The sequence below is a fragment of the Zonotrichia leucophrys genome, chromosome 7, assembly GCF_028769735.1.
Source record: "Zonotrichia leucophrys gambelii isolate GWCS_2022_RI chromosome 7, RI_Zleu_2.0, whole genome shotgun sequence".
Taxonomy (NCBI): domain Eukaryota; kingdom Metazoa; phylum Chordata; class Aves; order Passeriformes; family Passerellidae; genus Zonotrichia; species Zonotrichia leucophrys.
In genome coordinates this window covers 5,793,711-5,865,624 of record NC_088177.1, presented here as the reverse complement: position 1 = coordinate 5,865,624, position 71,914 = coordinate 5,793,711, and the positions used below count along the sequence as shown (strand labels likewise).

At 39.7% G+C, this 71,914-nt stretch overlaps 1 protein-coding gene and 1 long non-coding RNA gene across 6 annotated transcripts; both read left to right on the top strand.

Annotated features, from left to right (window-relative positions):
- The first annotated feature begins 21,750 nt into the window (after positions 1-21,750).
- On the top strand, positions 21,751-25,482 carry LOC135450320 (uncharacterized). Of its 2 annotated transcripts, XR_010441019.1 has the most exons (4): positions 21,751-21,985; positions 22,480-22,629; positions 22,718-22,772; positions 23,098-25,482. It is a non-coding gene; the product is annotated as an uncharacterized LOC135450320 (long non-coding RNA). The 2 variants fall into 2 exon arrangements; XR_010441018.1 differs by lacking the exon at positions 23,098-25,482 and having other exon boundaries at positions 22,718-22,917.
- Positions 25,483-37,882: 12,400 nt separating this feature from the next.
- Positions 37,883-70,000, top strand: SPOPL (speckle type BTB/POZ protein like). Of its 4 annotated transcripts, none has more exons than XR_010440972.1 (11): positions 37,883-38,110; positions 51,967-52,101; positions 52,278-52,399; positions 52,667-52,818; positions 56,276-56,403; positions 60,444-60,621; positions 60,716-60,771; positions 62,324-62,446; positions 63,500-63,642; positions 63,729-63,887; positions 65,793-65,927. XR_010440972.1 is itself a non-coding variant. In XM_064718114.1 (11 exons), the coding sequence occupies exons 2-11, from the start codon at positions 52,024-52,026 to the stop codon at positions 64,030-64,032; spliced, it is 1,050 nt and encodes a 349-aa protein (XP_064574184.1). In that variant the 5' UTR covers positions 37,883-38,110; positions 51,967-52,023; the 3' UTR covers positions 64,033-65,786. The 4 variants fall into 4 exon arrangements, 2 of the variants coding, with proteins under 2 accessions (XP_064574184.1, XP_064574183.1); XR_010440973.1 differs by lacking the exon at positions 65,793-65,927 and adding an exon at positions 64,017-65,786; XM_064718114.1 differs by lacking the exon at positions 65,793-65,927 and adding an exon at positions 64,017-65,786 and having other exon boundaries at positions 63,729-63,782.
- Positions 70,001-71,914: the final 1,914 nt, after the last annotated feature.

Genomic DNA, 71,914 nt, shown 5'->3' with positions numbered 1-71,914 from the left:
CAGCATTAGCGCTGCTGCTGATGGGCTCAGCCTGGGCCAGCAGTGGGCCCACCCTGGAGCCAGCAGCATCAGCTGCATTTGGACATGGGAGAAGGTTCTGGCAGCTTCTCAGAGCAGCCACCAGCCCCAAATCCTGCCAGCCAAACCCTACACATGAACTCCTTCTACCACCCTTGAGCCAATCCCAGCCAGGCCTACAGCAAAATTCATTTCTGCAGCTCAGAGCTGTGATTTTCTTCCTCAGGCAGCTGCCTGCATCTGTCCACAGCCAGACTTGCTCAAATCAATAGTAATTTTTCTACCTAGCTAATTATTTGAGTTATTCTACAACCATTCCAAGAAATTAATTTCTTGCTTATCTTGCTCCCTCCTCATTTACTCTTGGGTTGTTACACTGCAATACATGCAAGAAAACTGTTTCAGATGCAAGGTTACAGAAGAGTTTTTGAATCTAGTTAACACAGAGGTCAAAAACTTGCCAAACAGGAGCATGAAACAGGTTGTATTTTAGCATTCCTAAAGACTAAAAAGTCTTTTAAATGCTAAATATCCTAAAGTAGTTTTACCTCATTTCCACAGGAGTTATTAAAGCACAGAGATAATCCTGTTTGCTTCAGTATATTTTTTCCAACTATTAAAAAAATTACCTGGATAAAATTACCATATATTTTATTTTCTGATATTTCTATTTTAAAAAGTCCCAATTACAAGTGATTGTGCTCAAATATCAGATCAAATATGAATGATGCGGGTACATGGCAAAATAATTTTTGCTTTTCTGATTTCAGATGTTTTCTCATCAGCTGTTCCTATTTAAAAACCAAAAAAAAGGGCAAAACACTATTACACCATCTCAAATAATTTCACAAGTTAGAAGAAATAGAACTATTGGGATTTCAAGTTCAGAAATGGGTAAATACTATAAATACAGCAAATATGATGTATAGATATTAGAAAGCACTTTACTGGAGAAGCCTGATTGCAAGAATTCAATTGCGATTTTCTGCCTTTTAAACACAAACTCAATTTAAAAATGTTTCAATGTTGTTTACACTGAAGTCCAAGACCTGACTGGAGTGAACTCCACAGTCTTAGCCTGCTGTCAATGAATGCTGCAGGAATTCAAGTTCAGGTGCCAAAGGCAATGTATCAACTACTTCAGCAGTCCCTTTTTGTAAATAGAAGAGGTTTTCCAGCCCCAGGGAATTAACACCTGAGTTCTACACCGGATGTCGAGCTCTTATTGTGATTTCAGGGTGGAATGAAAGAAAACAAGAGTGCTCTCAGGGTAAGTGGTACAGGAAATTGATAACTAGACTTGCTTCTAAAGTGGGATCTACTCAGCCCCAATTGCTTCACTCAAACAATTTATACCTAGAATGAGTCGTCAGATAAGCAACTCTCTTTTCCCTCACCCACCAACAAAATCCAGCTGTCTTGAGTGGTATTTTAGAAAGGTTTAATACAGCTTGCAGTTTAAATTAAGTAGGATTCAAAGTTAAGATATTTCTCAAAAAAAGATCCATTATCCAGGATGGAAAGGATAAAAGTCAGAGTTTGTGTATTGACTCTTTTTCTATTTTCAGTACAAGGATCAGTTTAGCTTTGTATTAGCATTGCAAGAACTTCTCCCTCTCAGAATCCTTTCTTTCCCCCCTCACCCACTGCTGAAGGATTCTGCCCTTCATGGTTAGAACAGCCCCATGCAAAGAGCAGGTGACAGGACTTTCTAAAACAGATCTGAAAAACCAGAAACCTGCCAGGAACAGATCAGCTGTTGGAATTTCCTACCTTATCACTTCTTCCCTTCCCCTTCCAGCTGTGTCAGATCATACAGCCATCTCAAACTGAGGAGAATTTGGATTAGAGTTGATTGCTATTATTTTTTCTCAGTTATCAATTACTAATAAGTTAAGACAAAGGATCCTAGTTAGAACTCTAATTGGCACTTTGTAATTATGTATTTTATGGCTGATTTAGCATTTGCCCCTTTGCAGGTTTAATATCTGAAAATTGATTTCGTACTTCTGAAATGAATAAATGATCTATTATTGCATCAGTAGTCTCATTCATTACTTTAAAAACTGACGAAATGTTAGTGATGACTTATTTAATGGTAACCACAAACAAATATAATTTCAAAAGTTCTTGTATTGTGCCTGATACCTGGTGGAGGAGGAAGAGGAGGCCTTCTGATCTTTTCTGAAAGAGGTTGCAACTCCCTCTGCTGCTCCCTGGGTTTTTTTAGGTTGCCTCTAATCTATTTCTGCTGCAGTGAAATACAGGATAAAGAATTTGGTGTAACTATGAATGAAGTTGCACTATCATGGTATGCACTCTGCAGAGAAAGGTGAGATGTGAACACAGTACCTGCTTTGGGAATTATTTGCTGTGATTCATCCAAACAGGGCTGCAGGAGTGCCAGGGACTTTCCCTTTGAGGACCCCTCTGTCCTCCTTTAAGGTGTCTCAGTGTCCCTGGAGAGAAAGGCTTACATGCAATCAGGCAAAGCTGAGCTTTCTTCACCTCAAAGTCTTCCAGCTGCCACTTGGGTTCTGAGGACAGTGAGGATTATCCAACTGCCCACTTCCCGCTGGATGGTTACAGTGGTGCTCCTGCCTCACCTGGGAGGAGTGCAGAGACTTCATCCTTCAGCTTTATGCAGACCCTGACCCAGCCTCCCTCGAGCCAGTGGGAGTTGAAGCAATGATCAGAGTCACCCATAAGCCACTGATCACATCCAAAGTCATCCAGCACCTTCAGTCATTTCTTTAACAGCCTATCTCTGGGTACACCGAATCAGAGCACAGGAATTCTCTATCTGGAAGGAGTGAGGGGAGCACAGCCCTTCAATTTTTTATGTGTAAAACTGTAAGTTATATTGAAATAGTAAAAGAACGAAGAGACACTTACAAAGAGAAGGCTCGCTGTCAAGATAGTAGGAAAAAAAACTCTACAAACCTGAAATGGAGTCAGTGACATTTAAAAAGAAAACTAAGAATCTACTGAGCTTGGCTTTGCAGTCCAGCAGCTTGGAAATGATGGCTCGTGAGATGTTCTGTAACAAACAAATGTACCCTCAGGACACAATACATATTATCGATCCTCAGGCAAAAAGAGAGGAGATTGAAAAACACAGATTAGAAAAAAGCTGTAAGAAAACCTCAATTTCAACTTCTCTCTCAAGTTTTAAAATAAATGCAATTGCAGATGTATACTTGGGGAAAGTGCTTCATATTTTCTGACACAGCAGCTTCATATCTGCTGCAGTTCCACACAACGTTGTAATTCACAGGGAATTCTCACAGGCTTCAGCTGTTGTGGGCACTAATTGGAAAATTCAGTGAACAATGGAAACTATAAAGAAGTTACACTTCAACACAAAATTGTGTTTTCTGAAAAAAAAAACATAATAAAAAATACCCCTACAGTATGATGTAAACTCCTCAAAAACCTCACTGTCCTGCAAGGAAACTCAGGGGAGGCCTTGTACAGTGTTAAACAGACATGAATGGCTTGAGTCCTGAAACAAAATTATTTAAACAGCAGAGTCACCAACCCTCCTGGTAGCTTATCAGTTAAGAGTTTATGGAAACAAATTCTGAAATTATTAGCACTAGATTTGGCCCAAATTTCATTATTCTGTATCTAACAAACTTAGTTTATTTAATAGCAACTCCTCCCAGGATAGCCTGAGAATGTGTTTATACAAATCTTTTGTGTAAATAACAAAAGCAATTCTCCCCACAAAGTAACCCACAGCTTTGGATAATTTGTTTCTAGCTAAGTGCTGCCCTCAGAAGGACGCTTCTTAAATGCTGGATAAGAAAAGGGGAAAAATTTCAGTGCAGGCGTGTAAATGTCTATTATAATTAATAGTTCATTTCTTTATTCTTCCTATGTAACTGAGAACGTTTATATCTTAAAAATCAAAATCTACATCTTGCAATTAAGTATTAAAGTTTTCTATTCAATTGTTGCCTCAACTGGATACGACCTGGCCCTTTAAAAATCTCTGCCTGTAGATATCTGCAGCACAGATCTAGGACTCATTCTCAAAACCAAGTTTTTTTAAGAACTAGTCTTCTGTGATCAGGGGGAACAGAGACTAAAAATAATCTCCTACTCACAATTAATAGCATTCATGACTTTTCATTGACTTTCTATTAATGATTTCAGAGGTATTCCAAGCGGAGTTACATTTAAATTAAAAATTAAAAGCACTTACCATACATGATGTAAATTCATTAGGATTCTTAGTTACAGAAATGTTTATGTGAGAACATTTTTTGCAGTATTGTTAAAATAGGCTATCAAGTTGCAAATGCTAAACCTATGAATAATTATTGTCAAACTGCACAATGAATTACAAGTTATTACACATCTTACTCCATAAAGTTGTTGTGCAGTTTATTTGGCTCTGGAAAAACTGCCAGAGTTGGTGCTACCCACAAAATTGATGGGATTTTGGACAACAGAGTAATAAACAAGATAACAAACCAGACATTTTAAATAATTGTATGGATAAAATCCCACTTTTCCAACACAAATATATCTAAAATTAGAGTTTATGTTCATATTTCAGCTAACTAGAAAACAGCTGATCTGAAAAGGTACCAAAAATGTCCTGGTCTAGTGGGAGCTGATATTTTGCAGTATCATCCAGCCCTGGCCTGCTCTGTTTAGGAGCTTATCATTAGCATTTCACATTGCAAAGTCTGAAAACCTGCCGACAGGTTCTTGTGCAGCATCTCTTGCTCAGCTCCACTGCCTTTTTATGGAACACGATAATGCTTGCTTTTTTGTTTTTCAAAGCTTCTTTCCTTTATAGTCCTTAGACTGAAGGCATTTCCTGCTTCAAAAAATTTCCTTTTTGTGTTTTCTACACTGACAGCACCCTGTTAAGTCTCCAGAAATCAGCTGTGTTATTAAATGATTATTTATGTATGAGGTCACAGTAATTACCATTCCTAATGCCTTGCATACCCTAATACCTCCAGGCTGGTAATCTTTAGCATGTCTTCTTCCAGCAAGTGTTAAGAGGCTTATGCCTGAGAATTTCAAACAACTTGGAGAACAAGACAGAGTCCTGTTGCATTTCCAGCCTCCCTTTTAAGTGACATGCCTTTCCAGCTTCAGCTCTCACGTGTGTTACCATTCTTTCATCATCCAGTCTTTACAGCAAGTCCACAGGGCTCCATCAATTCTCAGACAGTCCTCCCAAACTGAATAATGCACCTGTTTAAATTCAAAAAGGATAACTTCCTGGCCCTATTTGTTTATTCTTCTTAGCAAGATCACCTGAAAAGCACAAACATCCTCTTCTGAAGCTGGAGACACTTTCCTGCAGCTTGTAAGAGCTGTAAGAGTACCCAGGAGGCATATTGATACAGATTTCTGCTCCCCTGTTTGAGCAACAAGAATATTGCTATGATTTCACTCACCTTTCCTAATTTAATATACATTGGATTAGTCTACACTAACTTACTGGCATTGTGCTTAGTGCTATTTCATATACCTTCCATACATGTGACTCCAACTCACATTTCACATATTTATCACTTGCTCTTTTTATTTTAACATCTTTTTAATGGTTTCTTATTTTCCCACAACAGCTCTTTTTAGCTTATTATAAATACCTACTGGTTCCAGTCTATCTGCTTCAGCACAAAACCAAGCCTGGATGACTCTTTGCAGGTTGCCAAATCACCCCAGTGACCTCCCATTTTAACCATGGTGAGAAAATCAGTTTGGGTTCAAGGAAATAGTCAGAAGCCCCATGGATTGTCTCATCCAATTGCTGTTGTCTCAGAGGTATCAGCAGTGCTTAGAGGAAATGTTTGCTCATCACATACTGGCATGCTAATGAGGGAGCATCTCCATCACACCTTCAGCTCCCTTTTTTTTTGCCACAGGAAACTTTAGATGAATCAGCTTCCTGTGCATCACTGGTGATGAAAGAGGTAAGGAATATATGGGTGGGAGGCCATGGCCCAGAGCTGATGTGGATGTTCACCCTTGCCCTTTTTTAATAGCAAAGCCAGTTTAAAAAGCTCCTGCTCTTCTCAACCCATGCTTTCCTACACCTTTCTCATGTTCTTCCAACTCTGATTTCTGTGCTCAGAAAGAATATTAGAGAAGACAGGCATTCTATGAATATTTCTATGACATTTGGAGGAGATATCCTGTTGTGCATCTGGAACAAAGCAAGAATGCCTGCTTCTTAATGCTACATTGGTGTTAAGGAGCTTTTTATATTTACCAAATTTTTGGTAACAGTTCAAATGCCTTCTTCCCAAGGTAACAAGGATGTATTGGCTGTATAGTTAATAGTTTATCTTCTCCAGGCCCAAAATACTGATGCAAACCAATCATTCAATAGCTACAACAACCTGCTGCCAGAAAAGCTAAGGATGACCCTGAGAGCTTTAGACTCTCCACCTGCTGGATTTGGGTCACCACCTCCCTGCTGGAGGTGACAGTGGTGTCATGTTGTGGAATCAGTAATCCAAACAGGTTAATTTGGCAGCTTGCCTGCAGGAGGGCAGGTACCCTCCCCTCTCCCTCTGCTTCTCACTGTGCCCTCAAGCCCCTGAGCCCACAATGGCCAAAACAATGTTAATTTTCTTTCTGGTTAGTGCTTGATCTGTTCACAAAGGATGGTGGAAGGGAAAGGATGAAGCCAAGCAGGGTTTCCCCTTGGAGACCAGCAGGATCTAAGAAATGCAGCAGGTTCTGGAGAAATGCAGTATCATTCAATAGTCCATGTTCATGCTCATGAGCTGCTTCAGTGCCAAGCCTTACAGTTAAAACTGTGAACAAAAACCAACCCAGAAAAAAAAACTCATCAGCCTCTGGGCACTGACACTGGATTTTTTTACTGCCAGCAAGAAATGCAACATCCAGCAGATGGGCAGAGTAAACAGCTGGAGGAAAAATGTAGCAACATATTTTGAAAGATCATGAGAAGATGAGTTAGAGCTCATCTCATCATGCTGTCATGACACTCAGAGCATTTTGTGGCTCTTACTTCATTAAAAGCTGAACAAATTGCTCAACTGAATCCATCAGCTGAAACCAACCACGTCAATCAAATCTGCATAAAACCACCCAAGAAATCAAAAGAACACATTGCTCTAGGGCCAGCCCCAAGAGCTTTGGCCATTTCAGTGTGTCAGCACTGTGCTGTCTGTGCTGTGAGCACAGGGGTTCTGGGGGCACAGAGGGCTGAGATGGCCCCAGCAGCCCGTGGTTCTCTGTTCCCACTGCAGAAGTGTGCAGTCTGCAGCCTCCCTGCCTCATGGCAACACAGAATGGATGACAAATCTCAAAGCTCCCAAGCTGCACTCTCCTCACAAGGTCTCCCTGCCAAGCTGCCCCTGCACAGAGCAGGAACCCAGCTGTCCCAGTGATGCTGTAATTCTACATATGGTTTAGGGCACTGTAGGCTGGTGCTGTGTCCATATCCTCCACATTTTTAGCTTTCCTTTTCTGGTTTGTGCATCTTCCTTGTACAGCACAAGCACTTGTATGGTCACAAAGTGAAGCAGGTGAGGGACTGAAACAAACCTTTTATGTTTTACCCCACCAATTCTGTTCTTTTAGACACAGATCTGCACAAATGCTTTGATGCCACTAGGTCTTCTCTGGAAACACTTTGTGTTATGAGTCAGTGAGTACTCCTGGTCATGTTACTTGCAGCCTGAGTTTAGTTCCTGTATTATGTAGTTCATACACAAGAAGTTTACCAAGTTCCTTCAGAAACTGATCTATGATTTACAAACAAGAAGCCTACTTTAAGTTGAAAGAAAATAAGGCAAATTTTATCTGGCTTGGCAATCCTTTTCAAGGGTGTCTCTCTGCCTCTCCATCTCTGAAGAGCAGCTCAAACCAGAAAATAAGAAAAAAAATGCAAAGATCTCCCATTCAGAGTCGCAGTCAAAGTTATTTTTAGACTAAGCCGTCATACTTTTAAATAGTCAGATGACAAACTGTCTCTCAATGTTCAAAATGGCTAAATATTAATTCCTTTTATTTAAAAGGGCATTATAGGTATTTAAAATCCCTGTTGGTATTTATAATCCTTGACATTAACACACATCCCTGCACAATATGTAATTTTGCAATTCTACTTTCATATTTATGTAAATGAGCTCTTCAGTGTAGTGCAGCTGTTTCCTCAGCCACATAAAGTGTTTGCTTGTTGCAGGAAAACATACGTAATTACGTTAGGTTGGCTGCCAAGAAATAATAGTCCTAGAAGTGAAACCTATGGATCAGACAACTGCTACATCAGCCTGTATGCCACAGCACAGCTGCTGCTGCTGCTGGGAGCTGTGGGATCAGTCCTTTGAAACTTTCCAGCTTTTCACAAGTTCATGCCATGCTGCCTTCCCTCCATCCAGCCTGATCTCTTAATGCTGTAAAAGCAGCACCCTTCATTTCTCCTGATAATGGCTTTTCAAAAGGCAAATCTTACAACTACCTCTCTTACAGACACTTTTCTTTCAGGTTTATAGCACATTGCACATGCACTTTCCAGCATCAACTGGATTTTCAGTGGAGACAGTTACGAGGCAGAGAGCCTGACTGTTCAATTTGGGATTCTGGAAACCACTGTAGAAATTTAATGGTGGGGACAGAGAGGTTTTGGACATTAAAAGTTTGGCTGCTCCTCTGGGCACAGAAGCTGTTCCAACTTCTCTGGTTCTATCTGCACAGCCTCCAAAAATCTGAGGGACCAGCTGTCCAGCAGGATATGTCACAGAACAACAGCCACACTAACAGTTCTACCTACTTGTTGCTGGAAGCCATACAGAATGGCGATAGTATATGAATCATTTAAATGGGATTCCTTAAACTGTGAGGGGTGGTCAACTGGAAGCTTTAGTGGGTTGTTTGAATCTCCTGTAATGCCAACTGGTTAAAGCAAAGCACAGCTTGCACTGTCCACTCTGCTCCACTCTGGGGTGCAGTAAAAAGCAAACTGAGACTCTGAGGTTGGTGTTTTCCACAGGGACAGGCAGAGGCTGCAAATCAATGACAAGGAAGAGGAGAAGGTAGCAACACATTATCCATTAAAACTCTAGGTGATCTGGGAAGCTCTGAGATATGATTCCAGAGGTTTCACATCAACAGAGCTCTCTTCTCTCCCACAAAATGTCCAGGCAAGTTTGTAAGGATTACCTGAATCAGAGAAGAAAAAATTACTGCCACATCCAGCCATGCCTGTTTTTGTGCATAGGTTTAAGACTGACTCACGCTGCAGTCTCCAACTTAATCTTTTATACACATAAAATATTTTATCTGCTGTACCATTTTATGGTCTCCAAATTAAGGAAAATAAAATGCTTACAGCAACAAACAACTCAGCTGTAAACTGCTTGCCTTCACTTGCAATGCCATAAGATCTTGAACCTCCTGTTGGTTCCTGCTTTGGTGTGGCCATGAAGGCTGAGGGTGTAAACACCTTTACTCAGTATCCCAATACAATTGTCAAACTGTAATAAAACACTTTAAAGAGTCAATGCATAAAAAGATATATGTGTTTCTCTAATTTCTAACTGCCTCTGTGACATTTAGACTTTAACAATTACTTTAGAAAATCTTTATTTTCTTTATTTATCTTTAAATAAAATCTTTATCTTTATTATCCTGTTGATTTTCAAGATGAAAGACAACCACAAAATATGCATTTTTAAAGCACTAGCTCTTGATTCTGTGGTTATATGTGGCAAAGTTGTAGCAACTGCTGTGATCTGATCTCATGTTGAATTTGGTTTGTTACAGATTGAAATTTATTTTTTCAGATGAAATAAGAAAGCTTGGTCAACAATAGCATATATTTAGTAAAACCATCACCCCATATATAAGCCACTTTGCAAATCCCATCTCTCAGTTTCTTCTTAAGTGAAAGCTCACAAATGGAGAACAGTTAAGATCCACATTTTGTCACAGCAAACTGTTTTTTCCTTTTGTCTTCTATTACCACATCTCAAAATCTGTCCTCCCTGACACTTTCCAAAAACGAAGATTCCTCCTTTCCTTCTGACAGCCTCGGACTTCCCCTTTCCCCATAATCCACAGAACTCTCACAGTGAATCAGCAATCTGGTCACGGGGAGCCTGATGTGCCTGGCTCTGGAGAGCAGCTGAGATGCAGTGAAATGAGGCACGTTTGCTCCAGCTGAAGATGCTGCTGCCTTATCAGCCCTCACAGCCCCTGCCAGGGGCTGACCTTGCTGATTGATTTCTGTACAGCTGAGCTCTGTTCCCACATTGTGTTTTCTCCCTGGCCTCTGCTGACAAAGGGGCTGCTGGTGCTGGATGTCCATGGGTGTGGAACCCATGGAAAATCTGTGGGCCAGTATCGGATCTCAATATCTCAGTCCTGAGATGCTGAGCCTCCGAGACCCTGGGGGGGCTCGGGACTCCTGGAATGTTGCCAGAAGTGTCTGGTAGCTGGACTTTAACCCTACACAGGAGACGACAAGGATGAGGGCTTCACCGGGTGAATGGTGAAGGGATTAGTTAATTAGAGAGTGAGACACAAGGTTTAGGATTTCTGTACAGGGGGTTTGGAGGAGTAAGATGGAGGAATTGGGGTGTGTCCTGTCCTCCTTCTTCCTCCTCTTCTCCTCCATCTTCTTTGGCCACGGTGGCACCTTTCTATTGGTTATTACTAAGAGTACACCGAGTTATAAGAATAGATGGTATTGGGGAAAAATGATAAATATTGTACACGTAGCAAAGGGTATAAAGATAGGTGCCTGCCCCGGAGGGAGACACAGTGTGCCCATGGCTGACTGCTGAGCAGATCTCTGCTGGCTGAAAGAACATCTTTTAGATAAACAATTAATAAACATAAAACCAGAAAGAAGAACTGAAGCCTCTTCTCGTCCTTCGATACGCGGGTGCCCCAAGGCCACCTCCGGGCCACCTCCGGGCCTCCCAGGCCCCTCAAACAGCCGAGATAAACCGGACAGGCCAGCAGGTGCTGCCTGAGTGCAGGGAGAGCTTCAACAAGCCCCCACCTGCAAACTCTGCTGAGACACCCACAGGCACAACCAGGTGAAATGCAACAAGCTGAGGTGTGTGGATGTTGAGGAAAAAGGGTGCCCTGACCTGCTGCCCATCCCATTTCAGAGCTGGGGAAGCTGTGCTGTCGGTGGTGCTGGCAAAGCCTGCCTGTCACATCAGCAGATCTCACTCACCTCTAATTAAATTCAATTTCCTGCTTCTAGAGCTAAGAAGAAACCACAGCCTCCCAGGAATTGCCATTCCTGCTAAAAAGCAAGTCAAAGCTCACAAGAAAGTGTAGCTTAGAGTGTGAAACAAAGACAACTGTTCAGACAATGTGTTTTTTTTCTTTTAGAGAGAAGCCAATACAGAAGTTTAAAGCGAACACCGGATTTGTGAAAAAAAAGTTTGATGGGGAGGACCAACTGCACTGATGCCAAGGATTTCACAATCCCAGGGAGGCACTCCACCAGCACACTGCAAATGAACTCCCACTCACCCATTGTAGAGGAGACAACAAAACACTCGTTTACAACACTGCACAGCATCTGCAGGTAAAACCAGTCTCTGTGAGGGCTCTGAACCAGGAGCAGATGAGTTACAGAAGCTCTTGTGAAAGAACAAGAGTGTTTCTGTTGAAGCCACCCAGTGCAGGTGAGGCCCGAGGCAATTGACAGTAACATAAGAAAAAGTGGTAACCCAAACCAGTCCATCAGAAATTGCAATCATCAGCGGCCAGTGCCTATTTCAGGGGAAATAGATTGCGAAGCTGATAACTAATAGTCACAAACTAATCGTGACAAATCATGACTACAGCAATTGCTGCTGTCTGAGTAAAGCTATAGATCTACTAATTTGCCACTTACACAACAATACATTCCTTTGTTAGAGCCTGGGCTGGATGAGTCCTGTCAGGCTTAGTGGAAGACTGCATCACTGCTCTAATGGGGAGATCCATTTGCTTTAGAGTAATCACAATTAACCATTACTGTGTGCTGAGAACTGATTTCTCACACATCTGCATTGGGAAACAGTGAGCCTTCAGCTGCTTCTAGAATCAGAAGGCTAAAGCACAGGCAAGCCTGGGATCTGTACCTGGAACAAAAGCTCAAGCAGGGCAAAATAATTAGAGCAAAGGGAAGTGTGTCATAGTCATCAGCTTTACCCTAAAGATCCTCTTGTTTTCTCTTAAGGCCTATTCCAGTTCCTAACTTGAGAATTTCATTGACTTCACTTGGGCTGTGTGTCAATTTTTTTCACTTTTACTGCATGACCCAGATTTTAGACACTAGGCTCATTAATCTATTCCAAATACAAGTTAAGCATATGACAAATTATTTCCTCATGTGTATTCTGTTCTAAAATCAGCCCCAAAACAGCTTAGCTATTTGCATTGTCAGTATGCTTTTAAAATTTCTCACTTTTTGTCTTCAGACATTTTTTGCTACTATTAGAATTGTCCCTCGAATAAATACACTTATTTAACCAGAAGAGAGAAGATCACTAATACAGAAAGAAGTTTTAATCCTACACATATCCACATAACTAAGGAAAAGGAAGTATCAGCCCAAATATATCAATTTTACTTTGAAGGACTTACTAAAAATCATGGACTAAAGAAGCTTATTTTCTTGGAGATGATTTTTTTGGTACAGCAATATCTGACATCAGTGTAAGGCCAGCAAAACTTCCTTAGTATGCAGTGAGGTGCCTGGAGTACTGCAGTAATTACACATTTGGCAGGACATAAACTCCTCTGCATTTGTGAGCAGCCTGCTAGTCAGAGTGCAGAATGGAAGGGGCACAGATCAAAAAGCAGGCGCAAACACCACATGGAAAAACAAAGTTAGGAAGGAACACACATGACTATAGCATCAATGGTCGACTGATCTGATCCCTCTGCACGTGGCAGAATAAAATCTGCTGAAGCCAAATCCCTTCCCTAAAATCTCATCATTCTGGGAGTGATGAATTAACCAGTGTTAATGTAGATGTTGTCAGGCACTCAACCATTATTTCAAAAAGCACCATTTCTCTCAGAAGCACTTTCCCCAGGTCTCCCAAAACACCCAGAAAATTGGGAGATTTAGTGTCTTCAAAAAATGGTCTGTGAAGAAATGAGCTGCAGTGCAAAGAACCAAAACGGGCCAAAACGAAGCTCACAGATGTTGCAAAAGCAGGGAAAAAAAGTCAAGGAGGAAGACACAACTTGGAGGGGAAGATATGAGGGACATGGCATGGATACTTAAAAAAAAAAGAAAAAAATCTTTCCCAAAGTCAAAGCCATCAAAATGCAGGCAGGCCATATGCCATCAAGAGCAGGGACATGCACCAAAGCTTGCCAAAACTGATCACCACTGAAGGTGGAAACAGAAAAGAAGGACTTACAAACACTCTGGAATGGAGATACCATCAAAGGAATTGCAATTGGAGGAGAAAAAAAAAGGAAATTGGGAAATTTAGTGACTACAAGAAAATGGACTGGGATTATATCACGTGCAGTGCAAAGGACCAAAACAGGCTAAAACTAAGCTCACAGATGTTGCAAAAGCAGGGGGAAAAGTCAAGGAGGAAGACACAGCTTGGAGGGGAAGATATGAGGGACATGGCATGGATACTTTAAAAAAATAAATAAATAAAAAAATCTTTCCCAAAGTCAAAGCCATCAAAAGGCAGGCCATATGCCATCAAGTGCAGGCACATGCACCAAAGCTCTGCACTGTCTTTCTGTCATTAGACTGCACACTCCTTGGGCCACCAAGTGTCATTTTTGCTGCCTCTTACAGCACTAAGCACATTATTGAAGCTTAGCATCCATAACTATGAAAAGCAAAGCAAAATCCCACAAGTTAACTTTGATGTGGTAGCAGATCCCAGTCCTGGTCTGACATCAGGAAATTGGACTCAAAGGATTTGGGAAGGCTGTTAGAAAACATGGTGGGGATATTTAGAGCTCACCTACCGAGGGAAAAATGGGAAACTTGACATGGTTTACTGCAGTTTATTTAACTTCACGAAACCTCTCCATGGGCACTTATAATCAGTGACTTTAACTTGCTTAGGGAGGGCTTCTCCACATAAAGAAGCTTTACACAAACCTGGGCTATGAATTTCTGAGTCTCTGATGGCTCTACGTTCACTTGCAGGTAATGATAATTACCTGAGTCTACTTTTACATATATATGAATGTATAAAAATCCATATATATATACACATGCACAAGCCATGCCCACACAGGGATTTAGCATAGGAGAAATAAACAGCATGTCATCGATTCACACTCTGCTGAGCAGCACTCTGAAGTGTCAGATGGCAATGATAACAGTCAGATCTTCAGGGTGCGTGTGCCTTTGTCATCAAACTTTAATCCAGACATTCTCTGCCACCTCTGAGCCCTCAGTTATTTCAGATAGCTTTTCTTCCATGTAGCATGGGAAATGTGCAGGCTGGCACAGAGTTTTTCATTTCTAGTTTTCTATGGGGTGACAGCACTGTACCATCTAAGAGAATTAAAATGCCATCATGCTGGGTGCATGCATAATGCCACAGTGAGACATTCTGTCTCATCTCCTACCATTGAATATTTATACAGAACAAGTGACTGGATTCCCCAGTGAAGTTGGGGGTTCTGTTGTGTTTGTGATTTTTTGCATGTCCATAACAAGTCAATCACAGTCCTAAAATATTTATCTCATTTGGAGATGACAAAATCCCAGGGAACATCTCCCTCTCATGATCCAAAACCCACATGACAGCACATTTTTGCAATGCTGGATATTTCTCTTATAAACAGGTTTTAAGGGAAGCTAGGGTTTTTTTTTTAATTTAACTTTTCCTACAGTATCCAAGACATACTCCTTCCTGCCTGTATCTATTTTCAGTGCCGTGGGGAATGTTTTTACTACAGTAAAAGCTAGGAATTAAAGAACAGCAAACCATACTTGCAATGTACTGATAGTTGTGTGTAACTAGTGATAAGAACTCTGGAATGGATCATTGGATCAGGACTTCACCCTGACCTTTCTGAATAGGACAGGATGAGTTAAGTCCACACAGATTTTGTCACCACTATTTTAAACCAGAAACCACAAAACCACACAGTATCAAATGCATTCTCAGTTACTTCATTCCCTTGGTGCAAGGAAACACCACTGATCTTCTCCTCAGGAGTTACATACACAGTCCTCCTATTAAAAAGCAGAGAGACCAAGCACTTGTACCATGTAATATTACATAACCATTCTGTTAGAAGGAGAATTTTTGGATGTACTCTGCCAATTCAACCCAATTCTCAAGCAATACTGCCCTTCCTTGCTATTAAGCATCTCATCCTCCAAGGTTATAATAAATGGAATTGGAATACTCTGTCTTTTACCACAGCATTTCCCACTGATTTAATCAGTCTATTCATATTTCTTGCTGACCTGATTTTTCTCCCCTTTCACTTCTGAATCCTCTATTGACTTGCATTAATCTTGCAAAGTACAAGTGGGAACTCATTGAGTTTTGAATACAATGCCTAGTGAAAGAGGTAGCCAGGTGCCATTGAGAAAAACCACAGTCCAACACACACAAGTAGAGAATCAAAGTGATGGGTAAAGCAAATCTGTTCCTGAGAAACAGTTTCAATTGAAGTCAAAACTCCTTTGGGTGAAAGAGTACAACTTTGCATAGGAAAATTAATGACAGAATTGTTACTGAAATTAAGGTCCAGACAAGTTTCATGTGTACCATACTTTGGTCCTGCAATAAACTCTCTTCATGCTGTGCCATAGGCAAAATACAGACAATGCTCTGCAAATATCAAAATCTGTAACCACCTACATTTAAATAACATGAAGCCATTTAACAGGATCTGATCACAGGTCGATACTTTTGATCCCATCTTAAAACTGGAGAATATTTACACAACAGCTCCCTGCTTGCACAAACAAGGGCACTTCAGTATGATATAAACTCATGCTGTGCACCTAATACAACCTCCCTAAATTAAAACTTATTAGTTAAGAGATTGTGAACAGAGGGCAATTCAAGCTGCTGCAGTTTCATGAGAAACACTTTATTGCCTCAGTTTAATTGCCCCTTCTTAGCTGCACTAAACTGAGGAGACAAAGAGGCTGCAATTTCATGACACAGACTGAACCTTTGTAATATAATAAATGAGCACACCAGGAACATAAATGCAAAAACTGGTTTGTAATAGTCAGATGCAAGCCCATGTATACTAGGAAAGAACCATTTTTTCTGCAGTGGAAAGTGTGGAAACAAATATCCACTGGTGCCTAGAAAAATATGAAATGGCTCATCACCTTTTTTCCTGTTTTAGTCTCACTCATGGCGTGGAGTAAAACAGTTCTTCCAAGTACAGTGGTTGTACTTGACATTTCTACTGCTATTTCATAGATGAGAAAATTCTCTCAAACTGGGGACAAGAAACAGCATGATACTACAGTACTGAACAACACAACACAGCTGTGATAGAAACCCCCACCACAGTTTGCCTTTCATGTGGTTCTTTGGTTTTGGGTAATTGTTCCTGAAGTGTGGTCTGTGGATCACTGTTAGCCAGCTAAGTCATGTCAGGGGATCTGTAGAGCTGCACACAGTATTTGCAGCAAAGAATTTGACAGAAGGGTATGTTTCCCTGAGAAGTTAGAAGCCTAATGTTGACCCACAATTACACACTCAACCCCTCCTCTCAGTTATAGGGGAATATTATCAGAAAGCAGCATTGAACATGCAAAGAACAAGGACTCAGGTTTCAGCTGGAAATAGAAAGGTTATAAATGGCCACAAGCTAAACTTTCAACCAGGGGAAGGTACCCTTACCCAGCTACCAGAAAACTTCTTGTCCCCTCCTGCAATTAAACCATTTGCCTGCACTATTAATACTACCACAGCAGTATTTTTTATCTAGAGAGGCAAAAGCCAGAACATGCAAAAAAGAGCAGCCCTTTGGTAAGGGAAACAGAGTTAGTTTAAAGGCACAGAAGGCATCACTTAATAGCAGAAGTGTAATTAACAGGTTTTTACCCCACGTTTTGCTAATTTTTTCTCATCTTTGCGTTGCATTCCTGGTTTGTTGTGGTTTTAGGGTTCCTTTTAATAGATTATTTAGTTTTGTGAGTTTCTGCCATAAGAAATACTACCTAAATATTGTACTAAGACAGAAACAAATGGAAACACTTTTTTCCTTAAGTGCTTAAGACATAAGTGGTAAGGAAAAGGAGAAAACCATTTCAGCTGGATTTATTATTGCATTTAGCAAGTGTGCATGCAAAGATACTTATGAACACGAATTTCATATTACAACAAAAGGTTCAGAACCTTTTTGCTTATGTTGACAATTCCCCTCATTACTATACTATTGCAATAGCTATTGACAGCAATCTTATGAAAGTAACAATTACAGAAACTGGCACATTACATCTCATTTTACTTCTTTATTCTGGTGCTTTGACCTTTGAAAGTTAGTGTAGATTCTCAGAGTAATTATCTAACTGTAAGTTTATGTCCAGTACCTACTGAAAGTATTTGCAAATTTAAGATAAATAATTTCCACCTTTAATTGCAATAGCAGAACTATTGCCTTATTACTATTCTTACTCACTTTGAAAGTGCCAAAGCTGCTGTGGGCAAATTGCCCCTCAATAAAAAAAGCTGCACATGAAGTTGCTGAAATACTCATGCAGCTCAGTAGGGCATTTAAAAATGAAGTAAAAACATTATTTGCAGATTCAGAGGGGCAATGAAAAAAAATGAACTCTGTCCCAGCCAAAAGCAGAACAAGCAATAGTGAGCACTTATTGGTTTTAAAGTTTTAATACACTAAATACCACTTATTGGTATTTGGTGAATTAACCCACACTATCTCATTATTTCAAATGTCCTTGAGAGTTCTCTGCCATTAGCTATCTGAGAAAAGGCAATGCTCTTTTCCATCAATATGGGCATGAAATCCATATCAGATTTTCCTTTGAGAAGCTTATGTCTGTCAATAGAGTTTCTGCATACCACTGTTTTCCACACTGTAACAAATTAAAATTAAGTGTCTGGTGAAGAGGATAAGACACGTGCATGTTTTTTGACAAAGAACTTTTGTGGTATTATTACCATGTCTTCACCAATCACAGGTCATGGGAGCCAGGAGCAGAGGATAACAGAGGTCAGAGGAGGAGAAGAAATTTAAAATCCCTCTTTAAAAAGGATATGAAAAAGGCTCTTTGACACCCATGACATGGCTTCCACCTCACTGGCAGAACACTCCTTACAGTCCAAACAAGCATTTTCCACATCCAAGGAGTGTTCCCCTGGAGTTTGAAGAAGCCAAATCTTTTCCTTGAGCCTGAGCAAGCCACAGGTGTCACAGCACATATCACAGGTGAGATAGCCACAATACACAGAATATCACTGTACAACTTCAGAAGGCTTTAAGCATTCCAAAACAGAATAACACCATACCTCACCAGAAGGCTTCAAGCATCTGCCCGTACAGAGTAACATCATACCACCTCAGAAGGCTGCAAGCACGCACTTTTTCTTGTTCTTTATCCAAACCTTTTATACCCCTCGTGTTCATGCACTGCACCTGTGTGCCTCTGATCCCTTTGGTGGTTGGTCAGTGCATCTGGGCACTCCATGGCTCATTGAAGTTGCTGAAATAATCATGCAGTACAGTAGGGGGCATTGAAAAATGAAGTAAAAACATTATTCACAGAATCAGAGGGTAAGCAATGAAAAAATGAACTCGATCCCAGCCAAAACCAGAACAAACAATAATGAGCACTTGTTGGTTTTAAAGGTATTTGGTGAATTAACCCACACTTTTTTTTTTTTTTTTACAAAACTGTTTTTTACAACTGTCAATGCTGTTCTCCTGCTTCTCATAGCCGTACCCATTGGAGATGAGGCTGGGTCACAGCTCCACTCCCAATCACCACAAAATGTGTTCCTACACACAGGTCCTCTGGAAATGCTCCCTCCAGCAGCATCTCTGCATGGCCACAGCCTCCCTAAGTGTTCCAGCAATGCAAACACTGCTGACATTCCAACATGACAGGTCCAGCTCCTGGCTGCCTGCTCTGCTTTGCCCTTGAGACAAACACCACAGTCAGGACCATTAGTCACTCTGTTGATCAGAGGAAAAGCCTGGCTGAATCAATGCAGTGTTAGGATCTAATCCTGCCAGAAGAGTGAAGAGAAATTTCTGGTCAAGCAGATTAGCCACATTGCATGTCTGTGATTAATTTCAAATTAGCCTGATGTAGTCTAAATAGAAGTGACAGCTAGAAAAAGCTGGAAACTGAACCTAAAAGTGAGGGGATGAACCACTGCTTGAACAGTGATCTTCCCACTGTATTAAAGTAATTAAATTAATTTAATATTTTCATTGAATCACTGCAATTACAGTTAACTGAAGGGGAGGATTCCTGTTTTCTGAAGATCCAAGAGACAAATTATATCCTTCACCCTCCTCTCTATTTATTACCTGAATTTTCAAGAACTCTTGGCTCAATAAAAGAGATACCATTCCTACAATTTCTGGTTTTATTTCAAATGTCTGACCTATTTAGTCCAGACTTCATGTCATGCTCAGTGAAAACAGCTTGAAAAGAGTTAAAGGTAATAAATTTATGCTAAGCCTTCAGGTGTTAATTATTATTAATCAATTTGGCCTGAAATGAAAAAGGTATGAAAAAAGCCTGTCCTAAGCTTGAGACCATGAAGATCCCAGGTCTCAGCTTTTCAGTCATGATCACAATTTAATGCAGACTATAAACACAGTACCAGGTAAAAATCAAATAGTTTAGCCCACCTAAAAGGAATACAGAAATATATACTCCAGGATGCAGTTTCAGTATAGCATTTGAGGTACTACAGCTGAACTATAACTTATTTGCAATTCCAAATTACTAAAATCACTTAGGGACAGTTTGGTACAACATTCAGAGCCTGATCACTGCAGAGATGGTACAAGAAAGCAACACTTGCTGCTGTAATGATTATCTCTGGAGACCATGCCTTTTGGAACTATACAGATCCCATTCAGAACATTTTGCTTCCACTTGTGTTTCAAAGTGAAAATGGAGCTGCTGGAACACTGAAAAGAAGTCAGAAAAGAACCTTGGCTATTTCTCAGTTTTAGATCCCCATAAGCATTCAGATATAATTCACTTTCATATGTTAAATTGGAAAGGGGAAGATTTGAAGTTTCAAAGGCCTATTTATCTTCCTCTTAATCTGCCCTGCTTGCTCCTGTGCAGTGAAACTCCTCCTGTTATCTGCTCCTGTCTATTATCACATTCTCCAACTCCCCTCTGGTGTTTCTGACCTTCACCTGCATGTGCTGCTTCTCTCATCCCAAGCTCCTCTGGGGGATGCCAGCTCTGCTCTGAAACATGTGGCTACTTATTTGTAAACTCTTTTTTCCTTAAAATCCACATCCACTGTGAGACGTGGAAACAATGACATGACTAATGACAGGTCTGCCAAAGGGAATCTGGGAAGAGTATGATAGCGGAAAGAGCTACAGCACAATTTATTCTTCATTGATGAGTTGTTTTAGGGCATTTCTGCACTGTAAAATACTACAGGACACAGGATGTCTGAGCTGCTACTGGATGGAGCAGCTCTGAAGGACAGAGCTGATCGGCCTGAGCCCAGCGCTGTGCCAGGAGGGTTAGAGAAGGAACTTAGTGTGTCTTCATCAGGGCATCCATCAGAGTGTAGAATTTCATTAGCAACTGAGAAAATGCAATTCTATTGAAGCTAGCAAAACTCACATGATGCCTTATTTGCAGAGAGTTTTTTTCTTAAGGTCTTAGGTGCAGGCAAACAAATGCTTCTTCTCGTAAAAACCCACCAATTTTGAACTTCTGTTGGAAAACAGGGAAAGGAATTCCTTGACATTTCTTGAAACAACTACAATGCATCAATTATTCTCTTTTTATGGTCTTTTGACAATACAGAAATTTGAATAACTACAAATTTAATTTTGAAAGGTCTCCCATCAGTGGAACAGAAAGCCTCCCAAGCAGAGCTGCTCTGTTTGCTCACAGCTATTCCAGTGAGCTCCGAAATGCCATTGCCCACCTGGGAAGGCAGAGCAGAGAGCTCTCCGTGCACCTCGAGGCAGCAGCTCGCTCCATGGGGAGTGACCAGGCAGGGAACAAAGCAGCTTTAGGGATAATGGCCGGGTGTGCCAGCCCTGTCCCAGGGGTCACTCCCCCACGCTCCCGTGTGTGGTCAGCTCTGCAGCATCACAGCTATTTTTGAAAATGTAGAACTCCTACACTAATGGGATTACTTGTAATGCTGTGTAGTGAAACCAAAACATGAATTTTGATTAAGCGCATGCCCTGAATTTTTTAGCTAGCCAGTGCCATAAACTGCATTTTTATGACATCTTCATCCTTGACATTTTGACTTCTATTTTTTCCAGGTGGGTTGCTTAATGACCAATTTCCAGCATGCTCCCAGTGACTCAGGCATCATTTCTGCACCAGTCTGATCACCCTGTCACAAGTTCTCGCTCACACAGATCTCTACACCCACCTTCCATCTCAGACTGGGGGCCATATCTTATTGGCTGAACAGCAGGAAAGCATTAGCAGTAATTACAGAAATGTTTTTCCTCTGCTCTAATTACAGTGACATCAGCATTCTATTAACCTTTAAATTACTGGTATTTTTCCAGAGAGAGCTGTAATGAAAAGCAGTTAAGAAAAAGAGTTTCAGAGCAGAGAAAAGAAAGCAGAGGTGCTTTATGCTGGTGCCAGTGTAAAACCCTCCTGACAGTGCCCTGGTACAGATGGACACCACTGCCTCTCACAGGCCAGAGCCTCAGCCTGTGTGTTTTGGAACAGCTTCACTGATCCTGCAGCCTGGGATCTGCAGAGCACAGTTTTTATTTCCCAGCACTCAGATATCTTGGGAAAAGCCACCTGGAGCTCAAAGTGCTGTTGCAGGTACCTTGCAGCTGAAAACAGTGAGAAGTTACCATCTTGCATGTGCTCCTGAACAGACAGAAAAATATTTTTTCTGGATTTACCTCAATAACAATAGACATTAAGTGCTGAAGAACATGAAAAAGAAATAATTTTCTTTCTTTTGTGATAGTCCAGTTTCATCTGTTATAAAGCTGATTTTATTCCCTTGATGAGATTCCTTAATTTCTTTTGCAACTGGTCTCAAAATGGAAATATCTTTTCAAGAGAAGCTATGGAAAGATGAGGCTGGCAGAAAACCAATTTTTTTTTTGAGCAAGTCAAATGAAGTAACAGATATTTTTGTGTATTCTGAAAATTATGTTTAACATTTTAGGGATGCTTAGTTAGAGGAAATGATATTTTCTTTGTCCCTTTAGGCTTTCCAAACACTTCATTCCTTTAAAGGAAGTGTGTGGAAATACTTCCCATGAGAATATGGGGACTATTTATGGTGATAGATATTTTTTACTCAGTTGTTTCTGGCAGAGATGCCTGTTCCCCAAATACACCTCAGCATCCAGATACACAGTGGCAAGCACTTCTACAGTGATACAACACAAATTTGTGCTCACAGCATACACAGAGGCTTGGCACAGGAAAAGCAGAGGAGAACCAGCAATGAGGTAAAATAACCTTACTATCTCACGCACAGTTAGAAGGAGCCCAATGCAGATGATTCCTCATAGTAACAAAATTGTTCTCTTCTTTCAGTGACAAGAATTACTTTTGTAGATGCAGTTCTAGCTTCAGTGTGGAACTCTGCTGTGTATCCTTTGTAAATGTGCCTAGAGTTATCATTTTTATGTGAAACCTTCTCTGGTTATCACATTGATTTGTGGCTAACGTATTTATGCACATGTATTGTGAACTTCACACAATCCACTCCTGAAGAATGAGACCTGGATAAAAGAGTTCTGACTCAGATATTTTTTTTTTTAATTTATTAGAAGGCAATCCTTATTTCTTTTTTCTCAGTATCTTTCCAAAGAACCATTCTAGTGCATGTATATATTTAAAAATAATTGGACAAGGTGAAGTGGGTGCTATGACAAAAGATCTCAACTGAGACTCAAATCCTTGACCTGAGCCAGGCAGAGAAGGGACTTGAGCCAGCTTTCTTCTCTTGCTGTGTGACAGAGCCACCATGCCATAGATAATGCTGGATTGATTCTCTCCCTTTGTGTTTGAAATTTCAGGCAGAATTTCAGAATCCTCCACTGGCCAAGAATCACTGAAACTGCCCTTCCCAAAGGAGAAGTTTCAGCCTTTCCACAAAACAGTTCTGTCAACGGAACAAAATATCATGACCAGTGGACTTGTACCATTTCCTAAAGCAGCCAAGAGGCTTCAGGACCATGATATTAATTTTCAGAACTTTATACTCTTAGAAACCTTAATCTTACTTCATTTCCTTGAGGGTGAGAACAGTCAGCATGAATTTACCACAGGTCAGATGAAGATTAGAGCAAGCCAAAGGCAGAGAGGAGCATGCAACCTCAGCCCAACCCTGATGGCTTTAGGAACATGGTGTTTTCTGAGCCTTGGCAGGGCTGACTGACTCCAATACAGGAGCTCTTAAATCAGCACACATTACATTTATTGGAAATGCATCTGCCAAGAATTTCCTCCTAATGAAGCAAATAAAAAGAACTGAAATTGCTTAGTATATACCTTTAGAAAATTACTCATCTTAATGTTAAACCTTAACATATTGGCACTGCTACAATTAATAGCCTGTTTGAATTTCCCTTACAGTTTCTATTACAGGAGGCTCATAATTCAGGCATAACAATCTTACTCTAGGCTGAAACTTGTTATTATTTAGTGTCTGAACCCATTTCATGCAGCTTTTCTGCACAACCCAGCTCACCTCCCACTCCCTAAGAGTAACAGATGTGGGGTTCCCCAACATAACCTGCTGGTAAGGGGCCAGCCAGCTCAGGTGTAAAATTTGCAAGAGTGTATTTTTAAAAGAAACAGCTGAGTCTGTTCAAGAGCAGGTGGGGTAACAGCTCAGGAAGTGGTTCTTCTATCTAAATATTTAAACACAATCAGAGAATGACCCTGCTCAGGGACAGGTCAGAGAAATCAGCCAGAGAATGGAAACAGAATCATGTCTGGAGAGATTTTCACCACAGCAAAAGAAGTGATGACTTTGGGATTCCTTCCAGATTGGTCATTACTGCTCATTCTGGCTCAGGTTGTGACTGCAAACATCAAAACCAGATCTGGGCAGGATCAAACCACTCTGCCATGTAAATCTGTTCCACCAGCCGCAGATGCAAGCTGCACTCCTGCTGAATTACCCAGAACAATGATGATGCTACGAAAGGTTTTCTACCATGACATGAAAACAGAGCATCTTAACTGGCAAATTAAATTTATGTGAGATAAATGGTTTGCAGGTGGAACACAAGATTTTTCTAGTTGGGCAGCTGGAGTTCAAAATCCCAATTTACTATACCTCAAATCCACTACACATTTCCTTTTCCTTGAGGCATTACAGGCTTTCTACACTCTCACTTTTACAACTATTTCTTTGAATGTTTTTGATAATTTGCTGAAATTTAAAAGTCCATTCCTTGAACTCTCTTCTAATTTTTGAAAGTTTTAACGAGTCAGAATTAAGATCTACTTTTTTGAAAAACAATTCTCCAAAACACTGCCAGAGTTTTACCTTTTACTTTGCACTAAAATTGCAAAATATTGGTAAAGGTGACTTAATATATCACTTATCATACTATCTGCAAACCCACAAGGATCATGACTTTGAAAAAGCAAATTATGGAAAAATAAGTAGTAGGGAATGGTTGTCATCCAGTAGAATGGATCTGGCAGTAAAGATCTCCAGTTTCCATTCCCAGCCTTGCCTCTCACAGTATCACCATGAAAGTCACTTTCCTTCTCTGTTCCTCACCTTCCCCATTTGTAAAACATGAATATCGTGACTGACTTCACAGAAAGCCTCCATGATTCACTTAATCAAAATGCTCAACTGAAAAGTTTATATGAACCTTCATTGAGGAAAAGAAAATAAAACCAGCAGTTGATGTAGTTGCCAACAAGAAAAATCCCAAGAAGAAAATGAACTGTAAATTATAATTTTTGAGAACTTTACCAAACTGTAAAGGTTATGACCCATGACATCATGCTGAAACAGAGTTCATGTGAAAATACAACTCTACAGATGATCATTGATGAGCACTGAACAGGCAGCCACCAAGGAAGCTGTGTTTATAGGAATCACTTGATCACAAAACACAGTGTTCTTTTTCAATTTTATGTGCAACATGTCAGAGCATGATGAGATTCCACCTATTCTTGCACACTGATGCAGATTTCTCATAAAAACAAAAATCTCCCAGGTTAAATCCACATATTTTAAGTCAGAGATTGGCCGAGTTTTTCATTAGCCTTAAAATTAAACCTGTTTTTTAGGGTTTTAAAAAAAATCTCTTTTCTTGCATGAGAGACAATAACTTCTCATTTGCACTGTTTTGTGTTTTCAATGAGATCACTGAGCATGGATTCCAGCTTCCTACAGTATGGATGATTATCTTTGGCCTGGAGTTCCCATTAAAACATTTCCTCATTTTGCTCTACATTGATATTTAAATTTTGAAGACAGAACTACCATGAAAAATATACAAAAAATCAACATTTAGTTTGGATTGTTACAGTTGTTTTGGTAGTTTGTTTCTGGATAAGAATTGGAAGGTGTATTTCTGATAATCAAAGGGAGAGAAAAAACTCAACTGAACTAGAAAGGTTTATAAATTCTCAGATGAAATGATATATTTTTAATTCTCAGGCATCTCTCTACAGCTCAGAAGCTTTCCTCTACTGTGACAGATTGGAAAACTCCAGTACAATTTGTCTTTTCAAGCTGTCCCTGAAAGAAGATTCTGGGGGAAGCTTTTCAAGTGCAGAAACATGTGCTGTGTTCTTTGCTTTTAGCTTATATCCAAGCCACTGAACTGAGAACATTTTATGTTCTGTCAGTTTTAATGTTTGCTAGTCTACTTCTGCAATTGTGGCACTTGTGAGATTCTGTTAGAACAAAGACTGGGGTTTGTGAAAATGTGAGGTGTGAACACAACACAGGAATTCACAGAGAGATTTGTATTCACAAAATTCCCAAACAGAGGACGTGCAAACTCTCTGGTGCTCCTGGAAAGATTTGTCAACTCAGGCTTTGTCCTTCTCTCATGTGGGAAGTGGAACCAGTTCTTTATTCCAGAGCAGTGAGTTCTGCCTGCTACTCAATATCAAGGCACCATTTTTCATTTTTGTGGCACAAATTCCTTGATTCCCTTGGGCAAATACTATTTTATTTGCCAAAATACTGAAGAGAACCCAAGTTATTTGTGATTTTGAGTTACATTTTGTCTGGGTAAGTGTCAAAAATGGAAGGTAATGGGAGAAGTCAACACATTTTAGAAGAAATATTGTGTCTAGGTTATACAATGATTTCATTTTGGCTTTTCATTAGGAAACATTTTAGAAGTCACTTTAATGCAAAAGAAAAAAGTAGAAAAAATTTAACTCCATTTGATTTTAGAAAAAAAATGAAACATTTCTATGGTAGATAAATTAATAATTCATCTGAGATTTACTCAGCTGTTTTGGGAAGCAGTTTTCCTGGAAGATAGAGTACTTCTGTGCCAGTTGTTTAAAAATTCAGGCAACAATCATGATCTTGTGATGAATGTTTTGACAGCCAGTCCACTGCAATGCTGAAGTTCTCTCTCATGGACACATACCAGTTGCTTATCAGTGTTGCTGGAGTAAGATTGCAGCTCTGCTGGTCAGCCAGAACTCAGCTTTTTACTGGACTTACAGCACAGTGGCAAAATAACATCCAGGATTTATTTTTCTGTGAAAATGAAAAGTGTCCTTTCTTATGTCCACACATAAGTAGTGCCCTTTTGAGAATCTTGTCACACAACTTGTGTTTCTGGGTAGCCTCTGTGGGTGCTTGCACGTGTTTCAGTTTCCATTTTCTTTAGGGAACAAACACTGGGATATTTCCTCTGCCCAAAAAACCTCAGTAATATTTTGGGCTAAGTGTTTTAGTTCCTGGTTTTTGTGCATTTTCTCTGCCTTAAGAGGCAATGTGTTCTCTCAGACAGTGCCTGCCAGCTCTACTTCCCTGTTCCCTTACCTTGAACTGTTGTAATTGTTGTGCATTAATGGCTATTCAGGTTTTGATCCTTTTCACTCTAAAGCCTCTTTCTGTCCCAGGTCACAGTTCTCACCAGACACTAAACACTTATTCCAGTATTTCAGGCATTATGCCTAGTAACAGTGTCAATCATTTTATGTCCTTGCTTCACAATGGGAAAGTACAGAAAAAAAGAATAAGAAAAATGAAAAATAAAACCAATTTTACCTTCATTTTTTTCTTCGTCACCATCTTCTGTAGGTGCTGCAGTGTTGCCTTGTTAATTGCATTTCCTGCCTTGTTGTGGATGCCATAAATCTGCTCAGTGACATCAAATTCATCTTGGGAATGCTGAACAGTAACAGCTCGAGCTTTACAATCAAATTGTTCTTTATCTGCTGCTTACAGAAATCCCAGAACTGTGGCAAATGCCCGAGCCATGCATTTAGATTTGTACTGTCTGGCCTGCACTCTTCTGTCTTTCAACTTGCTCTCCTCATCTAAGTGCCATCCAATTTATTACTTGCATGAAAGACTCCTTACAGCACAGGAATTGAAAAGGCTTCAAATGCTGCAGGTTTTCAGCCAGAATTGCTGCTCAACTTCAGCCTTATCTTCATGGGTAGCACTAACACCCTGGTAATTTCTTTCTTTCAGGTGAGGCACCACGGTCAGCAATAGTTACAAACAGGGCCTGCACTTGTAAAGTTGTTTGAGACTCAAAAGAGCTAATTAAGGCTTTTTAAACCAGCATGCCATACTCTATAAATGCAACTCTGCTATGAATAAAATGTTGTAAGGTCAGGAGCACAAGTTTTTTCTTTTTCAGCATTGTCTCTAAGCGCTCCCAGGACCCATTCTGCCAGTTCTGTACTATGGAGCCCTGGGCTCAAGTCCTCAGAGGTTTCTCTTATCTATAAAAATGAGTTTGCATGAATTCCCTCTCTTCTTGCATTGTTCTGAAAGCCCTTCTGTGTATTTGCACTCTATTATCCAGTGAGCAGAGAGAAGAACAAGTAATATTGACCATTCAATAACTAATTCTCTGATAAAGAGGCCAGCTGAATGGAAAACAGCTTTCCATTTATTTCAAAGAAAAATATTGATAGACTTATCTTTTTAAATAAAACAGAAACACAATACCACCATCCATGTTTCTCATAAGTAAATATGTTTGTCACTGATGAGAAACTCTCATAAACCAGTTTCTTAAGCTCCTCTTGTGATTGTTCATTTAGGTAGAAAAGAGCCAAATTCCCAAGCTTTGGTAGAAGCATTTGAGACAAGGTGCACACAGTTAAGAGATAAGAGCTATCCACCTCCTTGCACATGAGCAGCCAAGGAACTAGAAGCAAGTAGAAGTGATATTAACTGAGATCAACAGTTGGAAATTTCCCTCTCTGTTTTGGGTTCTGAGCTAGCCTGTAACTCCAAGGAATTAGTATTTGTGAAAAGTCTTCCTTCCATAAAAATTTTTTAATGAAAACTAAAAAACCAAACTCAGTAATGGTTGATGAAGCTTTGTTAACAAAGACTGATCAAAGCACTGAAAGTAAATAATTTTCCATCCAGATATTATGGAATTCAGACTCCTTCCTAAAGTATTGGATGAAAAATTAGAACTGATTTCTAGAACAGAATACCAAAGCTGCAAATCAAAAGTATTTCAAAGGCACTTTGATTAATTGCACTACAGTCATGTGTTGTACCAATTGATCTCTGTTTGTTTCTTGGCAAGTATTGTTTCTTGTCTCCAGAATAAATTGTCCATATTCAAGAGTGACCTTAAAATTGCCATCAGGGAGAGATGACTCAGAGAAAAGCCTCAAGGTATTCCATTATATCACAGCTTCCTGTGAATCTCTTCATTTTGAGATGATGCTGTCATCTTCTCTGAAGCTAAAACTTGCAGGGCCAAACAGGTGGTTCAGATGACAAATCTGATCCTTGTGTTCTTAGAACACATTTTTTAGAGTTGCAGCCATGACTGTCAATGACTTTGAGATAATGCATTTCAAGTTTTGTTGGCACTTAAAGAGAGTTCAAGGTAGTTTTCCAGAATGATCATATTTAACTTATTCCTTTTTAATTATCTAGCTTACATGCTTGTGTAAATACCTTGAAATACTAAAATTCAAAGGACATTCCAGTTTTTGATTACTGAACAACTGAAATGCAAGATATCTGTTTGGATTTGTACTTATCTGGTCTTTTTCACTAAGACTCACTAGGGAACTATTATTTATGTTTTCTGAATTTAAGCACAATATCTTGCAGTTGTTCCACAGTGAATTCCTGCTTTCTGGACATGACCATTACTGAGTCACCTTCTGTACCACTATGAATAATTCTGTTGAATTTAGCAGAGATAGTCAGGCATGACACAGCCACATTAAAATATCTGATTCTAAATATCAAGTATTTCATTTTAAATATTCAAAGTATAAAACAAGAAAGAGTTGAAAGCAATTAGGCACCTGAATTTTGGGTTATAATAAAATTGTTATTTTAATATATGCTTGTGACAACTAAGGTAAATTCTTTTTTAATGAAGAGATACAGAATGAACCTACATATAAATATGATAATATCACCAAATCAATGGTGTCAACAGATTCTTTTTTTTTAAAAATGAAGCTACTTTCACCTTTTGATATAAGTGGAACATTGACCTAAGCATAATGTGCACAGGAGTTTTATGCATAATATTTGTCACTAATTAGCTTTTGTGTTATGTAAATATGGTGAAGCAGTTGAAAGCTGAAATCTCAAATGAAGTTTGCATCCAATTACAATATTGCAAAATGATTTTAACCCTGTTTTGCCACTACATAATCTGACTCAGAAGTCAGATCTGCCTTAATCTACCTCCTCCTGACCAGCAGTTTTAAGCTGCTGAAGGGACTCCAGCAGATCTCCATCAGTGAGTGGTGCACTTGTCATACCACATTATTCAGCTGAAATTCTGCTCTAGGAATAGGATGCTTCCATGCTGGTCTCTTGAATCCCAGAGCAAGGGGAAGCTATTCATCTTCTGAATCATAATATGTCTGGGGACACTAAATGCTTGCCAGCAAGGAGAAATGAACTGGATGAAAATATCAACAGTGCAAAATCTTTGCTAAGGAGAACTACAGCACTTACAGCACACATTGATAGGTAAAAAGGTGTTAAGTCTAAGTACATGCCAAAAAAAAAAAAAAACAACTAAGAAACACCTGTATTGTCTTAAAATTAAAAGGTTGGCTTCATCAAAATTTCAAATATTTGGCACAATTCTATTAGAAATTACCATGGGGCTGTTCTGTGTTCCCAGCTTGGTATTTAGCATTTGCATTGGGATCCTTCCAATAATCCTGAATTTGTTTAATGCTTTTTTCTGGTATTCAGAATATGCCATTTGTCCTTACATCTATTCACAAGGAATGGGGAAACTCGTATGTAAATCTCCAATATTTCTTAGAGATGAAATTCAGTGAGCCCATATCTCTTCAGCAAAATTCAGGAACCATTCTGCTTGGAGATTTTCCTACAAAAACTCAACCTTATTGCACAGGTTATGTTATTTTGACTACTGAAGATATTGTTATCTCTCTCTCTCTATATATATATATATCTATCTAACAAGATACTGTTATACATATATATCTAATATTGCTTATTATCTAGTCTACATGGTTCAACCACTTTAAAATTAACTTGGAGGATAGTCATATACTTTAAGTACTTAAATTTTATTAAAGCCATATGTCCAGATTAATTATAGATAGTAGTAGTGAATTAAGCTGTGTAAATTATGTCTTTTGTGAGGACAGTGAAATAAAAAAAATAGAAAAACAGCCAGTAGAATGCTTTCATTGCCCATAAAAAATTATGAAAAACAATTTATGGTCAAATAAAAATGCTGTTTGATACACAGTAAAAGCATGTTTCATTAGGGATTAATTAACTTCCTGAATTAACAGAAGCCAAGTCACGTGTAAAACATGAAGGCATGAGCTTCAAATTTAATAATTTTCCCCCAATCCATTTTTTCCCCAGTGTACAATTTCCTACCCAAAAAAAATTGCACAATAGGGGAAAAAAAGAATAAGAAAATACAGGATGTTTTGGTGGAATATGCAGAACTGAACAAAATAGGCAATTTCATGTGTAACTCATAAATCCATGGGTAAATGATTGTGCAACAATCAGTAAATATCCAATTGTCCGTTATGCATATTTGGCAGGAATAAAAACAGGCATTTACTGGAATGACAATGCCTGATTTATTTTAGTCCTTATTAAATGTTATGTATTTTATACATATGTATTTTATATTTAGTGCTCCATGCTAAAAGAGTTTGGTTTGTCAAGTATGGCAGAAGAGCTCAGTCCTATAAAATGCTATGTTAGAAGGAATATGGGGGTTTTTACCATGCATAGAGACAATTATACCAAGTCCTGTCATGAAACTCAAGAATCTGGGGAATATTAATATTGAAATGTGCTCCTGTGAGCAGCATAACTAAGAATTTTGTTTATCAGCTGGGAAGCAGGAGGCTGTTTCAAGAGGCAACACCACAGAATCTCACAACCAAAAAGGGTAATAAAGCTCAAAACAACTCATCTTTCTGACACAACTGAACTGAGGTGTGGTTTTTCCTCTAAATGTGCCTTAGCAGCTTGATCTTCATTCAGTGAAGAATCTGGATTCTTCTGAGATTCTTCTGTTCACAGGCTCTCTGAGCCAACTGAATCATGTTCAGATGCTGGGCATATCTCTAGTTATAAATAATGATGTTTGGGGCTTTCATAAAATTCAGAACTTCATGCTTGTTCTTCTCTCTATGAAAGTTACTTTTAAAGACATTTTAAAAGCAATTTGGTATTGAAATGAGGAAGAGAGTGCATTTGGCTTCATTATCAAATTTATAAGTATAAGCCACAAAGCAGCATTTGTTCTTTTTTGCTTTCTGGTAGAAAAAGAAGTTTCCACACTCTCTGAAGTCTGTAGAAGGGAAGTCCCTTTGTGTTTCAGTGGAGTTTGGAGAGCAGAAGGAAGCAGAGAAGGACAAATCTGGCACAACATTTAAAACCACAGGGTTTGATTTTACTTTTTTTTTTTTTTTTTTTTTTAAGGAGAGGAATGCTTATTTGCAAAGAACTTTAAAAAGTTTTTCTTATCCTCTAGCAAGTTCTGAAAAGAATCAGTTAATTTGACAAAGAAATATTTTTTTAAAAAATCTTTCCTTGAAGAAACTATTATAAAAATGTTACCCCATTCAGTTGTGGCTGTCAGGATTGTGACCTTCTGAGCAGATCAGATAATACCCCTGGTTTGCCATCTCACTTGTGACCCTCAGTGGCAGTGAAGGGAGAGTAAAGGAGAAACAACCTGGGACACAGCACATGGTTACACAGCCATCATGGTTTTGCAGTTCTGGCAAAAATGAATGAAGAAAAACTAACTACAAAATCAGATTTGTTGGGGTGCATATGGGTTTTTTTAACAAGAAACTGGTGATACTACGTAAGAAAACATTGGGGAGGAATAAAACAAAGATGGTCAGTGATTTGCAGTTCATCATTCTGCAGAAAAGTTATTGTCATGCAGTGTTGCAACCAGTTTCCAGAAGTTTTCTGCCATTATGAATTAAAGAAATACCCGCAGGAAGATAGGATACCTGCTTTGAAGTCCTTAGTCTCTATTTTAAGGTATAACAGTGAATAGGACAAACACAGAAACTGATGGAAAGGAGCATGGCAATACAAAGCAAATTCTTTTTAATAATTCTTTTTTAACACTAATAACATATAAGCACCTCTTGAAATAAAATGTGTTGAAAAACTGACTGAAACTATTTGGGAAACCTGTGCCTGTCTTATGAAAGTTAGAAAACTGAAACGTTTTCACATTTTGCATGAAAATCTGTCCAGTGTGTATTTATTTGTTTTAATGGAAGAAGAAAGGGAAGCTCACACCCAGCAGCTGCTGAGCTCAGGTGAAATTTGGAAGTCCCAAGTTCAAGCCTCTGCTAAAACCAGTGTTTGTCTATGCAAAGTATAAACAGAGAAGACTTGGTGGTTTTTATCTGTGGTGAAAGATAGAAGATCAAAACTCACACAGAATCAGGAAAAACAGAGACTTGGCTGTGACTCACCCCCAGTCAGGCTCTGAGCTGCAGCCACTGGCAGGAACACTTCACTCCTCCAGAGTCACCCTCCCCTCTCAGGGAAACTGCATCTGTGCTGAAACCTTCCTGCAAAACCAGCAGATATTTCACAGTGAAGAATGCTGGCTTCAAAACACTGACCTTTCCAATTGAAGACCCATTCTGTTGAAACACTACTGAATAATTTCAGGGCTCTATCACCACTTTGTAGGAAATTAGTTATTTGTAATGACTTAAAAGTTTTATTCTTTTCTTTTTCAGAAAGGAAATCCAGGAAAATATAAAAACAATTTAAGGTGGAAAAGTCACTCTAAATTGAGTAATATCTTTATACCCTGGAACCTTAAATTCCAAAAAGCAATTCAAATTCTGAAGCCCTTCTATTACAAAAAGACAAAAAACTTTCCTGCTGAAATTTTTCACTCTATTAAAACTGCCCATATAATAGTGATTTATATCAGCTAGATCTGCCTTTGCATTTACTTAATGCAAAGTCACCCATACATCTTGGCAGCATATTTGCAGTGTTGTCTGCTGGCTCTGTTAAAAGTAAATAGGGTTGAATGAAATAAGATGCTATGGATTTATCATGATTCCTCCAGAAAGTGCTCACATTTGGACAACAGACAGAAAAAGAAAACAGAAATCATGTAATACTTGCTCTCTCTCGGGTTGCTTGCAGTGGATTTCTCTAGAATATGTTAATGAAATAATTACCCTGATTAAAAAACAGATTAAATTAAAATTCCTGTCTTTAATTTCTTTCAAAAATGTTATTTTAGTGACATAATCCTGTTGAGGATCTTGAAAACTTATTGCAGCAATGTGCTTACACACATGTATATAAATGGCTCCTTTCAGCAGAAATATCTCAGAGATTTATGATGAATCTGTAATTAGGATATATAATTTCACCATTGAAATGTGACTACTTATTGAGTGGAGAATGGCTTCCACTCACAACTGCATTTTGCAAATCACTTCAATTCATGTTTACATATGCAAGTACTTCCCTTGGGAGTAATACTAAAACCAATCTATTTACAGGCCCTGGGAGTTAACATCACCATGTGCAGCAGCTGAATTCAGCTCACCTCATACCACAAAACAAGGGTGAAGAAATCTCATCAACCACCTAGAATAAATCATATTTCACATAGAAGCACAAGAAATACCATGTTTAAAACCATAGCAGACAGAATTTGTGTTTTGAGGGGTTTATCTAAGGTGAACCTCCCAACAGCCTGAAACTTGATCACACTGTATTCCCTGCCCAGACTAGAGCACTGAAAATCTCCACATACTAATCCTTTTATAGCTGTATGTTAATATGCCTTCTTAATCTTTCTAGGAGCAATAAATAAAATTATTTTAGAGGCCTTTCACATTAAACAACCCTTCCTCACACATAAATGTGTGCATTGAGAGCTTTTTCACAATGAGAAGTGATGGGCAGTCTAAATAGAGGAGTCAGTACTGCTGGCTGTGTGCACAATTAAAAACAACTGCAACAGCCATTGTGCTTTCTTCAGGTGTCTTTAGACATACAGTTTCCCAGCATGTAATTTGGAAATTAAATACATTTAGTATTGAGTTTTATTTAGGAAAATAAACTAGCATGGTCTCTTTCTGAACAGTTTTTTGAAAAGTATAAATACCATGAAGGTCCTGCCAGAAAATGGTGTATATTTTAAGAGGATATTCCTGTGAGTCCTCCTGCCTGGTCTGAGGAAGCATGACCCAAGGCATTCACTCTGGACCCAGGAAAGTTTTGTCCTTCCTCTGGTCTCTGCCAAAATCTTTGTTCTGGAAGCGTGCTTAATCACCTCACCCTGCCTTGTTTTTCTCCACCATTTCTGTCATAACCAGATTACAAACTCTGTGTTTGGTAAAACATTTGGCAAGAAGGGTCACTCATCTCAATTGACCCACTAAGTGCTGCCAAAATGCAAATCACACCGATGCCTCCTGAAGTGACAGAATTTCACCTTAGTGTTACACAACAAACCAACACTGCATGGGGCATTTCAATTCAGCACTGAGAGGGTGCAAAAAAGGGAATCTGAGGGGGAACAGCAGGAAACGGGACTAAGCAGTGGATAAAAAGTAAAGGAAAATAAGTTGAACTTCTGCTAAAAGCAAGTGGAGACTCCAGATCTGGAAGGTGGCAGCTGCTCTGCTTGGCCCCCATTTACACACCCTGCCATGGCATGTGCCCACACCCCACAATATCCGAGGGGGAGCAAAGGAACTTTTCAGCCCAAGGGATGCATGAGCTGTAATCTCACCTTTTGACTGCTGGCAAATATGCATGTTTTCCACAACTTCTGTTAATGATTCATCTTTGCAGACTTTCTCTAGAGTGGGATTTAAGGGAGGTGATGGTTACAAGACACAAAGATTCACTTACTGATTTTCTTATGTGCCAAGTTGCTCTATTTAAATCCTAAGATTCCTGTTGCAGACTCTTCAGTTACAACTAGAAATGCACCCCTGACTTTCACTAAGAGTGACTGAATTCTGCCCTGTGAAAGAATGGTCATCTTTCACTTCCCAGTAGCAACAGTGTGTCCAATCACTCAACTGCTCAGCTCACAAGACCAAACATTCTGTGTTCTGTTTGTGTTTCTCACGAATGACAAATGTTTACTGTGTTTTCTTCTAAGTAGTGGGCAACATAAAAGCAGCCTGGTCCCTCTGCAAGAATCCTGCTCACTAAATGGAGTAAGCACTGGCTGTGGATGTAAAGCTGTTTCCTAAAAGGGCTGGTGTAAAAAAGACTCCAAAGAAACAAAAACTGCTGAGACATCTGAAAATAGAGTGCAGTGCTGAACAGGTTCATGAAATAGCTCTGAGAGAACTAGTACTACCAAAGGCAGTATGGCCCTGTCAGGGCAGTTTTTCTCTGCAGGATGAATTATCCAGGGCTCTGAGCCTCACTAATGCAGTTGTATCGATTTTGAGACCTTGCTAGCCTGGGTATCCTTACACAGCACAATGCTCTGTGTGTGTATTCTTAGTGCTCATTCTCAAGAGAAGCAATTAAGGTGTCACTGGGTCTTAATTGTCTCCATAGAGGATGTTTTCTTTAAAGCCCTGTTTGTTTGAAAAACAAAGCAAAACATATTGCTTAAGTTTTATTTTCAGGCCTCCACGGGGAATTTTGCAGTACTGTGCATGTAATTTACAAATTATCACACCATTTATTTTTAGAAGCAACTACTTCAGTGATGTAGAGAAATTCACCTGATTCTAAAGGAAACAGATCTGACCAACAGGTTTGAGAACTGCTGAGTGGTGAACATTTGTGGAGGGAGAAGATTCCTGGTCAGGACTGCGGACTGTAGATATTGAAGTGTCTGTGCCAGTCTGGAGCAGATCTGTGGGCACGGTGAGAAGCTGAGAGCCCAACACCAGCCTGTACACGGGGGAACAGTCACTGAGGACTGGCTCTTCTCCAGCCCCATTACTGGGAGCAGATGGAGCTTGCGAGTGACAATTTCAGGTCAATTTCAGGTCAGTATCATCTGAAAAACAAAACAAAATAAAAATAAGTAAATAAGGAGTCCTCAGAGGAGCCCTGCTGACCGTTTGGGGCAGAGGTCCAGAAGAGGGCAATGAGGATAAATTGGGGGACTGGAACATTTCTGAGAAAAGGCTGAGGGAGCTGGGCCTGGCCTGTTAAGCCTTGAGAAGAGAGAGCTGAGAGGGGACCTCATTAATGTGTAGAAATACCTAAAGGGGTGCCAAGAATATGATGCCAGGTGGTGCCAAGCAAGAGAACCATGAAATGGTCTGGGTTCGGTGACCTTGATGATCATCTTGTTCCACCCCCTGTCATGGCAGGGACACCTTGTCCTATACCAGGTGACTCCAAGCCCTGTCCAAGCTGGCCTTGGACACATGCAGGGATGGGGCAGCCACAGAAACCCATGCCAGGGCCTCACTACCTTCAAAATTTATATATTTTCCCTAATATCTGATCTAAACCCACTCTTTCCATCTGAACCCATTCACCCCTATCCTGTCACTACATGCTACGTAAATATCCTTGCCTCATCTTCCCAGTAAGTTCCCCTCAAGTACTGCAAGGCCACAATTGGGTCACCCCAAACTTCTCTTTTCCAGGCTGAACAATCCCTTTGTCCCAGCCCCTCAGGAGAGGCGCCCCATCCTTCTGGACGGGCAAGAGAGGGAACTCGAGGCCAGGGGAAGGCACAAGAATCTCCACCGGAGCACGGGGAAGAGCAGAGCTCCTTTCTGGAAGAGACTGTGCGGAGAGGGTGAGGAGCGGAGATATTCCAGAACCATCGGGACGCGGCCCTGCGCCCATGTGCTGTGGGGTAGCTCTGTGAGCCCCGAGGAGCCGCTGGGGTCCCCGGCAGCGTTCACAGAGAGCGTTTGGTTTGGTTTGGTTTGGGGTGGTTTGGTTTGGTTTGGTTTGGTTTGGTTTGGTTTGGCTCGGCCCGGCCCGGCCCGGCCCACTCGGCTCCCGCCCCGCCCCGCGCGCGTTCCCGGATGGAAGCGGCGCGTCCCGCGGCCGCGTGACCGCTCCCTCCCGGAAGTGCGGCGGGAGCGGGAGCGGGGCCGTGCGGGAGCCGGGAGGTGCCGAGCGCGGGGCGGGCACGGCCGGGAGCAGCGGGACTCGGCGCGGGGGCAGCGATGCGGCTACGCCGCCGCCCGGGCTCGCCGCCTTCGCCTCCCGCCGGGCGCCGGTGACCGTCACAGCGTCCCCGCCCCGGCGGAATGAGCCCCGCCGCGCCGCCCCGCCAGCGCCGCGATCCGGTACGTGCCGGGCCGGGGGTAAGGGGTGAGGGGGGAAAGGCTTTGTTGTGGCCTCGGGCAGCGCCCGGAGGTGCTGCGGGAGGGCCTGGCCGGGCCGTGCTGTGGGGCGGGCGGTGTCGGCTGTCCGCGGTCCGGGGCTCCGGCGATCCCCGCATCCCGCAGGCCCCGGTGAGCGCTGCCCGCCGCGGAGAGCCCCTGGAGCAGCGCGGTGTTCCCCGCCCGTGCCCTCGATACGCCGGTGCGGTTTGGGTTGGGAAGTTGACGCCGTGTGAGAAAGCAGAAGGAGGCGGCGGGGGAGGGGGTGCTGGCTGAGAGGTTGTTCTGGTTGTTGGCCGTCTTTGGGCTGCGGCAAAGTTTGTGGCGGGGTTCGGGGGATGTGTGTGAGCAATGCTCCCCTCGGCTGCGCGCTCCATCTTAGCCATGGTCAGGAAGTGGAGTTGAGTCAGGCTGGTTTCACCTGATGATGTCGTCTGCTGAAATTCCCGGGAGTCCGGGGAGGATTTGCATCACACTGAGGCTGTTCGAGGGCACAACTAGGTGAGAAAGACCGTAAAGAATGGAAAACGGCAAAACAAAGGCAATATCGATATCGCTCAGGCTGAGGTCTCGGTGTTTTTTAAACTCTAGGATACTGGAATCAGCAATCCGTTTTAAAACGTAGCTTTGCTTTGTGACTGTATTCTAAATTTCTTTTCTAAATAGGTGTCGAGAGTCATAAAAATAGTATTTGGACAAAAAGGATTGTCTGGAACCTCCTGCCAGGAGGAACAATCTGTGACAGAGTCGATTAGAGTCCTTCCTTATTCTTATCAGTTCTGCAGAAAGCATTATTTTGATAGATATCCCATATGGTTACAGGAATTTTTACCACAGTGGTTCTGAGCTAAACCATTTGTATGCCTGCCAAGGCATTTTGTTTTAACCATAAGAAAAAAAGGTTAACAGAAATGTCTCATTTTCTGTTATTTACTTGTAGTTGTATTATTTCTGGAAATAAATATCCCTTTTTAGTTACTGTCACTTCTGGAAGTATTTTACCTGGCTTCTCTCTGGGCCTTCTGGGATGTGTGACCAGGATAACCATAAATGTTTGTGAAGGATTTCCAGTGTGTGTCTACTGCATGGTTATTTCCCCCTCACTGTGCAAGGGGATATTTACTCAGGAAAGGGAAAATAATTTTTAAACAATATGCCTTTTGTGTATAAAGCTGCAAACTCGTCAGCCTTTGGTACATCAGCAGAAACTGTATTTAACTCTCTTCTGGAAATCTGAGATTTTAAATATCCAGAAATATCCTTGGTGTTATATTCCCTTGAAACAGCTTTCTGCCAAACTTTTAACTTTGGTTCTTTGCAGCCTGCTTTTAAACTGTCAGTGAAAATAAAGAATTACATTCTGTACTTGCATAGGCGGCGCAAGCTACTTGTTGCTATTAAAAACTTGTATATGCTATAGACAAATATAAAATGAATTTGAAAAGCTACCAAGTTTTCTTTCTGGCCCTAATCACTGATTTCAGCCATCATGCTGTTTACAGTTTTGCATGTTCAGTTGAAATCTACTTTTTTTTCCCTCCTTTTTTTTCTGTAGGTTGTGTTTCTCTGTTGATTTTTGTGCCTTTGAAAGCACCTTAGCATAAATATACAGTAGAGAGAATAAAACCAGTTGTCATTATCAACATAAGTTGGAGTGGAGAAGAAATAGCTGAGGACAGCAACAGGAAACAGTTGACTTGCACTTAAATCTCATTAACTTCTCGCTTCATTCATTCTTCCCAGGTTTTCAGCCTGCTTTGGCAGACAGTCTACATTGTTTTTCATATACAATCTCTTCACATCTGTTCACTTTTTTTTCTCTTTGCATCCCATGCAGTTGTAGAGGTGGTGGTAATTAGAAATGTGTCCTGTTGAATGTTTCCAGGTGCTTTGGTATGCCCAGGCATAGGCTTCTGTGTGTCTTGCCTTACAAAACCACCTCAGCCTGCTTTTTTCTTTTTTTGTTATATTTTCATGTTGATGACAAGTGGATATTTTTGGTGGGTTTTTTTTCTCACAGTTTTTGTGACAGGTTCATATGCTCCTTATGGGCATTTCTGTCTCCTTGTCAAAAGCAGTCTGCTTCCTGTGTATTTAGCAAAACCTGGTTGAGACTAAGGAAGTCTTAAGTGAGATTGTTACACTTGCCAGAAGCAGGAGCCTGGTAGCTGTAGTCATAAAATCCAGGGATCTTCAAAATGCTGTGCTCCCAATTAGAGCCTGAGGACCATGCATTTTGTCCTGGATGTCCTGGCCCTGGATTTTGGGATGAAATAGAGAAGTTACTTGCCTCAGTGATTGACTAATGCCTGTGGTCTCCAAGAGCCTCTTGTACCTTGGCACTGGCACAGGGTGCCCAGAGAAGCTGTGCCCGCCCCATGCCTGGCAGTGTCCTAGGCCAGGTTGGATCGTGCTTGGAGCAACCTGGGACAGTGGAAGGTGTCCCTGCCCATGGCAGGGGGGTTGGAATAAATGATCTTCAAGTTTCCTTCCAACCCAAACCATTCCACGATTCCCTGTCCCTTCTACAAATACATACATATTCACAAGACACCTTCCTTCCTTTGATTTCCAGTTCATGTTCCTGTGACATTCTGTTGCTTCTTGTCCCACTGATATCCAAAGGCTTCCTGTTGGAATTGTCCCTTCACATGGAAGTAGGAAATCTCTCATTCAGCTTGTCCTCAGTACCTTGTGGAGATTTGGTGGAGCTCTGTGAGAGGTGGAGGTGTTTTAGTGGTGGTAATTTTGATGTTGTAGTTCTTAACTGAGAGAAGATGGTCGCTGGCCTTAGTTCAGTGGGTTTCTCAAGAAGTGTAACTGTGTTACAGAGTGAGTATTTTGCATAAATGTGGGGTTTTGGTAATGTTTAAACTGTTCAACTTGTGTGGTGGAATTTTGGCAGGAGTGTATGTTCAGTATTGGAGAGAGTTTAACCTAAAAACCCTCAGCTAGAAACCTCAACTCTGTTGGTTCCATTTTATCCAAATTTAATAGCTTTCCAATGTGTTTTTTGGTAGCCTGGCTTAAAATTATTCTTTATCAGCTACAAGGCTTTTTATGTTTTGTACAAGGAATCACTTTGCAACCATGCATGTATCTGTCAACGTTGTTGTGATGAGTGTTTGCATATAGCATTTGGGAAATGTAGTGGAAAGTCAGATACTCTTTCAGCTGATCCAGAAAGTCATTGGCATGGAATAATCCAGAGAGCTCACATATCCAAATTCCCTGAATTAGATTACTTATCCTTGATACTGCCTTGCATCTCCCATTTATCACTTCATTTTTTGGTGAAAAATATTACATGTGCTACTTTTAATTGTAACAGTCTGCATTAGTTCATCGTGGTTCATGTGGCATTTGCTCCTTGCACTATATTGTGACTTGAATTCTTAACTAGTTCAAGGGTGAAGTATCATTTGATGTGCAATTTACCTGTGTGCTTTAAGAAAAAGCAATTGTGCGCCAGGGAGAGTGCAAGAGAGTAGCTCTTGGCATAGGCAGTGCTGCTGTTGGTGGAGTAAATGTCTCCAGCAGTTGGGAAACTTCCAAAGTTCATGGGGTGGGAACCTCTCATTGTTGTGCAGTGGAAAGGATCACTGGGTGAAACCTGGGAGCCCAGCTTTCTCTTGGCCTCCTTCCTGGTAGTTCCTTTAATGTTGGTCCCCTCCCAAGAGCTCACTTACCAGTTGGTCAAGTCTTTTGCAAAATCGATTTGTGAGTAGGGCGAATGGAGATGAAGGAAATGGGAGGTGATGACTTGCACTTGATTTCTTCCAAATGCCTTGTTTTCTTGTGTGCTGGATGTTCAGCAAATTAATTAGAGAGCTTTTTTTTTTTGGTGTCTCTAAAAGGGTTTGGGGTGGTTGCATCAGCAGTTGCTTCCCGAACAACTGGAGTTGTGCTCCTCTGGCCTGAGGAATAGCTGGTATTACTTTCTCCTCTGGTGTTCTACTTTCTAGTTCTCTGTTCTGTGCTGACTTTTTCTTTGGAAAAGTTCACAAAAGCTTTCATTTTCCTGGCTTTCTTTATTCAGATTCGGTTTCTAATTGATGAATCTGCTTTCTCCATTAGCATGGCCTGTAGCCTACGAAATACAGATGATTTCAGTACACAGAGTTTAAGTTAAAAACCACTGGGTTAAGTCAAAGAAAAATCTCAACACAAGTTATGTGTTGTTTCAAGCACTTAGTAAATTTATCTAGTGATTCAGATTAGCTAATAATTCCTCTAAATTCTTTAGAGGAGACACATATTTACTGTCTTCACAATAGGGCTCTGAATTACTTCATATGTAGACATTACCTCAGCAACAAAACCATGACTCTTTAGTGGCAGCTTTTCTTAAATTTTAAAACAGATTCCTTGTTAACTGAGATTAGTTTCAGAATTACTTGTTTGTAATCAAAACTCTTGAAGATAAAACCAGGACTTGTTTGTACTGAATTTATATAATGAGTGGTTAATATGGTTTCTTCAGCTTCAGGGATGGAGCATTATACAATGAAAATATTAACTCTGAGCTCCTTTTTGTAAGTATCAGATGTACCAGTGGGCACACTGATATTTACGTATCAAGTTGAGTAGCTGTTCTTGTAACAGGACAAAATACTCATTTTAACTAACCTGACTGTGCTGTGTGCAAAGTTACTTGCAGCAATTATTTGTGTACGTCTGGATTTATACATCTTTTTAGCTGGTTTTTTTGTGCATTTGGAAAGTTCCACATAGAGTCTACATGAACTTATTTAAAGTCATACTTTTCAGTTCTGAAAATGTTATTCTGAAGATGAAGCTGTCTGAAATCTCTGGCTGATTTGTGTGATTGCAGGTTAATTAATGCATTGCTGTGCTGACTGTCCAAGTGGGTGTGATCTCACTCTTGGATCTGGCACTGCACTTGGCATGTGGTGGTTTCAGAGGAATAAAATGTATGAAATCTATTTGCAGTGGGTTTCTCTGATCTCTACAGAGTATGTCAAGGTAGAATTTTTTTGTTTATTTATGTGCATATAGCGAGCAAATTTAAATTAAAATGGCAGCAGAATAATATTTGTGTTGCAATGGTGATATAGTTTCTAAGAAACTGAAACTACTTATACTGAAGAAGTTTGCATAAATACATTTTAGGCAAGTTTTTCAAAATCCACTGGGCAGGTGGTTGATCCAGGGTAAAGAATACAGTAAATAAATCTGAAATATTTGAATTAATACTGTTGCATCTCATGAGAGGCTTGTGATTAGGGGAGGTCCTGTCTTGTTTATGGCAAAACAGGGCATTTTTAGTAACATTCTGCTGAAGTGGGGGTTTTCCCCTTTAAAAAAAAAGAGGAAGGGAAGAGAGAAGGAAAGCATGATATAACTAGAAGTGAAATAAAAGCTTCAGTACTCAGTAAACTGCTCAGAATTGTGTGTGGCAAACTTTATACCCAGAGTTAGTTTCTATGATTAGTTATATTAATAAGATCAAGAAGCAAAATCCACTTTTATTCTGTAGCCAGTGATTTTGAATATTGTTTTACAAGCCAGGCATCATTTTTAATGATTAAATAGCAGTTGTGTTTGGAGAGGTGCCATCCCCTCCAACAAGTGTGAGACTGCTCACTGAGTGCTGAGGGAAAAGATAAATGGCAGTAACATCATCAAGTGTTAGTCTGGGTCACTCATAAATTACAGTGTCTGAGCCTTCAGAGCTTTCCAGAGTCACTTGTAAAGAGGTGCTCAGCACTTGGTGCTGGCTGACTTCTTGATTTGCTGGTAGTAAATCTCTTTTTTTCCCTGCTGTTTGTGTGTGTGCTCTGGGAGAGCGCTGTGCTGCGTGTGGGGGGTGGGATGATTCACTGCGGGGCTGTGTCTCCTGTGTGTGCACCGAGGCAAAAAGCAGCACGCTCACATCTGCTTCTGGTCTGCCTTGTTTGACAGCACCCAGGATGAAACCAAATCTATTTACTGCACAGCCAGGCCACCCGACAGGCCTGTGCCAGCCTCTTTGCTGCTTGCTTGGGAAATGTTCTCTGCCTTGAGCAACTAAGAGTGTGTCAGTGGGGAAACTCACAGGAAACTGCCAAGCTTTGGATTGTTTTTGCAGTGGAAAAAGGGATTATATCAAACAGATTATATCTGAATGGTTCTTAAAGTCTGAAGTATAAGCAAAACAGTACCTGGATGTTTTTTGAATGGTAGAAGTTGTCTGCTTGTCTTTGAAATTCAGAAGCCAGTTTCTGTTGGACTAATTTGTGAGCTGGACTCAATCATCCTCCCAACTCAGGATATTCTATGATTCTATAAACTTTTAGGATTTTCTTTATCTCTGTGAGTCTAAACCAGTTTAGCTTCAGTCCTGTCCTGAGATGTGAAGTTTTGCTGGCTTTTAGAGGTCACTGCTTCATATTCACCAAAGCAAGTGTGTGTGCAGCTCTTACCTCTTGGCCTGCCTTTCCTAGGATTTGTCTAATCAGCTGTTGTGAATTAGCTCAATTTCAAGACTCTTGGGGCAAATTAACATCAAATGCAGTTTGTCCTCTGGCAGAATTGAGTTTTAGGCCCTTTTTCTCAATTTCCTTTCTTGAAGTTATCACTTGTTTTTTGCATTAAGTCTGACACTCAGGCATAGAGGGGGCCTGAAATGAGCTGTGACTCTCAGAATCTCCAAGATGCAGCTGTGTGCTCAGTGTGACCACTGCTTTGCCATGAGAGGTAACAGGGCAACAAATGAGTGATCTGCCCCCTCCTGAGAGCGTCTGTGAGTGTGAGCTTTTGCCTGCTGAAAGCAGCTGTACCAGTTCAGTGTGAGCTTTGCAGGTGATGCCAGTCTGCAGAAGTTAATGAGAACTTTCTGCTGCCCTGTACAGCTCCTTTGCAGCAAATGACAATGCAGAGAGTACAGGCCAGTGCTTTCCACAAATCTGATGGATTTTAAAAGAAAAGAAACCCAAAACAGCCCAAACCACGCCAGACTAGCTGTGAATCTGCTAGAGAAAGATATTTCTTTGTTACAAGTGGAATCAGCTTTCTGTTGGCTTAAACAAACTCCTGTTCCAAGTGCAAAGAAGAAAGTGAAGATTAGCATTTTTGATTTGGTGAACTCTTGATTGTGTGGAACTGAAGCATTTAGGGAAAAAATGTCTTCATTTAAAATACTTTTCACATGTCAGTGATTTGTTGGAGTAAGAGTAATGGAGTGAAACTAAGGAGGGGAAAAGATCACTTTGGCTGTATACCAGGAAACAAACCCCGACAGCGATAGATTATTTGAATAGAATATTTTCCCAAGAGGAATCGTGGTGGAAATACACCTCTTTTGGGTCCTGTAAAACTAGACTGGGCAATGAAAATGAAAAATGCTGTAAGAAATAATCTTGCATTTCTTCTCCAGGGAAATGCATAGATGACTGCTGTAGGGGATGGTCTGGGATAGCTAATACAGAGCACAGTGGGTTTTCTGTATTACAGAACAATAATGCAAGGCTAATGCTGAGACATTTTTATCAGTGATGTAAACTAGACAGCTTTAGCTCCAACTCTGCTGAGCACTTGGGCTTTCTCACAGCTGAGGTGAAATTGAACTTTATTTTTCAAAGCCTTAGGATGGGAAAGAAAATTAAGAGCAAAGCCTGAAAATAGCATGTAAGCAACTTTACAGTTTTTACAATTAATAGTATTCCCTTGCTAATTTTGAGCTGCTGACCTCAGAGTCACCAGTCATAGGTACACCATCGTCGCTCTGAAAAGTTGGGCATTTCCCATGTGCTGGGTTATGCCTTGCTGGGGCCTTTTTGCTGGAAGCACCATGAGGATGTGCTTTTAAATTCTGGCGTCTTAGTTGCAGCTATTTTGAGATGCCTGTGACCCCAGCTGCCTGCCCTCTCTCTGCTGGAGTTTGCTGTCCCCAGGCAGGGGTGACAGGGTGGGTATGGAGTTTCTCAGCTGTCACAGCCCAGTCCATGGCAGGATTTGTTTTCCTCACTGGAAGAGTGCAGAGAGAGTCATGAATTGGCTGGTGTAGCTGCTGATTGTGTCTCGTGGCAGGGCTGTGGCGTGGCAAGGGTGACATGGTGAGCATGAAGCACACAGGAGCAGCCAGAGCTTCTGATCTAAGCCCCAAAGCTGGGTTTGTGTCAACTTAGTTGCTATTGTGTGGTTCCCGATCAAACGTATACTTAAATAAGCATTTTTTAATATCATATTCCAAAAAAGCCTCAAACCTTTTTAAGTGTTATGGGCTGCCTCTTCAGTAAGTGTTATAGGGGTTTCCTGTGTGTAACCCAACTGCTGTTCCCTTCTTTTGCCCCAAAAAGGTGAAATTATTCATGTTAGAAGTACTACAGATAACACAAACTCTAGTACCTCCTTAACCTATAAGTTTTCTAACTTAGGGGGTGGATATATGTTATTGCAATTGTGTAAGTGTGAGTAATTCTGTTCACTCAAATGATGCAGTGATGGAAAAAATCCATAAATGCTGAACACTGTATTTAAATTTTACTGTAGGTATAAATTTACTGTATTTAAATTTTCGTAGGTATATCGTAAGTGTGTTTTCAGAGGAGATAATAACTGAACAAATTGGAAAACTGCCTGAGCTTAATAGACCTTTCAGGCATCTGTTATTGTGTTGTGGATCATCCAGCAGGAAACTTAGTTTAATAGTTAGCTGTTTAGGAAATACAACAGCAATTCTTTCAAAAAGATCAATTGTGAAGGGATGCAAATCCTACTAATTAAAAAAACAATCCTATTTCTTGCAAAGTTCATTTTTTTTCTACTTACTAGTAAAAATCATAGGCATTTATGTAAGCTTAATTCGCTTATAAGGCAAAATCTTAAACAAACAAATTGCAAGCCATAGGCATTTCTTGCCACCAAATAAGTGTGACCCAGGTGGTGGGTGGCTGTTACACAAATCCGTCTGTGATCAGTGACAAAGGAACATGGCTTTCTTCACTCTTAAATGGTTTGGCCTTCATAAGCTGGTGCTGCCTAGAACTGTGTGATCCAGGTGGGGCAGTGCAGAAATAACTTTGTCTTTGGCCTTAGAATGTCTTTCACTTCAGAGTTAACTATTTTGATTTGGTTTATTTGTTTTATATTAATAAATATATTCTTCCTCAGCCAAGAAGTGATAAGATGGTGTTTTTCCCAAGAATTTGCCTTCTTCGTAATTTGAAAAATTAAACACATTCCTTGAACAAATATTGCTAGTTTTATATAAAACACTTACATATTAATTATATAATACCATGTAATACTTTATTCACTGATCATTTAATGAGAGGAAATTAAATAAGTGTCTCTGTAACTACACCATGTTTATTTTGAATGAGTTTTTGGGAGTTGATGTTACTGAATGAAGAAGAACTTATTTTGGTTTTTTTTTTTTAAAGCCAAACCCTCAAAACTTCATAAACTATATTTGGTTTCTAAATTATGTATTTACTAATACATAATTAGAAAGAAATGCTTTCTTAAGCTAGTCACTTTTTCAGTGAAAAAGTTGAGAGAATTCCAGCACAAGATGTAAGAGACTGGGGATGTGCTCTTGTTTAGCTCTGAGAGGTTAAAAAGTAACCTTGTTTAGAATAGTGTTGATAAATACTCTATTTCAGACAGGGGAAACAAGATAATATTTTTGAAAGGCGTGCTATTGAAGTAACTTTGAATCTTAAGATCTCCTCTTAAAAGTTGAGAAAATGGAGATCTGATACAGTTTTTGATGAAAATATGGGCAAATACATATTTTGGAAGGTAGCCTGTGCTTTCTTTACACTGTGTGTGCAGGTAATTAAGTAACAATAATCAATTTCACATTGCTTTAAGTTCAGCATAAGTATTTGTTTGACTAGGAGGGCACTTCAGTTAATTCCTAAATAAAATGTGCTTTGAGAAATCTCCTTTTTTTATGTTATTTCTGCCTACTTGCTCACTGTAGGAGGATCAGCTCCTGGAAGATCCAGATTTAACAGAATCTGGTCTATTTGCAGAGTGATTATCAGGTGAAGCCAATACCTTCCTTAACAGACCTGTAGAAATGATAAGCCCATCATGTTTGGGGTCTGGAAGTACAAGCTAAGAACCTTTGACTTTTTCTTTTTTTTAACACAAAATGTTCGATGAGGACAATGAACATGAATTGTGAATTAAATCAGAACTGACTGCTGTACAACATTCAGTATCTCAGTTCATTAGGAAAAACTCCAAACAAAGGAACTTGACACCCTTTAAAAATACATCTCATTTTCCTTTTGAAAACCAGAAACTTCCTTTACCCATCCATTAAAGCTTGTTCTCCTGCTCCCAGTGCATGTTTGCCCTGATGGTCAGACATTTCTGCCTGGCCACACAGACTGGTTTGTTGGGCCCTGTCCAGACAGGCACAGCATTGCCTGAAAATTCTTGGAGCTATTGTCTGATAATGTTCCCTCATTTCTGCTGCTTTGTTCATGATAGCCTGCAGAGCAATAAATTCAGGTTCTAGCATGAAAATTGTCCCTCTAAGTTGTTTCATGCTGCAGATAGCAGACCTGTCTTCCTGCACTTCACTGATTGAATTCCACCCCGTCGTCCCCTGACTGGTTCTGTGAACTGCAGCTCCCTGTTCCCAACCATTTGGTCTAATAGGCTGTGATGAGGGCTTGGTACTTGGAAAACCATTTTGTCAGAGCTGATGACAGTGGCTGATCAATGACTCATAAACAATTTATTCAGAGTAGTATTTAGTCTCCTCCCCACGCAGAGCACTGCAGAACAAAGGGTGTGTAGTTGCATCTCTGTTCTCACCTTCAGGCTGCCTGTGCCGGGTCCACTTTGCCCTGGTGGCCACTCAGTGTGGCCTGGCTGTCAGTCTAAAGACTTCAAAAATCCCTCTCCAAACACCTCCAAAATCCTCTGATTTCAGGACAGCATCTTGAGAGCTTGTGTTCTGTCTCTCCTTGTAGCTCTGGTAAATATCCACATCACCCCACCCAAATCCCAATTAATTGATTTAATAAAGTGAAGGGCAGGTCTGCAGTACTGCTAGACCATTTCCACTCTTCTCCCTATCTTTTGGTACATGTTAACAGAGCATCAGAAGCTCTGTTTATTCATTCTCCCATTATTCAGTTTGTCTTGGTTGGTCCTTTGTTTTGTTTAAGTTGTGTGCTCAGACGTACTAAAAAATACAGACAGCTCCTCAATGCAGGCTCCCAGTATCAAGGATTTAAAGTTACTGCTTTCTGCCAGTTTTCTCAGTCTAAAAATGTGTTTGGCTTAGTCAATCCATGCAAAAAAGTGAAGTGTTAATCTGTTCCTCAGAGGTGTATCAGGAGGTCGTGAAAATCACTTGTCTGGTGCTGCAAAAAGGGGAAACCTTACAAAAAGCTGAGGCTGTTCAGAAGGACCTGAGAAGTGTCCTTAGGTGAAATCAGGCCTTCCTTAAATAAAGGCCATGCAGCAGGTGGGAGCAGCCTCTGAAGCACAGCTGCCACGGGCAGAGCAGGTACAGAGACAAGGCAACAGATGGACCTGAAAATAATTGCAAATAACTACCTTTGCTGAGAGTTAAATTCTCAGTGATTCAAGCTGATTTAGCTGTGAGATGGGAGTGGGCAGATAACTACTGGTAGCTGGCCCAAGGTCACTGAACACTTTTTAAAAAGAGATTGTGTACAGCAGTTATTTTCAGGCTTTTCCAATTTAGAAACCCCTTCAGAGCAAATTTGGCTCAGATCTGCTGCTCCTTCATGGTTCCTGGGAGCTGGCTGGTCTGATGGGCTGGAGAATTGAGGTACAGATGAGAGAGCAGACAGTCCTGTGCATCTCATGCAAATGACAGAATTAGGAATGGGCTGTGTTCTTCTTGCCTTTAGCTTTGGAGGATCAAGGAGCAGCAAGCAGGGTCAGTAAGGCTGAGGTAAGCTGTTCTAACCCTTTCAGGATATGGTTCTGTCTCAAAATCCATTGCATTGGGGGAACAGCTTCAGTTGTCACCACTGAGTAGGATGTGCTTCCAGAAGCAATGGTAATATGAGTGCTAATATTTGCTTTATGAAAGCAGAAGTTCATATGTATCCTTCCCAGGAATTTTACTCTGTAAAATTTACTCTGTGATTCTGTATAGAGAATCAAAACCAATGTAAAAAACATGTAAGCAAAAACTGTGTAAACGCAACATGCACAATAGATGTGTCTCCTGCTTAAAAAAACATGAAGCAAACAAGTTCAGTTATCTTAAATTTAGGGATGATGTTGGTTTTTCATTTATAGAAAGTACTAATGAAGTACTGAATGTTGCGACAAATATCAGTTTTATTTGGGGAGAACTCATTTGTTAAAGACAGCTGAATTGTGTTTATGATTAGTTTTCAATGTCTCAGGGATCCATATCTTACAGGAGACCTATTCAGTGTTTTGTTTTCACCCTGTCATAGCAGATCTATTGGTAGAGATTCATTAAGGCATATTATTATAAAACATCTGCTTCCTCATCTGGTAAAAACTGAGAATTAGCTTTCTTTTCAAGCTTTTATACTTCTGTGATTCAGAGCAATCACCTGTCAGCAGGCTTTGATGTGGAAGGGCTGCTTCATACCAGGAGTGAGAAGCAGTACCAGAAAGGCAGAGGGGAAAACATCCAGTGAGGGTCACAGCATTTCACCGAGCAGAACTCTTCCTGTAGGAATAATGAACTTGTTACATCATGACTGAATTGTACATGCTCTTGCAATGGCTTTTTAACAGTGTTTGCATAAAACCTTGTTTCTAAGTGTTGCTCCATCCCTGGAGAGTTCCATCATGATTAGTGATGTGCAATCACATCTTTTGAGGAAGACAATTAATGCTCTTCTATCACAGCTAAAAAGAGCTGTACAGTGAAGCAGTCAAATGTTGCAGAAAGATTGTTGCTTCTAAGTGAGCACAGGATATGTTTAAAGAAACTTTCTGCACTAAGAGAAAATGTTTTGTGGCAGAAATAATTGATTTTTTTCTGGTTTGATCAGGGTTCATTTCACTTTTTTAGCAATTTAATGAGGCGGCTTAAGTGGGCGGCTGTGCCTGTGACAGGAATCTGCCCACAGCTGACAGCAAACCCTCCCTTAAAGGAGAACCAGCCAGGAACCCAGAGCTGCTCCATCATTGCCCACCTTCTTTCATTGGCCTGGCCCAATTGCTGCTGTGTAGCCAGGTGTGAGGATCTGGGCAAGTGCCTCAGTTCCTGGTGGGCAGGAGGAGCTCAGTGCTCTGTTAGGTGATGTAGTTCATAACAAAATCACTTTATTTCTTGTTGGGAGTTCAGTCAAACTGTTTTCTGGCTTTGTGTTATTATAGTTCTTCAGCTCTGTTGGTGTTAAAGATCTGTGAAAGAAAATACTGCTTGAAATGCAGGTCTGATTTCTTGCCCTCCATTCAGAAATCTCAGGGTTGTGTGAGCCTGTTCCCCTCCCAGGTTGCTGAGTGTTCTTGGGAATTATGTCTGGGTGAAAACCTGAGGCACTGTGCTAATGATGCTCTGGCTACTCTGCAAGTCAAAGGAGGAAAGCCTGAAGAAAGTTATAACACTTCTGGAGTGGCCAGAGTGGTAATTTGCAAGGGAATGTTGAAATATTGTCATTAGTGGTGGTGTGTGATGCAGAGGTGCTTATTTTTATAAATTATTGTGTGAGGGCTCAGCCTGCAGGTTTTGAGCCCCAGTGGTTGTTAATGTGTGACACCCAGCAGAGCCATTGTCCTCTTTTCAGGTTTAATTTTCAGATGCATAATTTAGTAAACACAGTAATATGAGTTTTTGTATTTCCCACGCCTAAGAAGGGTGAACAAAATGTACGAATTCCTTTTTTTAGGAGAATTACTGAAGCTTGGATTGCTCTCTTGATACTATAAACCTGCAATAAGTGGCAATGTCAAGGGTTCCCACCCCACCTCCTCCTGGGGAGATGTCCAGTGGACCCGTGGCTGAAAGCTGGTGTTACACCCAGGTAATTACATAAATCCCAATGCCTTCATTTTCTGTTATCATAATAATTATTAAAAAACCCATAAACTAAAGTTATTGACATATTGAATAAATATAGCTGACAATCTAAGTGGTTCTCATAGCTAATGCTTGATATGTAAATTAAATATTCTTAACATTTTCTGATCTTTTGTTCAGGTTAAAGTAGTAAAATTTTCATACATGTGGACCATTAATAACTTCAGCTTTTGCCGTGAAGAAATGGGTGAAGTTTTAAAGAGTTCTACGTTTTCATCAGGGCCAAATGACAAAATGAAGTGGTAAGGTCTTTATTTGAGCAAGTGCTTTGGGTTTTGTTTTGGGGTTATTTTGCTCACAAAAATTGTAAAGTTAAATTAAAAATCAGTATTAAAACTTGGACACTTCTTGGACGGTTAGTGTAGGTATGGATTTGTTCTAATTTTAAATTGCAGCAATCACAAAGGAAACATTTATTTCAGTAACATTTATGATTGTGACTTGTAAAAGTACTTCTGAATTTATTCTGGGTACCATTAAAAAAATTACAATTTCTCCTTTTTTTTCAGGTGCCTGAGAGTGAATCCAAAGGGATTAGATGATGAAAGCAAAGACTACTTGTCATTGTATTTGCTTTTAGTCAGTTGTCCAAAAAGTGAAGTCAGAGCAAAATTCAAATTTTCCTTGCTGAATGCTAAAAGAGAAGAAACAAAAGCAATGGGTAAGGGAATATTAATGTGGTTTTGTAAGAACATCAGCAATGTTATTTTTTTCAGTTGAGAGCAGAATTTAATATTGAGATAAACTTTTATAAAATACCTTTTCTAATTTCCTCTTAGAAACATAATTATAAAATTCTGTTCATGTTTCACACGTTTCTGATCACTGAGCAATGTTAATTCTGTCCTCAGCAGTATAAATTACAGCACATTGTCAACTGCTGTCACTCCAAGTCCTTGTCATTTAGTTTTTCCAGCAGATTATTCTTGTTTCCTGTTAGCAGGGGTGTATTTGCTTGTTTGCAGCTACACTGGAAGTGTTTGATTTCCATTTTTAAATAGGATAAGCAGAGATGGCTGGATTTTTTAGACATCCTTTATAATATTTTGGTCTATTTCAGCTGATTTACACTGTAATCAGTTTAAAAACGTGCCATGTATCCAAGGAATTAGAAGACTTTGAAATAACTGATTATTTGATTTTATTGTTTTGTTGATATGAAAAATGTATGGAAATCTTTTAGTTTCAAACTTCTGAGCACAACCTTCATTGGAAATGCTGTTTGGGAAAGCTGGGATTCTTGTGGAAATGAATAATTTAATGCTGATCTGCACTGAATTTGATCTGCTGCAAGTCCTGTATATGAAAAATACCTATTTTTCTTCCCTTCTACTCCAGGATTTAAGAGATGTTTCAGGTCCTGTTTTGTTGCAAATTCTGCATTTCTTGCAGCAAGTCTGTAGTTCTGCAGTGTTTATACCCAAAGTTCATGCTATTTCTCCTTAAATAACTAGGCCCACTTGTAAACAGCAAATTAAATCCACAGAACTGAGTTCAAATGTAAAAATTAAATGATTGGACTCTTTGGAAGGGAGGTAAATACATATGTTTCACATGCATGTCTCACTGTACTAATCCTTTTACACTGATGGTTTCTTCAGTCCCTGCAAACTTCCCTTTCTGGAGCTTTTGTGAGCTGAGAGACACTCGTGTACATTTGGAGACTCATTTGGAGGATGTTTACATCTGGACTTGACACAGTCCTGGAGTGAACAGGCTTTGATGCAGTTTCACATTTTATTTACAAATACCAATTTGGAGATCATCATGGAAGCGCAGAATTACTGAGTTTGCACAGGGGTTTTGGAGGCTCAGGGTCAGCCTGAGCTCTTTGCTTGGGACTTGTGGTGCTTTGAGATCTCCAGGGATGGAGACTCCACAGCTTATCTGGGCAATCTGTTTTAGTCTCTAGCCAGGTCCTGCTGGCCCTTTGTTTGCCTTAGGGGTTCATTGTGGGTTCTGGTTGATTTGTTGTCCCCCAGTACCCCAATCTCCAGTGAGCTGTTTGTTCCTTTCTGTAGCAAACACCCAAATCCTGACCCATCATCTCTGCTGGTTCATCATCCACTGCAGTGCTAAAAATCCTGAGAGTGGGTGTGTCTGCAGCTTCTGCCACAGTGGCTGTGCTGGGTTTGGCACCACAAGAGTTATAAATATCTTTTCACTTTGGGAAATTACCAACAGAAGTCTTACTTCTTGGGCTCTCCAGCCATTTGCCATCTGCTTCTGTGGGTGCTGTGTATTTACTGAGACAGGAAAATGACGCCCCATTTCCAATGTCCCTTGTAAATTGATAATTCATGCATAGGCTGCTGCTTCAAGGGATGAAGCTGTGTATGAAACAGATAGTGAACTAACATTTTGACTTTATTAGAAGAAAAATACATTTGCACTTTTGTGCTGCTCTGTTTTGGTTCTTAATTTTGGGGGTTAACACTGGTTGTAGCTGCTAACAGTAAATCTAAGTCTGCAAAGTAAAGAATTGGGCTGAATCTAGAAAAGAAATTTGTGAATGCTTTTGGGTATGTGATGTTCTGATTTTTTTTCTTTTAATTCAAGATAATGAGGTTAAAAGTTGGTAAAGGTGTGAAAACACTAATCCAGATGCCAAGAAAAATAGATAATACTGTTTTAAAACATATTTTTCCTTCTTGGTATACAGGTTTCAGTTGTGAGCAGTGTTGTGTGTTTGTGCTGTTGCCCACACTGCATTTCAGGGAGTGCATTTCCCTCTGCTGCTGTGCTCTGTACAGCAGGGCTTGTTGGCACAGGAGTGTGAGGAGGTGACAGGGACAGAGACCTCACAGCTCCTGGGTGGCTCCTCAGTGGGCTCTGAAAATACAGTGAAAAAAAACTCTACATGATATTTTGCTTGATATAATCCTAGTGAAGAGCTGTTCTGAGTAGAATTTTTCCAGCTCTTGGAGGTGAGGGCAGTGTGTGACACGTGTGTGTTTTCTGTGGTCCAGCTCCAGTGTGTTCCAGGGGTGCTGCCAAGGTCAATAGTGGAGGGAAGTCTGCCTTTGCTGATGGCTTTATTTTGGAGGGTTTTTTAACAGATTCTGTCATGAAAAACACTTTGCTTTTATTACAGCCTTCTGACTTAAACTTCTGAAGTGCTCTCTTTAGCTGTGTACAGCAAATGAAGTGGTGATGTGTTTCTTGCCCAGCTTTTTTGGAATGAAAGAAACAATCTTTAAAAAAGAACTCTTCATCAGACCCCTCCCCACTTCCCACTCTGCTCTTATTTCAGTATTCTTGCTGCCTTCATTTTGAACTATCTTTCTGAATTTAATTCAGAATGTGCTTTATTCTACTTAGCTTCTCAAAGCCATTCCCAAATAACCTCTTTTGCACATTTTACTTTAAGTGTAGGGTGCTCTTTCCTGTGGTTTGATTTGGGCAACAAGTGGCCATTTTTCAGTCAACCAGCCATACAAAATGTGTAATCTTACTGGATTTACATGTGTTTGCACTGACATGACTGTGGGAATTCCTTTTTGGCTGTGAATTTTAGAAAAAAAAAGTTGTGCTGTCACAGCAAATCTGATGGATTAAAAAAAATTAATTCTTATAACTGGGGCCAAAAGATAAATATAATTATTATGTTTTATGACCAAAAGATAGTTTAGTAGTTGAAAGCTTTCATTTCTGTTTTGCTATTTTAATGCTTTTACTGTATTTCAAAATCATTTCAACCTGTGAAACAAGATTTTCCATTTCAGGAAGAAGTCAAACCAGATTGTTATGACAACTGCAGAGCGTTGTCAGGATGGGTTTGTGGTGACAAATTCATTGTAATGGTGCTTCCCTCTGAACAATTCCTGTTTTGACACATTGGCACTCTTAAACCCTCACTGAAAAACTCCTTGTGCTGGATGGTGCCTTGGAGATCTAATGAGAGGATATGGTTCAAATTACAAATTGTGCTCATCAAGTGTTTTATAAAATAACACTATTGCAATATTAAAAAGGCTTTAATCAGTTCTGTTGACACGTGATCCAAATGTGTGAAACTGATGAATTTTTTTATTACCTCTTAGTCTTGATGTGGAATTGGGTGCTGTTTGTTAATATTTTCCTTTAACTTGCTGTATTTGTGCACAATTTTTTATCAGAAAGCCAAAGAGCATATCGGTTTGTGCAAGGCAAGGACTGGGGATTTAAGAAATTTATCCGAAGAGATTTTTTGTTAGATGAAGCTAATGGTCTTCTACCAGATGACAAGCTTACATTATTTTGTGAGGTGGGTATTAATTTTTAAGTAATACAGTTTTAAATACAATGTTTCCTGCTCTAATAAATAGAGATTTTTGTTGATTTAAACAGTAACATACTCTAAAATTGTCTTCTGAAATCTATGAACTTGGTAAAATATACATTGCTTTGTCTGTATTGCATTTTATTTTATTCTTTGGTGCTTGTACACTGAGGTGTAGAATATTGAATTGATCACTTGTAAATTGCTGAACTTCTTTATGAATTTGCCACATTTGTTACATCAGAATTGACTGTAGAATTATTTGTGCCAGAGGTGGCTGCTGTGTGCTGTCTAGAGAAATGCTGTTTTACTGAGGTCACTTTTATTTAAAGAAGTTGTGTTTGGAATTAGAGGATTGGTTTTCACTGGATGGAAATCTTCACATACTGGTTCACATTATAAAAGAAAACCCAACTGATTGTCAGGATCTATATTCCTTTAATATCCTAATTGTTGGCTTTAAGCAATGAACAGGTCTTTCCAGTAAATTAAACACATCATTTTTTGACTAATTGTTACATTTTGTTTTCTGAGAGAATGCAAGTATCTTGTAGGAGGTGTGCTTGATACTGAAAATTAACATTGAGAGCTGTGCTAGAAATTTAACTTCATGGTGTATTGTGGATCCCTTCTTCTATAATATCATTTATATCCATAACCTAAATTTTCCTATTAAATTTCAGTAAAAAGCTTACTTGGTGTTATAAATGGAAAGTAGCAGTGTAAGTGGAATGTATGTTGAATATACATTGGCTGGTTATCTGGGCTGCCATAAAGTGATTAGTGACTTAGGAGGATGATAGATGCTCTAACTGCTAATAAGTTTGCTTTGATCTGTGTATTTACAGGAAATGTGTAAAATTGTCTTGGCAAGATTACAATTTAATTATATGTCATTATGCTGGGTAGGAAGAATAATTGAAATGTGGCCCTTGAGACTAGATATTGCAAATATAGTGCATCTTATTTTCACTTAGACAAGTTAAATTAGCTGCATGATAAATTTGTTATGAATACAATTATTTGGGTGATAAAAGCAGATATAACAAGTGTTTTATGGTTCTGTAAAGATACTTTTGAGTATTTTCTCTTCTTAAGTTGTCCTCCTAATGAGCACTTTGATGTAAATGAAAAGCTCTTAAAAGTAGCATTTGGTTTTGGAATAGATCACTCTCTAAATTTAGAGATTAGACTTGTTTAAAAAATATAACTAGAAGAAATACTGGATTTCCACAGAGAAATACTGTTATTTAAATTCTGATGCTAATCACTGAATTTAGCTGTGCTTCCCTATGAAAATATCTTGATGTTTTAATGTGAGTGGCTTTTGTGAAGTGTTGGACCTACCCTGATTATAAATGTGGAAGGAAGTAAAACATTTAGTTGCTCACAGTGAACATGTTAAAATAACTTCTGGCTTGTTTCAGGGTGAAGGAAAAACTTGAAAATCCAAATATTTTAGGAATTTCTTTCTTTGGATGTGTGATAGAGCTCTTCAGCTGTCTTTAGAAATGACAGGTGTTGTTTGAAGGACCTGTTTCTATAGACAAGCCTGAAGGTTTTGTCCTTTTAGAACTTTACTGCTGAGCTCTGATTTCCATGTTTGCCTTCCTGCTTGTTTCCTGTCTGGAAAACTGACTTACCAGTTCTTAACTATTCCACTTTGCTTGATAAACCTTGTCAGATGTCGCAGATATTTAGTGAAGGTCTCTGATTACTGACTGTTGGTGGGCCCTTCTTCCTGTTGGCTTGCAGGAAAATTATTTGGTTGTCTTTGGCAGCAAAGATATTCATTCTGTGTTGCCAGAGATTCTGAAGATCAGCTGGATCTGCCCTTGGATGGCACCTGAGGGGCTGTTAAGTTTAATATTTTGTGAAGTCTGGTGCTGCCAGCAGCAACTTGGGATTAAATACAGCCTCAGTTTTTTGGGCACACTGATCTCTGACTGAATTCTCCCTTTCCATACAATCTGAAAGTACTTCCAGATGTTCCATTTGCTAATGGAATAGAATGTTCTCTGCTTTCACAGATATCTTACCTGCCTTAGTAGTCCAAGGAATCATTTATATCACCCTTACCATTAGATTACCACAGATTCAAAATCCAGAAAATCATGGACATTATCCTTGTTAAGTGTCATCACACAGAACTTGTTCAAGTTGACAAGTTTTCAATAGTTATATGGGATTAACTTGATTGGGTTTCAGCTTTATTTAAATAAATTATAAATAATAAAAGGATGCACTTGATTTATGGTGTGCCTGTTGGACTGAGATATGAAAGGTCAGACCCTGTAATGCTTTGTATTTAGAATCTTTAAAGGACAATACACTCCAGGTCACCTGGGTGGGGGAGATTTGAATTAAAACTTTGCTTGGGTTATATCTTAAAAAGATGACCTGTAGCAAATTGTGTTGCCCAGCTCTCAGTATGTATTAGAAACCATTCTAAATCAGAAGTTTGGAAGGTCAGAGCTCCGTTGAAGTGCACATTAAGAGTGTGTAGATGGCTTTCCCTAGGCATTGTCTGTAGCTAACAGGAGGATGCTGTGTGGACAACTGGGACCATGAACTTTGAGTCAAGGCTCTGGAAATGCAGAACTCTCCTCTGGCAACAGAAGATGAGCTTGGCTAAGCTAAAACTTCCTTTGTGTGTATGTATATCTCCTGAAATCACTGTGTGTGTGAAAACTGGGAAATAGCTCTATAGATTTTTTCAATGTTATAAATGTACAGTCTAACTGTGAAAGGGAAATTTTGCTGTGCTTTGGGTTTTTCTCTTTTTTTAAGGTGGAAGAATAAAAAGGAATTGTTTGTATTCACAAGGGGGTATGAGATGATACAGGGAATTAGGCAGTGATTCAAATCCCCAAGCTGCTGTCATAATTGGATCATCCTCCTCCTCTTCTGGTCTGGAGTTTGGCTTGCAGTGCTCCCACTTTCTGTGAAGCTGAGCTGTGCTGGTTTAGCTTTATGCCAGATTTATTCCAGATGTCAACCAAAGCCCTGATCGTAACAGTATCAGCATTTTTTCTTAAGATCTAATCCTAATTTTCTGTATTTAAGAGATGGAGTGATCAATATCTTGTAGTATGGCTCGTTACAAAGGTTTTATTCTCAGGTCTGTGCTCGCAGACAAGAGAAGCAAAACCTGCTGAGTTCTCCTGTTTTCCCAACACACTGATTAAAGAACTTGGTATGTGAAGATAACTGAAAAAGCAGCAAGGAGTGCTGCTGTCCTGTTCCATTCCTAAATGAAAGACTTAAACATGGGGAATAATGGCAGAATATTGACTTGCAATGCACATATTTCAGTTTTCTTAGCTAGTTCTGTACAAAGTTACATCCTGTGAGAATGCATTTTATTACTGAAGTTACTTAAACCTTAAACCTATTTTGAAAGTAATGGCTTTTAGTCTTGTTTGGAAAACAATTACTTGTGGTTCCTGCCTCATCTGGACTAAGCAAAATGAAATAATGAAGGAGCTGTTACTTGCACTTAGTTTGCATTATCACACTGCAGGTTATGTATAAATTTAACTGTCAGTACAATAAGGGGTATTGAAAAATTCTACAGATTGTTCTTTAAACTTTTCTGTGACCATGTGATCCTGATGATTTGTATATAATTTTATATTGTGTATATTTTACTGAGATGGGTGAAGTGTTGAACTGTTAATTTAACTCTGAAATAGCATTAACTTGTTTTTGTTCCCACTGGTTTTCCAAGAACTGTATCTGTCCTTATTTATGTTGGCATTTCTGTCAGGTGGCATGTGGTATTGTGCTCTCTCTTTTTATTTTGGTTGGATAAGTACACAATATTAGAGCAAGCCCTATTTGTTTTTTGTTACTTTAAAGTAAACTGTAAAGAATTAATTTATGGTTCTGGCCTAATGCCAGAAGCTTCACTGTTTTTTGCTTTGCTTTGGAATTGTTGGAATTCTAGCAATAGGTACTACTGTGATTTAATTCTTGTTGGCATTCAGTTATGAAGGAGTTGTCTTGCTGTGATTTTCTGTTAGGTAAGCGTGGTCCAAGACTCAGTAAATATATCAGGACAGTCTAATACAAACACTTTGAAGGTACCTGAATGTCGACTAGCAGAAGATTTAGGGAATCTCTGGGAAACAACAAGATTTACAGATTGCAGTTTTTATGTAGGAGGACAAGAATTCAAAGCTCATAAATCTGTCCTTGCAGGTACTTTCTACTTTTGTATTGCTATTATTTTGTAATTTAAATTGCCATAAATTTAAAATTTGATTATATTTAATATTTACTTTTCTTGATACAGCACGATCTCCAGTTTTTAATGCAATGTTTGAACATGAAATGGAAGAAAGCAAAAAGGTAAGCTTCACTGAAAATATTACATGTAAATATTTGTACCTTGTGAAAGAGGAAAACATTGCAGAAAACTTGAGGCAGAGCAGATTGAGGAGGATGAGGGTTCTTATGGTGCATGAGGGACATGAACCTGTCCTGGTGAGTTCTGAGGGAGTTGTGTAGAAAGAGTGGAGAGGTGCTGGAGTTTTTCAGGTACTTGTATCTGCCCCTAGATGGTGTTTTTAAACATTAGCTACTGCTGTAATTGACCCGGTAATCTGCCCCCTTTTTGCCTCAGTTTGTATCTTCCCATCAGCTGATTGACTTGACTGAGGTTTTGCTGTAGAGTATTGAAGTGTTTTTTATGGTAACCAAGAAACAAGAGGTGGATTATGACTGGCATTAATCCCTCAGGCAGTGGAACACCTTTCCATTCACAGCTTCTGCAGGCACTTGACCTGTGTAAGTGTTTTGGATAGAGGGTTTCTTAATCAGCAAAGCACTGCTGCCGCTTTTATGCACTTGATGTCTCCCAGGGCGAGGAGCTGTTTGTGTCTTTCTTCAAGAATTATCAAAAGTGGGTTGGTTATGGGCAGAATCCATGAAGAGGTGAGGAACTGATCACCTCACAGAAGGGTTATGATGGATGGCCATCATTGAAAACTGCAGGATGCCACTAGTGTGCACAAACACTTTGAGTGAGCATAGTGCTGTGGTACAGCTGAGGGTCACTTTCCTTCCCAGCACCTCCAGTTTGGAAACTGTCACAGGTGGAATTGGAGTACTGGGAGCATTTTATTGAGATTCCTGGTCTGAAATAAACCCAGACATGTCACAGCTTGAGTAGTGTGCCATGCCAGGCCTTTGCCTTCATCAGATCCATCCGTGCATCTCCTCTGCAGCCCTCCTCCTAAGCACTGACAGGAAACCAGACCATGCACATCTCCTGTGCCTGGGATTTTTATACTCCTTTCAAAAATCTGGGTTTGCTTCTACATCTTTGACATCATTTCGCTCTTCATTAGTTGCTTTTAGGGTATATTTTTGTAGGATTGGTCAAGCTTCCAGTGCCACTGTTTATTATGGCAATCTTCAGCTGTGTGATGTCAGCTCAGTGTGTTTGCTTTTTGGATTCTCAGAACAAAACCTGGGCTGTGTTGACTCAGTTTAAGTTCAGCCAAGAATGGCTCAATTTGTTTTGTCTGCTGCTCTGACTTCTGATATTCCAAACACATTGTCTTTGTGTTGGAAGCTCAGAAGCATTTTTTAGTATTCCTGAAACTCTTAATTTTTATGTACAGTCTGTGTGAGAGACTCCAGAGTTATGCATTTCTAGGAAAAAAATTACAATTACTTTTTATTACTGGAGCTGTTCCAGCTGATTTCTACCTGAGTTTTAAGAGCTATTTTGATTGCTTTCAGCTTAACATTGTTGAATGTTACCTTAAATTTGTAAGGATTTTGTATGATGGATGGTGAATGAAAACTTGTAGCATGCATGCAGTTGATATTTAATATTCACTTCGAAATTGTAGCTAAATTCCAAAGACTTTTATTGATTCTTCTTCTTTACCAGAATCGTGTAGAAATAAATGATGTAGACCCTGAAGTTTTTAAAGAAATGATGAGATTCATTTACACAGGAAAAGCACCAAACCTTGAAAAAATGGCTGACAATTTGTTGGCAGCTGCAGACAAAGTAAGTAATTGACTCCAAACTTCCCAAGTCTAGTGTTTGGTTGGGGAATGCTGATTAAAAAAATTATTTTCAGATTTTTTGATCTATATTTTGCTTTTTTAAAACATGAGGAGCAGTTCTTATCAGAAATAAAGAAAGATAGGAAAGAATAGATTTTTTTAGCAGTATAAGATTTTTTTTAAAGAGAAGTGTTTCAGGTATTTATTTATTATCAAATTTTTTTTACAAATAGTATTGTCTTCCCTACAAACCTAATAGTTCTAATCTTTCATCTCTTCTTTGTTGGGATCATGTCTACTCTTAAAATTGTTGTTCTTTGAAATACTTTTTCTACTGTGATTTTTGAGATGAAGGGATTTATAGCAGCTCAGCAATTAAGGGTTTTTTTGAATGCTGGCCTTGATTTAGGGCATAATTGATAAATGTAGAGATCATCATAAGGTTGATTATATGAGATTGACTGTTATAAGGTTGGTATATATGGTTGTCTGCAATACCAGAAAATAAAAATGAAACCTGTTCAGACTATGACATCCTTCAAAAAAGAAGCACGGTTTATTAATGCAAAATATAATATGGGAATGCAGTTTTTTCCCATCAAATTTCTTGTAGGCTTTATCAAAGGTATGAGGGAAATTGGGGAATTCAGAGATGGGTTGGATTGTTTTAAACAATGTAGTTGATGAAACTCCATTGTCTCATTTCCTGCCCCTCACTTAGAGATGTGAACCTGTTCAATGCTGATTTGGCTCCTTGCTCCTCCTCCCTTACCAAACAAAAGTGAAATGAAAACTACTGAATGAGTTATTTCTGTTATTTGCTAAAAACTCTGTCAACAAGATCCTTAATGAGTTTGTGCCAGGCCTAATGCCTGTGTTCCATCTGAGAACTGTCCAGTGCAGCACATTGCACTGTGCAGCACCCATGGGGAAGCAGTTTGATGTTAAACTCGGGAAGCACCAAGCCTGGCTGGAAGTGTTTTAAGAACTGCAGAAATGAGGACAGAGGGAATGAGTTTGAGGAATGATTAGTGCAGTTTTTCTCTCTCTCCAGTATGCACTGGAACGGCTGAAGGTGATGTGTGAGGAAGCACTCTGTAGTAACCTCTCGGTAGAAAATGTTGCTGACATTCTTATCCTCGCAGATTTGCACAGCGCTGAACAGCTAAAAGCACAAGCAATAGACTTTATTAACAGGCAAGTAACACTTGGATTACTTACTAAATATCTTTGTGTTTATATTTAGTGTACTTTCTCAATATTAGCACACTTCTCTCTTGCAGGTGCAGTGTTCTTAGACAACTTGGGTGTAAAGATGGGAAAAACTGGAATAGCAAGTAAGTTTCCCTGCCCCACGATGTTCTGTACAAACACTGCTAAGTAGACTGCAGATCTTAAGAACTGTTGCTTCATTTCCACACTACTGAGGCCTGTCACTGACTGTAAGTAAAGTAGGATTCAGCAGATGCTACCCCAGTTATGATTGTGACTCCCCCTTTAAATGCCAGGGAATGTTAGCTGCTCTCCAGTGTGAGATCCTAACAATAGCTGGTTTTCATTCCCTCTCCCAGGGGCACAGTGCTGTGAGATGATGGAAGCAGCCTTTATAGAGAAAACCATTCTCATGAGTACCCAGCTTTGTGCCTGGAGGAGTGATAACCCCAGTGTGGTTTTGAGACTTGCTTGGGTCAGTGTGAGCCTGCAGTATTTCCACAGACAGGAGGGCAGTTGCTCTCTTTGCCTTTGGGGACGTGTTTGTGCACCTTCCCACATGCCAGCACAAGTGCTCTGGAGGCCACACAACTCGTCAGTCTGGTCCCTCTGACTCTGAGGGCTCCTGCCTACACTGGAAATAGGTTGAGACTGTGTGGCTCAGGCTCTGGATTGCAGCAGCTCCAGTGAATCACAGAGTGGAAGACAGCCAGCTGCAGAAGAGCTGGCAGTAGGCTCAGTGTAAGGGCAGTGGAGCACTTAGTTCTTACCATCAGAATCTCCAGAGAACTTAAAGGCTGTGTTGCACCACTTAGTTTAAATTGTTGTTTCTCCTTGAAATAAAAAGGTTTCATAGGCGTAATGATTGAGCATGATGTGAAAAAGCAGTGGGTGGTGAAAGTAAATAGTAAAATATCAGTAATAGAGATAAGTCAGAATCATAACTATATAACTACTTGATGTATTTCTTCTCAAGTGATTTGGAAGTTCCTGAGCTGATTTCTGTCTTGAATGTTTGCTAGTTAACATGTTGGCCATCTTTGCTTCAGCTAAAACATGTACAGGAATTCAAGGAAATAGTAGGAGAGGGCCCGGCTTAATTTACTGATTCTGGGCACCAGGGAGTCTGAACTTTAGTATTGTTTCTCAAGGCCCTTACCCTCACTGACTTGCAGCAGCAGATTAAAGGCTTGCATAAGAAATCTACCAAAGATTAGAGATCATGTGGTGTAGAGGTCAGCTGATAACTTCATGCTTGATAATGTTCCTGAAACAGGGTGAGGGTGCTCACAACAGGCTTGTGAAAATGCAGGGCATTGGGAACTTGGGATTGATGCATATTAGTTTCAAATTTATCCTGTGTCAGTGTGACATGCAACCCAACCAATACAATATTCTTCATGTGCAAGTGAATTTTTTGCTTTTTTTCCTGTTATTTAACCAAAAAGTAAATACATACATTGAGTAAATACGTAGTTTTTATCTCTTGGGTGTAAGTGTGATACTTGCTGAAATCTGTTGTTACTTTTGTGTTAGTTAAAAATCAACAGTGGCCATTGAGAGCTATTTTGAATGTGGCCCATCATCTGCACTGAAAAAAGAGTGAATGTTCTCAATATGAGACTGAGACTGCAGGCTCCCAGTGAAGGGGTCTGGAGCCAGCCAGCTAATCTGCCTTCATGGCTCTTTGTAGGAGATGAACTGCATCATTTTTGAGGCAGTTTCAGCTGATTCATCTTGTCATCCTTCTCTCTCCCCAAATTGAGCATGCCCTTTAATGTAATGAGATTATCGTGTCTTCCCTTGCTTTTTGTCTCTGCACTAGACCTCATTTTCTTCCTGGTTTTCCTCTTTATTGTTTCTCATGAGCAATTTCAAGGTGGTTATTCTGACACAGTTCTCTAGCTGAGGTCTGGCTGGTACTGAGTAGAGCAGAACAAGTACCTTTTGTCCCACATCTGATTATATTTCCATACCCAAATTGCAAATTGCTGCTTCTCTCTGTTGGCACCCTCCCCGGCATCCCCGGTCTGCCCCACAATATTTCACTGCAGCACTTCTGCCTTGCCTGCTCTTCTCCACCGTGCATTTGGTCTGTGAAATGGTGTGACTGTTCTTAATGCTTCTGTTTTCAGCCAAGCAACAGACATAATGGAAACTGCAGGCTGGAAGTCCATGATCCACTCCCACCCTCACTTAGTAGCCGAGGCCTTTCGCGCTCTGGCGTCTGCACAGTGTCCACAGTTTGGCATTCCACGCAAACGGCTAAAACAGTCCTGAGATCTTCCATGAACTCTAGAGAAATTGGACTGACTCCACTCCTCCTTGTCCAGAGGTGTTTTCACAAACCATAACAAGAGTTTTTGTTATCCTTGTCCACAGAACAGAAGCTGAAAAAGCCTATTGTTTGCTTTTCAGATGGATAATTTATGGTTTAATCCTCAGCTTTAAATTAGACTGATTACTCTAATTCACTGAAAGGCCTTAAATTATCTTCAATGACTCTCTAGTCCATATAGTCTAATGTATCTTGATTTTTTTATTATTATTTTTTAACGTGCCTTGTCTTTTTGACTAGGCTCTGCAGGATTGCACTAGCTCCATAATGCAGTAAAGTTGATAACTGAAGATTAATTTTTGAAAGGGATCTTCCATTATTTTCAGAAGAAAAAAAGAAAAAGATTATAGTTTGGTCCTGTGCTAACTGGAAGGTTTTGGCTGGCCTCTCATTAAAAGCACTTGAGCCAGAGGCACATCATGTACCCTAGGCAAGTGCTAAATATAGGGAGAGCCTGTTTACCTTCAGCAAATGCCCACAGGCTATTTATGGCAATATACTGCTTTGAACATAATTTATTTTTCATTGTGGGGGCAAATATGCAATGGTTTGGCCCAAAAATGTATTTTCATTACAGTTTGTAATGCTTATTGTGTGTGTGTCAAAGCTGTCCCAGCAGTGAAGAGAAACACAGAATAAACCTTTTGCTTGTGTTTCTTTACGGTCCATCATTAGTTTACATTTAATGCAGAACTGAACGAGAGGTAAAGGAGCTCAATGTGAAAAGGAATGGTATTGTAAATGGAATAAATATATCCCAGTGTATGGTTGCATAGAAAAGTCAAGGATGCATAGAATGACCAAATGTAAATTGAGGAAATGGGCCAAATGGATTTTGAATATGCACTTTTAATGTGTAACTTTTGTATGTTGTGTGGTACATATATATTTTGCTTTTGATGAATTAATGAGGTACAGGTAATTGTGGCTTAACTTTTTAGATACATTTTAAGATGCCCACAGCCACATGGGATTTAGTTTTGTTAGAAAAGAAAGGCATGTCTTTTTAAGACTCAATTGAAGGTGGCTATTGCGAGCTTTCATATTTAAGTAACAAAATATTTTCGCTTATTTGAAAAAGGCATGTGAATGGTAAAAACTTTGAGGGGATTTTTCCCATCTTGACGTACATGCACGGCTCCCACAAACACCTGGGGAGGCTGTGCACACATCCAGGAGTATTTCCCTGAAATGTCAGATGGTATCTGCAAGCACAGACTTGCTCAGTCTTGCATTTCAGTTCTTGTACTAGCATTGTGGATGGTATTGAAATTCTGCATAATGTGGATGGTATTGAAATTCTGCATAATGTGAAAAAAGGATGAAACATTTGTAAACTGCTTGTCATGGGCCAGTTCTTTACTATATGAACCTTAGCTTTAATATCAACATCCTCAGTGTTTGATAGCTTTGTTTACAATTGGGAGGAAAAGTCTGCAGTAGTGCACACTCTAAATGTTCCCTGAGTTATTGCATTGAGTTTACTGTAATAGTGATAATATGCTGTATTTCTTTTTTGGGGGGAAGATTTGGGTTTTACAGTGGGGAATGGGAGGAGATCTCACCTAATTTATAAACAACTTTGTCTAAGGGTTTCAGTTTGCCTATTAAAAAAAGTCGTGCAGGGAAGAGAGGAAGAATTTCAGATTGTTTCTCCATCCTCATTTCATTGAGATTCATCTGACTTGCTCTGAATGAAATTTTTAGAGGAAAGAATATTTAATTTTATACTTGGGCATCTAGTAAACCACTTATAAAGGTAAATTGGAAAAAAATGCCCAGTCCCATTTTGAAGACTAAAACCCTTAAAAATGAATTTTTTCTTACCTTCTAGCTAAATCTTTATGATGGCTAAAGTGTAAAATCAGAAATTTTAATAATACACAAGGCATCAAATGATATATATACAGAGATTTATCAATTTTTAAATATTTATCTGAGATAAGGTCTCACAAGCATTCTCCACAACAGGAGGTGAAGGTGTTTATTCCAGAATCATATTTTTGCTGCACTGTGTAACGTGTTGGGACTTCAGCTCCTCATCACTGTAACGCTCACAGCGCTCACGTGCAAAGTGACTTGAATATTTAATGCTGTAATGATTGCCCAGGTCAGCCTGTTCTAAAGCAACAACTCACAGTAATCAGATGGAAAGCTTAAAGATTGCTAGGATTTTTTTTTTCAAGCCTAATAGCACACTTTGTACCAAAAAAATGTCAGACACTGTGCTGTGATATTGTGTGCATCATGGAGTGTCCCCTCCTCGAGCCAGGCAGTGTGAACTGTGTGTACACCAACAGGAAAGAGCCCTCTGCTGATCCATCTGTTCAGATTGGACTTTATTTATTTATGTTTTCAGGTTCTGACAGATCTTGAGAAAAAGGTAAAGCAGTTGCTGTAATCTTAAGTGAGTGCACTAATTATTCACCTCTTTAATTACCTACATGCAGTGTTCTCACTGGAACGGGACGTTGATGATTCCAACCTCCCCCTTTGGATTCAGTAACTCAGTTTCATTCCCCACATCTCAAGAAGTTGCCCTTAAAGCCTCAGTTGGAAGTGCAGCAGATCAGGAATAATCAGTGGTCAGGTTTTTCCAGGCTGAGACCCTGGGGGTTTTTCCTGGTGTTCCCTCCGGGTTAGGAATATGCCTATGTATGAAGGTGCCATGTTTTGGCTTGCCAACACTACTCTCCTAGATGTGAACCACCACTTCTGTGCTTTTCTGGGGAGAACCCTGCATGTGTCCTGTGTGTGTGTGCGTGTGTGTGTGTGTGACTGTGTGGTGTTTTTTGTCAAGGGTGACTTTCTAAAAATAAGGACTCAATTTGCTGTTAAAATGCTATTATGTATTATATATATATATATTTTTTTTTTCTCCATTCAGACCTCTCCTAAGGAGATGCTTTGGGTGGAAGTTGCTTCAATAAATAATCCTTATTTCCTAGTCCATTTACTGCATGCAGAAGTATGAACACATTGTGCCTTTATAGGAAACCGTTGCAATGAAGGGATGATTTAACAGGGTGCAAGGTCTTTGTAAAACGTGTTTGTAAAGGTGAAGAAGAATGCTCTTTGGTACACAATTGAGATGGAAAAGTTCAAATTGCATTTGACCTCTGTTGCATGTTGATTCTTGCTTCCTAAATTCAATTTCACCAAGGTACAAACTATACAAGCAAGTGGAATAAGTATTACAGATACAAGTTGAGTAATGGTATATTTTTGTGAAATTGTGATATTTGCTGTTACAAGATAAGTGTATGTCAAAACGTGATAATCATGGACACAAGGTTACTCTAGTTCTGATGTTTTTCTACACATTGAGTATTTAGTGTAAAATTCACCTTTGCACAGGAGATCAGTAGAGGACCTACACAGAGATTGTGTTCCTTTTAAATCCTCACAGCAAGGCTTCTCCTTTGAGAGAATAAAAGCCATGTGCAGTATTTGAAACTGTGTTTCATAGAAGGCAGTGAATTGCAAATGTGAGGTACTGCTACCTGAAATGTTGTCAAATTTTGTTCAATTTTACAATTTATTAAAATTCCTAAGCTTAATTGCTTTTTTTTTTTTTTGTAATTGACAAATGGAATGTTACCTGTCCTGTCTGTTGTCAGTAGTGTATTTAGTGCAGAGCTTAGCTCCTTAGCTAGCCAAGACACTTAGTCTCATATCTTGGCTTCTGCTTACAGTAAATGGACTATGTTTGTAAAGGGAATTCACTATTTCAAGTGTTTTGCAAGGAACTTCACTGTATTTGTAACCTGGTTTTTGAAGGCTTAAGATCAATGAGTCCTATTTTAGAAGTTAAACCAGTGAAATGACTTGGACCTGTTTTGGGGTGGAAATGATAAAGAGAAATTCAGATATGTAAACAGTCGTATCAAACCATCCAGCCTTTTTTTATCAGCTGATGTTAATGGTGAAATACTTTTTGTACCTTGTTGCTGAAAATATTTTTGCGTTTCAGCACATCAAGTTACAATAAAGTTGTTACTTATACAGAGTGTGTCTGTCTTTATTTGTTGTCTGTACCTGCATTTGTTCCCAATTGCTGCCTTTGCTTTGAGAAAGATATTTTATCAGCACTGTCAGTCTGATGTCAAATATGCTGCTGTCCTTTTGGAAACTTCTGGGGAGGATCTTGCAGCCTTGGTTATTTTTAATTTTAACCCATTAACTTGGTTTTTTTCCTGTTTTTACACTTCAAAGCTCTGGACAGCTTCACTTTCCCACCACAGAAGTGTCTCCCTTAGCACAAACTCTGTCAGGGCTGGTGGGAAGGAGGGTTGATGCTGTGGCAATGAAGATGGGATTGGTGGGTTTGAAATCTTTCTTCTTCCACCCACCATCAAAAACCATCATCCTTTGTCCTGCCAAGGAGTACAGGCTGCTGCTGAGCCCATCCAGGAGGAATGCTGTTGGCATTTGTTACAGGAGAAGTGCTGTGGAAGAGGAGGAGTGGTATGGAAGGGGTTTCATGTGGTTATAAATATTTGCAGTGATATGTGGCTTTGGACACTCTGAACTCCTGAAAATGGTGATGTCAAGGTAAGTTATTTCATGAAAAGTGTGTGTCTGGGTAGGTACATGCAAAATTCTCCAGGTGTGCTTAAAACAAAATAAATCATCCCTTAACTGACTCCACAGTGATTCAGTCTGATGTTCCTCATGGGGTTTGTATCAATAATGGCATAACTCACATCCCCACAGTGTTCAGTAACTTCTGAGGGGAGCAGGACTGGTTACCCCTGAGTGGTATCAGAATTATTTATGCAATCCAAATGTCTGACCTGAGCTTGAAATTCCAGATAAAGAATGTTAAACTTCATTATTTCTTTATTTAGAAGGCCATATTTTTATCCTTTCTGAAGATGGTTTTCCTCCCAGTTGTTAATCATAAAAAATTTTGTTATTCAGCAAAATTGATTCAATGAGGATTGATTTTAAAAACCACCTGTTTTTTTTCTGTAGCAAATTCCACGGGTTTTTTTATGTGGAAACTGAGCACTTGAAGACATCCTTTTCTCCTTTAGGTTGAATATTGTGAAAAGTTTTTTATGGTGTTGGTCCAGTCCCGTGTGTGTCCTCTTTCTTTAAAAGGAAGAAGCTCAAATATTGATTCTGAATTGGTGATAGAGGCTGATGGGTAGAAACCATCCCTTGCTGCACAGAATTGCCTGTCCTGCCCTGTGCTGAGGGGATGGTTTGGTGTTGAAGTGTTTGAGTGCAGCCTGAGCAGTCAGGTGAGAAATTAAAGTTGATTAAAGTGAGTCCTTGTGCCACTACTCCAAACTTCATAGCATTAATGGTTTTCTGTGTTTTAGATGGCTTCAGCTACAATTACTATTCAAGGTAGAATATTACCCATTCCACTACAAATTTTACTTGCCACGTTTATTAAGTAAATTAGATTAAAGATGCAGCTGCATCCATTACACACAAATAACTTTGCACTTAACATTGTGATAGTGTGCTAACAGAGGAAATGCTATTAATTGCCTCTTAAAATTAGTCTTGAACAGTTTATTTTTCTGCAAACATCTTGGCAATTTTCCACTAGAAGAACTTGTTTCTTGTTGTCAGTTTTGAAGATTCCTTCTTTGTACTCTCAGAGAAAGTTGGAAAAATACAAGGAGTCGGGTGAAGGATTTCAGGATTTGCTTTTTCCATTACAAGCACTGTACCAAGGGAAAAAACCCATCCCAGGCTCAGCTGAGAGAGAGTTCTTGAGTGCTTTGGAATGGCATTCCAGGGGGTGTCAATAAGTTTTATTTTAGCAGCATGTGAAGCTGGTGCTCAAAGTGTAAAATTGGGCTTCTTGTGAGTCAAGTATAAAGAAGAGAAACAAGCTTGTGATTTTTGAGACTCAGGAAGAAAAACCAACTTCACAGAGTTTGCATGGCCTTGGCTTAT

Bases quoted from the DNA above. Each gene is read 5' to 3' on its own strand.
- SPOPL (XM_064718113.1), top strand. From the start codon at position 52,024: ATGTCAAGGGTTCCCACCCCACCTCCTCCTGGGGAGATGTCCAGTGGA. The intron at 52,102-52,277 runs GTAATTACATAA...TCTTTTGTTCAG, and splicing joins AAAGCTGGTGTTACACCCAG to GTTAAAGTAGTAAAATTTTC. The intron at 60,772-62,323 runs GTAAGCTTCACT...CTTCTTTACCAG, and splicing joins AAATGGAAGAAAGCAAAAAG to AATCGTGTAGAAATAAATGA.